General features: G+C 37.2%; 3 protein-coding genes and 3 long non-coding RNA genes across 7 annotated transcripts in view; 1 reads left to right on the top strand and 5 right to left on the bottom strand.

Moving 5' to 3' along the window:
* Positions 1-18,081: 18,081 nt before the first annotated feature.
* LOC110916848 (flavonol 3-sulfotransferase-like) lies at positions 18,082-19,835 on the bottom strand. Its single transcript, XM_035985952.1, has 2 exons — positions 19,190-19,835; positions 18,082-18,638 (listed from the first exon to the last, which is right to left on the bottom strand). The coding sequence occupies exons 1-2, from the start codon at positions 19,750-19,752 to the stop codon at positions 18,263-18,265; spliced, it is 939 nt and encodes a 312-aa protein (XP_035841845.1). The 5' UTR covers positions 19,753-19,835; the 3' UTR covers positions 18,082-18,262.
* Positions 19,836-21,287: 1,452 nt separating this feature from the next.
* On the bottom strand, positions 21,288-23,869 carry LOC110917259 (flavonol 4'-sulfotransferase). The gene is given in 3 exon segments (XM_022161846.2): positions 21,288-21,386; positions 21,388-22,100; positions 23,770-23,869. Coding segments are annotated over 3 exon segments (912 nt in total).
* A 3,458-nt stretch (positions 23,870-27,327) lies between these two features.
* Positions 27,328-30,956, top strand: LOC110915871. Of its 2 annotated transcripts, none has more exons than XR_004884622.1 (3): positions 27,328-28,348; positions 29,569-29,656; positions 30,714-30,956. It is a non-coding gene; the product is annotated as an uncharacterized LOC110915871 (long non-coding RNA). The 2 variants fall into 2 exon arrangements; XR_004884623.1 differs by having other exon boundaries at positions 29,580-29,656.
* A 4,344-nt stretch (positions 30,957-35,300) lies between these two features.
* Positions 35,301-36,559, bottom strand: LOC110915187 (flavonol 4'-sulfotransferase). Its single transcript, XM_022159839.2, has one exon. It carries the CDS (start codon positions 36,430-36,432, stop codon positions 35,494-35,496), a length of 939 nt encoding a protein of 312 aa, XP_022015531.1. The 5' UTR covers positions 36,433-36,559; the 3' UTR covers positions 35,301-35,493.
* Positions 36,560-48,421: 11,862 nt separating this feature from the next.
* LOC118488406 lies at positions 48,422-50,493 on the bottom strand. The gene is made up of 3 exons (XR_004884624.1): positions 50,391-50,493; positions 48,900-48,952; positions 48,422-48,470 (listed from the first exon to the last, which is right to left on the bottom strand). It is a non-coding gene; the product is annotated as an uncharacterized LOC118488406 (long non-coding RNA).
* Positions 50,494-71,488: 20,995 nt separating this feature from the next.
* The window catches only part of LOC110917393, a 2,532-nt gene continuing 1,931 nt past the window's right edge, over positions 71,489-72,089 (bottom strand). The window contains exon 6 of the long non-coding RNA XR_002580536.2: positions 71,489-71,712. This is a non-coding gene — a long non-coding RNA (uncharacterized LOC110917393). The remainder of the gene's footprint in view (positions 71,713-72,089) is intronic.

The following is a 72,089-nucleotide window of genomic DNA, read 5'->3' on the forward strand; positions in this document are numbered from 1 at the left end:
TAATAAATAAAGTATTTTAGACTTTATAAACTGTTCGGGAACCTCAGATTTCCTGTAGAACTCGAAAAGCTCTTTAAAAGTCTTTAAAATGACCGAAAAGCCCCTACGGGGCATGATATTAACTTAAACTCGTTACGGGCATCACGGGAGGTATCCTACTGATACCACAACCTCTTTAAGGCAGATTGACTTAGGAAATAAGCGTAAGACTCCCATGGTAAACCGTTTTGCCTATTGCGCGCACGGTTCGGCTTATGAAACTAGTTTTCATAAATTAGCCGATACGGGTGAAATTATATTATTTGAACCCCAAAATCCAGAGTGTGAACCTTGAACCCATATAAAACAAGTCTCTGAACTTGTTTGGGGCAGAATCACATTCCATTCTCGGTTTTCGCCTTTTCACGCGATTAAACCGTATTCACATATCGGAACCAACCGGTCTAGGCTACGGCCATTATAAAGACTCGTTAGGATTCTAAGAGGTTAATTAAAACCTTCGTTCCAGATTAGGAGCCCCGGTAAAAGCTATCGGCGATTTAATCGAATTAAGGATATATACTTGCAAAGGTAAATACTTTAACTTATTTCCCCTATATGGGCTTGGGTTACGGTATGTTAATACCGCTTGATTGAGCATTATATTTTTCCATCGCTTAGGTGGTTAATTAAATAATATGATCGGCTCATTTAAACAGTTTTGTTTCTTAAAAGCCTTTGGGGGGTTTAATGACCGTTGTCCCGGATATCCTTGGCATCATTTTACGAAATGGCCACGACCATCGACATCCCGGTGTAGGCGTACACCCGGTATATATTGTCGACAATTAAATTAAAAGACGTAGCCGTTGGTTTTTATACTATGGTTTTACGCAATGTGGTGTGTCTATAAATCTTTAACCCGGCACGACCCGGGCTACTGAACGCATAAAAGAACATGTAAAACGTTCACAAGATTTTAATAATTTTCCCAAGTTATAAAAGAGTTTGTGCCTTGTGCATTCAAATCAATTTTAATAAACATTTACAAATGTGTCAGTTGAACGTATTTACCAGTGTAAACTGACGTATTTTCCCCAAAAAGATTAAGTGCAGGTACTATACGAAATGGGCTGGTATAGGCGTCCTAAGCATCGTACATAGTCTCGCAAACTCGATGCTGCATCTGAATGAACAATATTTATTATTTTTGATCCGCTGTGGGTATATTTAACTTCTGTAATACATTTGATATTACAACCAGAGGTTGAAGTTTATATATTTATCTTAAGCTTCCGCTGTGCATTTATATAATTGTGTGGTTTGACTATATTGTTGCCAACATCGTCACGGTAATCCCCCACCGGGCCCACCGGTGAGACACGTGGAAATCGGGGTGTGACAGGTTGGTATCAGAGCCAACATTGAGTGAATTAAACACTATCCTAATGTGTTTAATCTCAATGACACAATTGCACATACTTGAGTCTAGACAAGAACTTAGGACAAATTCGAATTGTTATTCCAATTTTGTCTTTTCTTTTATTACTGGAATTTAAAGTTTTATAAAGCAGGAAAATGCCACCTGTTATATTCCGAGGAAGAGGAAGGGGAAGAAGAGGCAGAGGAGATGTCGTGACACATCACGATAACGAAGCTGGACCATCAGGTACAAGACATCCTTCAATGACACGGAGTGAGGAACCACAACGACGAAGAGATCTTTACGAACCCGCGAGGCATTCCACCTCGCACAGCTCGACGCCATCTTATCGGCACTCCTTTGGGCCAAACTCAGCGAATGATCCCAACAACCCACAACCTTCCTTCATACCTCTACAACGTTCGGTATCGCACCGAAATTACGACGACCCTACTCCATACTACATAGGTCAGTTTAATCCGGCTGACTACATACAGGAACCTTCAGGTTTTGTCCCACTAGGGCCACAAGATCACTTCTCCGAGGACCATATGGATGAAGATACCGATCCAACTGAACCTGCTCGTGGTACGCCCACGCATCCGATAGAAGTCTCTGATGGGTCATCCTTCCATGGCACACCCTATCAGGGGCCAGACAGTTTCCAAGCGTTGTTTGACCGACATGAGTGGTACTACACGCCACCTCAACAGACATCTCAACAACCGCGACATCCACAGGATCCCTCTGAGGATTCACGCTTTGAGGCAGTTACGCCACCACCTCCGCCACCGGCGCAACCAGTAATGCCTGATCCGCCAAGGCGTAGGAGGACAAATGCTCGTATGTCCACACGAGGAGGAGGGGGTATCCACTTCAGCACCCCTCAACACTCTAGTAGTAGCCACTATCCGCCACTACAAGAAGAAGGACCTTCAAGTCCTATACAGGAGGCGAACTCCGCACCAGCTGCACCAAATTCGCCACCATTTGGGTATGACCAACCCATACCTGCTTACACGGGTCCAACGGCTTACAACCCGTTCGAACCGTCACAAGCACAATATAACTACAATTATGAGCGCGACCCGTATGTGGTGTCGGCTAGATATAATGCGCGCTACCCCGACGGAGCTCATGGGAACATGGGACCACCGGACTACTCAGCTCATGGGTATCCAATACCTCCCAGACCCCCAGTTCCGCAACACGCGCCACAACCACGATTCTCTCCTCCTGAACAGGAAGAGATACTCCATCGACTAGATCGTGTGGAGAGAGAGTTCGAAGAAGAGAAAAAGAGCCACCGAGGATTTCTCAAGGGCTTGGCAAACCTACTAAAGGGCAAAAAGAAGAAACGTGACCACTAGCCCTTAATAGTTGTACTAATGTAATTTCTACTTTGAAATAAGTCCCTGCGTGGACACTTATCGTATTTCAGTCCCTACGTGGACTTATCTTTTAGTCCTTACATGGACACCTATCTTGTATTAGTCCCTGCGTGGAATTGTCACTCATTTTAAACCTCTATGGAGGTATGTACTATTTGAAAGACCTGTTTAGGGCAATATGTGATTGTATTTGAGATTATGTAATGTATGTTATGAGTTTTGTTTTAATATGTATGAAATAAATCAAAACCAATCCTTTTAAATTGATCTGCCTAAATAAAGAATCTTACGAGTGAAACCTAGCCTGGTGTCTTTTAAGATCCGGTCAAGATGGTAGGACTTAATTAAAAGATTCAGATTCCTTGTTAACCGCTGCAAGCATGTTAACAACCATGGCAGATGTGATTCGTTAAAATCACGCACGTCATTCTTATACAATAATCCTTTAAGGATTTCAAAACCCAACTAAATGATTTATAAATCGTGGGTTAAATCATCAATGAAGGTGATCAATTATATTAAAACATCCATTAGTGATGTAGTGCCTACGGGCCAATCTTATTAAAACATCCATTAGTGATGCAGTGCCTACGAGCCAATCTTATTAAAACATCCATTAGTGATGTAGTGCCTACGGGCCAATCATATTGAAACATCCATTAGTGATGTAGTGCCTGCGGGCCAACCATATTGAAACATCCATTAGAGGTGTAGTGCCTATGGGCCATAATAATTGTCTTATAAAGACAAAAGGCAGTGGTAGTCTATGACTCTCTGTCAGAAAGAGATAAAAGAACTACGGTTCAAATCTTTATGCCTTTGATTCTCTGAAATCTCGGCTAATATTATAAAACATCCTCGTAATTAGGCTTTACGCCGCCAATATTATTGATATAGCTAAAATAGGATGTATTCAAATCCTAAAATGGAATGAGTAATAAGTTAACCAAATATGGTCTCTGTTACCATGGTTGACAAATTGTCATAAAAGACAATTATATAATAATCTCCTAAATAAAATTTTGTTATCTTCTGTAGCAGATTCAAGTTACAATGGCGGATCCCAATGGAGAGAACAGCCACACAAATGAAGATGACTATGACAATGCGCCAGTGCATCTGACAGGCGCACAGCTAAAGGCTCTGATTGACAATGCTGTTCAGGCAGCTCTTGATCGTCAATATACTGAGTCCCAAGGCAGAACCGTATCAAAACCACCCTCTAAACCAAAGACACACTCCAAACCACCCTCTCAACCCAAGAAATATGACGACAAACACTCGTCCACTGAGAACAGCGTTCATCGCGATAGAGAATATACTGATGCATCAAATGCTAAGGGTTGCACCTACAAATACTTTGTATCTTGTAAGCCCCGGGAATTTACAGGGGAGAAAGGTGCTGTTGATTGTATCACCTGGCTAGATGAGATGGACACTATTGTGGACATCAGCGGGTGTGCAGAGAGGGATGTGGTGAAGTATGTGTCCCAGTCATTTAAGGGCGAGGCCCTGGCATGGTGGAGAGCGTTGGTACAGGCATCTGGTAAGTCTGCTTTGTACAAGATGACATGGGAGGAATTTATTGCTCTCATTAAGGAAAACTACTGCCCTCAGCATGAGGTTGAGAAGATCGAGGCTAACTTTGTGTCACTGGTGATGACGAACCTGGACTGCCAGGCATATTTGACGAGCTTCAATACGATGTCTCGCTTGGTCCCATACCTTGTGGCACCAGAACCCCGAAGAATTGCCCGTTTCATTGGGGGCTTGGAGCCTGCGATAAAGGCGAGTGTAAAGGCCTCCCGGCCGACGACCTTCAGGTCAGTTACTGACCTCTCCTTGTCTCTCACCTTAGATGCTGTCCGTCTGAGGACACTAAGGAGCAAGGAGGCTGAGAAGAGAAAACGTGAGGATGATACCTCACGAAGATCTGGAAAGAAGCACCGTGGAAACGGTGACAACAAGAAAGGGGCTGAGACGAAGAAAGATGGGCAAGCTGGTGAAAGGCCCAACTGCAAAATCTGCAAGAAACCCCACCCTGGGAAATGCAGATTTGCATCGAACTCACAGTCATAATCAAAGACTCCCTCCTGTGGACTATGCAAGTCCAAGGATCATAAGACTGTGGAGTGCAAAAAGATCAAGGATGCAACCTGCTATGGTTGTAACGAAAAGGGGCACATCAAGAGTAACTGCCCTAAGTATGCCAAGAAGGCGGAAGAGACAAAGAAGTCAAATGCGAGAGTTTTTCGCATGGATGCAAAGGAAGCGGTCCAAAACGACAATGTGCTTACAGGTACTTTTCTCGTAAATAATATATTTGCAAGAGTACTATTCGATTCTGGCGCTGATAAATCCTTTGTAGACCAGAAATTTTGCCAACTACTAAATATGCCTATCAAAACCCTTGATGTGAAATACGAAGTAGAGTTAGCAGACGGCACGGTAGAAACCGTCTCAACTATTCTAGAAGGATGTGAAATGTCCATTAGGAACCATTCTTTTCCTTTATCTCTACTTCCCTTCAAATTAGCGGGTTTTGACATTGTGCTAGGCATGGACTGGTTATCCCGTAATCAGGCCCAAATCATTTGCGGCAAAAGGCAAATAGTGCTAAAGACTCCGAGTGGTGAATCGCTTACCATTCGAGGAGATACGCAGTACGGGTTACCCGAGGACGTATCTATGCTCAAAGCTTCAAGGTGTTTGAACAGAGGCTGCGTAATTTACATGGCTCAGGTGATAATAGAAGAACCTAAGCCGAAGATCGAGGATCTTCCTGTCATTTCTGAATACCCCGAGGTTTTTCCTGAAGAACTACCTGGTTTTGCCACCGGATAGACAAGTGGAATTCAGAATAGACATCATTCCTGGAGCAGCTCCTATAGCTAGAGCGCCTTACAGATTAGCTCCGACGGAAATGAAAGAACTAAGGACCCAGTTGGATGAACTACTGGCGAAAGGTTTTATAGGACCTAGTTCATCTCCCTGGGGAGCACCAGTCCTATTTGTAAAGAAGAAGGACGGATCGATGCGGTTGTGCATCGACTATCGAGAGCTAAATAAAGTTACCATAAAGAACAGATATCCTTTACCAAGGATCGATGATCTGTTTGACCAGCTGCAAGGAGCAAGCTATTTCTCGAAGATCGACTTGAGGTCGGGCTATCATCAGCTAAGGGTCAGAGATGAGGATGTACATAAGACCGCATTTAGGACTCGCTATGGTCATTACGAGTTCCTAGTGATGCCTTTTGGGCTCACAAATGCACCGGCTGCGTTCATGGATCTCATGAATCGCGTCTGCAAGCCGTATTTGGACAAATTTGTCATAGTCTTCATCGACGATATCCTTATATATTCCAAGAACCAAGCTGACCACGAGAAGCACCTCCGTTGCATTCTCGAATTACTACAGCGTGAGAAACTCTACGCCAAATTCTCGAAATGTGAATTCTGGCTACGAGAGGTTCAGTTTTTAGGGCACGTTGTGAGTGAGCGTGGTATCCAAGTAGATCCCGCTAAGGTAGAGGCAGTCATGAACTGGCAAGAGCCAAAGACGCCTACCGAAATTCGTAGTTTCCTGGGATTAGCAGGATACTACCGGAGGTTTATTGAAAATTTTTCAAGGATTGCTGCGCCCTTGACTTCCCTAACCAAGAAGAAAGAAAAGTTCATTTGGGGCCCAAAGCAGCAAGAGTCCTTCGAAATACTGAAGCAAAAGCTAAGCAACGCACCTGTGCTGACATTACCGGAAGGTACAGATGAATTCGTAGTTTACTGCGATGCATCACACACAGGCATGGGATGTGTGCTTATGCAGAAGGGCAAGGTGATTGCCTATGCTTCAAGGCAATTAAAGGTGCACGAAAAGAATTACACCACCCATGATTTGGAGTTGGGTGCCGTTGTATTTGCACTAAAATTGTGGAGGCATTACCTTTATGGTATTAAATTTGTGATCTACTCTGATCACAAAAGCCTCCAGCACCTGTTCAACCAGAAGGAGTTGAACATGAGGCAGCGCCGTTGGATGGAAACCTTGAATGACTATGATTGCGAGATCATGTACCATCCCGGCAAAGCGAATGTGGTCGCTGATGCCTTAAGCAGGAAAGAAAGGGTAAAACCTATTCGAATCAATGCCAAGAGCATTGAGGTCAAGAACAATTTAATTGAAAGGATTTTAGCTGCACAGCGAGAGGCTGTGTTGGAAGCTAATTACCCTAATGAAAAGTTAGGAGTAACTGAGGAGCAGTTGACTCTTAGCAAGGATGGAATCCTTAGACTAAACGGACGTATATGGGTTCCGATTTATGGAGGACTACGAGATGTTGTTCTCCAGGAAGCCCATAGTTCCAAATACTCAGTCCATCCTGGTGCTGACAAGATGTATCAAGATTTGAAGGCAAACTATTGGTGGATAGGCTTGAAAAAGTCTGTAGCCGCCCACGTAGCAAAGTGCTTGACTTGTGCTCAAGTCAAAGCCGAGCACCAAAAGCCGTCTGGCTTGCTACAACAGCCTGAACTTCCCGAGTGGAAGTGGGAATGCGTAACTATGGACTTCATAACCAAGTTACCCAAAACCAGGAAAGGAAACGATACAATATGGGTCATAGTCGATAGGCTGACTAAATCAGCTCATTTTCTACCCATCAAGGAGACGTATAGCTCCGATATGTTAGCCCAACTTTACGTTGATAAGATTGTAGCCTTACACGGCATACCTGTGACTATTATCTCCGACAGGGATACCAGGTACACGTCTCACTTCTGGAAGAGTTTCCAGCAATCCTTGGGCACGCGTTTGAACTTCAGTACGGCTTACCATCCACAGACGGACGGTCAGAGTGAGCGTACCATTCAAACGCTAGAAGACATGCTTCGTGCATGTGCGATCGATTTAGGTGGTAACTGGGATAAGAACCTACCCCTAATCGAATTCTCCTACAATAATAGCTACCACACCAGCATCAAGGTTGCGCCTTTCGAGGCATTATACGGTAGGAAATGTAGATCGCCTGTTTGTTGGGCGGAAGTAGGAGAGGTCCAATTATCAGGACCGGAGATTGTTTTCCAGACAACGGACAAAATTGTCCAGATCCGGGAACGTCTCAAGGCTGCCCGCGATAGGCAGAAGAGCTACGCTGATCCAAAACGTAAGGATCTTCACTTCGAAGTAGGTGAAAAAGTGTTGCTTAAGGTATCACCCTGGAAGGGGGTGATGCGTTTCGGCAAGAAAGGCAAACTGAGTCCGAGATACATAGGACCTTTTGAGGTCATTGAACGTGTCGGATCAGTCGCCTATAAGTTGAACTTGCCTGAAGAGCTCAATGGAATTCACAATGTGTTCCACATCTGCAATCTCAAAAAGTGCTTCGCCGATGAATCATTGGTGATTCCACACACAGATGTGCATATAGATGAGAGCTTAAAATTTATAGAAAAACCTTTGTCGATTGAAGATCGACAGGTGAAGAAGCTTCGAAGAAAGCACGTACCGATTGTAAAGGTCAAATGGGATGCTCGTAGAGGTCCCGAATATACGTGGGAAGTCGAAGACACAATGAAAGAAAAGTACCCCTATTTATTTGAGTAAATCTCGGGTCGAGATTTATTTTAAGGGGGTGAGGATGTAACACCTCGAATTTTTGCGTCCAATAATGTGTTAACACGTGTCATTTGATTACACGTGGCATTTGTATTTAATAAAGGACTAATTTTGACAAACCTTGAAAGTATATAAATTCGAGGGTTATAAATGTCAACAAGGGTAAATATACTGTATAGTAACCCTAAATAATGCTTGAACCTTCAAACGAATAAATCATAGATCGTACAGAAGCGAAACGCGAAAGAAAGTGAGAGATTTCAAGCTACAGGGGTTAACTGTGTCAACATGTTTAATTATACCTCTGAGTGACCCTTTAACGTTCCCAAGGCTTTGTAAAGGTATTATACACTCACTAAAATATAATATATAAATTTCGTGAAGTTTCGTTATGAAACGAGAAAGTTACGATCGAATTCGTAGGAGAAGGGTTAAAAGCGTCAATAATGAAAGTTAAGACTTTCTGAATAATTAATAAACAAACCGGGGACTTAACAACGCGGGTAAATAACACGAGGTCCTTAGTTGTAATTAACCGAGGGCCAAACCGCAAAGTTACCCCTTCAAACCCGAAAGGTCAGGTAAATCATTACGAAAGATTTCGTTATTAATTACCAGGATTTCGTAATCATTTCAAAAGATTTTAAAAATCTGAAAAACAGGCCCCTCGCGACCCGCATTGCATTTGTGGTTAAGTTGAGGCGGGCCGCGAGCCTCCTATTTTACTCGCCGGATATTTAAATCCCAGGCGACCCGCATTAGAAACGCATGGAACTCCCATGCGGGCCGCATTAGACGCCCAAATGCAGAATACTTGTAACTACATGCCTTTTGGAGCCTTTGAACGACCAACAACCAATTAATGGAGCATGGGCGCCCCCTACTCGACCCATAACACTTAGGGACACCTGCCCATCATCCATGATCAGTTGTAGCATGAGTTGTGATGATCTAAAGACCTTTTGAACATTATAAATAGCCACATTGTGAGCATATGTTCACCACACCTCAAACAACTCACCTCTGATCATTCTAAGGCTCCCAAGCATCCATCTCTGCTCTATAAGCAATAAATAACTTCTGTAAGTCGTTCACAATCAATATGGTCTTGCATTTTCATAGTTATAGCTTATAAACACAACCGTCGTAACTAACGGTTGTCATTACAATAACTTGCAAATGGTTCAGTCTTATGACGGATCAAAAGTAGATATGAGCTGGTATTTATGTGGGTAATAAACCCCTAAAAGGGTTCCCTCTGATCACCACTCTAACTATGTCAAATATCGAGTCAAACGCGCACTTAAAAAGTCAACAGAAAGTCATTTTGCCGTTTTCTACATAATCTGTAATGTATACGTTATGAAACCTGTTTTGATGTTCATAAAACATGATATTAAGCATATAAACTTGTTTGCGCTCGTTTGAATCGACCATTTGCTATATTGACCCGGTTCGGAGCCGAATGTCGCAAAAGTTTGACTTTTGCTTTGACTTCAGTTCTGACCCGTTTTAGTGAGGTATAGATATGCCTTAGGACCCTCTTAGGACCAGGTCACATGTTGGTATAAACCTCTGTGATTGGTTCACGAGTTATCCGAGTCTTTTACGTGTTTCCGTTAATCGCCTAAAAGTTAACCGTAACGCCATTTTGAAAATAAAACGAGTATTTCGGACACGTGAACGGACCAGAACCTTGCTTACTAAATTATAAGCATGTCCTTAAAGTTTCACGTCAATCCGAGGTCTAGAATGAGAGTTATGCTAATTAGCGCAATTAAAATAAACTTTTGTAATAAACGGCGCAATTAGCATGACGTCTATCTAAACCAAGATTTCGTCACCAAAACTTTTACCCACTGTTATAAATTAATATTTTGGGAATTTTAAAGATTTTTAATAATTTTTACCTCGCTCATAACCTGCGGTTATGGCTACGGTTCGGTAAATACCGAATATGCCCTTTTCGGCCAAAACTTGAGTTCTACAAGGTCTTTTGACCCGATTCCAGTTGCTACTGATTTAAAATAATAAATAAAGTATTTTAGACTTTATAAACTGTTCGGGAACCTCAGATTTCCTGTAGAACTCGAAAAGCTCTTTAAAAGTCTTTAAAATGACCGAAAAGCCCCTACGGGGCATGATATTAACTTAAACTCGTTACGGGCATCACGGGAGGTATCCTACTGATACCACAACCTTTTTAAGGCATATTGACTTAGGAAATAAGCGTAAGACTCCCATGGTAAACCGTTTTGCCTATTGCACGCACGGTTCGGCTTATGAAACTAGTTTTCATAAATTAGCCGATACGGGTCAAATTATATTATTTGAACCCCAAAATCCAGAGTGTGAACCTTGAACCCATATAAAACAAGTCTCTGAACTTGTTTGGGGCAGAATCACATTCCATTCTCGGTTTTCGCCTTTTCACGCGATTAAACCGTATTCACATATCGGAACCAACCGGTCTAGGCTACGGCCATTATAAAGACTCGTTAGGATTCTAAGAGGTTAATTAAAACCTTCGTTCCAGATTAGGAGCCCCGGTAAAAGCTATCGGCGATTTAATCGAATTAAGGATATATACTTGCAAAGGTAAATACTTTAACTTATTTCCCCTATATGGGCTTGGGTTACGGTATGTTAACACCGCTTGATTGAGCATTATATTTTTCCATCGCTTAGGTGGTTAATTAAATAATATGATCGGCTCATTTAAACAGTTTTGTTTCTTAAAAGCCTTTGGGGGGTTTAATGACCGTTGTCCCGGATATCCTTGGCATCATTTTACGAAATGGCCACGACCATCGACATCCCGGTGTAGGCGTACACCCGGTATATATTGTCGACAATTAAATTAAAAGACGTAGCCGTTGGTTTTTATACTACGGTTTTACGCAATGTGGTGTGTCTATAAATCTTTAACCCGGCACGACCCGGGCTACTGAACGCATAAAAGAACATGTAAAACGTTCATAAGATTTTAATAATTTTCCCAAGTTATAAAAGAGTTTGTATCTTGTGCATTCAAATCAATTTTAATAAACATTTACAAATGTGTCAGTTGAACGTATTTACCAGTGTAAACTGACGTATTTTCCCCAAAAAGATTAAGTGCAGGTACTATACGAAATGGGCTGGTATAGGCGTCCTAAGCATCGTACATAGTCTCGCAAACTCGATGCTGCATCTGAATGAACAATATTTATTATTTTTGATCCGCTGTGGGTATATTCAACTTCTGTAATACATTTGATATTACAACCAGAGGTTGAAGTTTATATATTTATCTTAAGCTTCCGCTGTGCATTTATATAATTGTGTGGTTTGACTATATTGTTGCCAACATCGTCACGGTAATCCCCCACCGGGCCCACCGGTGAGACACGTGGAAATCGGGGTGTGACATGCTGTCTAGATTTTCGACAAGGTTTCTCAAATATACCGATTTTTCTCTCTTTATAGATGAACTAAAGGGTCTATATATAATCACACAAAGTTGAAACTTAAATTGCATTTTAATTCTAGTCATAAAATCAACTCTAAATTGTTATGAATGTGAAGTTTAAGTGGTCAAACGTAACTGTCATATACATTTGTAGCTTCATTTGTAACTGCTATGTATTTAACTCAAGAGCGGGAAGCGGGTGGACTAGTTTGACTAGTTGCAGGTTGGTACTTGCGCGCCACGTAGCTCTGTATGCCCCGTGCCTTAGTTGAACCTGCACCATTAGCTAAAATGGCTAGCCAACCTGTAACGCCCTAACACGCTTTAACTGAAAAGACGCAGCGGAAATACGTACCAAAAATTTCTTTCCTTATAAATACCTTGACGTTCTTAAAAGTTCATTTTACATAGTCCTCACACATAAAGTCAACATTCGACACATTTACTAAATAGAAACATAGCCTAGGTTTACTATATTACATACACAACGTCCCCGTACAATCTATCTTGACTCGGTCTTTGATCTCTACTCCTCGTGATGATAATCTGTAGTTCATACAACCTGCATCCACCACATACATTCGTAACATTAGCATGCATAATATACAAACAAGATTCTTAATCATCTAGTCTCGTTACGTTCTATCCACATATACTTTCCATCTCGTTATCTTTCTAGATTTAATCATTCCATCCGGTTGTCTAATCCTTAGCGAAACTTCAATAGTGTACCTGCATTACATTTCATTCTCAAGGCACACTGTTAATAACGTCAATACTTAAATGTATTGAAATCACGTATACAATAGATACATAACTACGTACATTCATACATACCTTTACTTGCATACCTACGCATCTACTTACATGCATACATGATTACGTCTTCACATACATACATACATACATACATACATACATACATACATACATACATACATACATACATACATACATACATACATACATACATACATACATACATACATACATAGATACATAACAACATACATACCTACCTACTCATCATATATACATACATACTTGCAGCCACATATATACGTTCATACCTACACGCGCATGTACCTTCATACTTAAATAAATAATGCTTACGCCCATACATAGCTATGCGTGCATACATACACCGATACCTACATATACACCTACCTGCATACATAACTACATACTTAACTGCATTCATAAAATGAATCATAACTACACACGTGCATACCTTCGCTCACACGTACATGTACTTACATAATTGCATAAATACATTCATACATACGTACTAACTCCTATTCATGATTACTTAAAATCTTAAGCCATTGGATTGAAATGAAATATATATACATACATGCATACTTACGTACTTAATTCATTACCCCGCATACTCGCTCACATACCCCGTTCTTGCTCACACATCATAATCACTTTAAAAATGTCTTTCGGGTATGATTCGGGTCTTAAGGATGAGTTCCATACTCACCCGCAACTTACCAAGCCATTTGGTAGGATTGATGAACATTATAAAAACTTATCGAGGCTAGAATGAGTTCACAGGACCCGAATCCGAAGAAAAACGATGAATTACATAAACGTCATAATTTGCTTCTGACCTCCACCGTAAGCTACGGTGGCTACCGTAGCTTACGGTGGCCATAAAAACCCATACGGTGGATTTTAACTGCCTTACGGGAGAAAAAGGCCCAGAACCCACCGTAACTTACGGTGGCACCGTAAGTTACGGTGATGCCCAGATCAGCTTTCATTCTCAAAACTAAAACTCGCATAACTTACTCGTTTTGCATTCGTTTCACTTGAAACTTGTTTCTAATTGTCCGTAAAACATTTCCCTACATATTAGACTAAGCATCCTTGCCCCAGGTCATTAATCTTTACGAATTTCATTACCGCTACCTTACTTATACATATTTATTCGACCCGTTTAAACCCATCAAGATACCTTCGACTTAGAAGACTACCTCCGTTTAAACTAGTTAAATACTATCTTAATACCTTCATTCATTTCATACCCATACATAATCTCCCTTCATCCATAAACAAGAAAATTCTATATATATGTAGACTAAGAAGTGATTCGGAAGTCACTTACCTTGTGCATCCGTGTTCGTAACCGCTTCCTTGCCTCATCTTGACCCGTTGGCCTTCCATGCTTGGTCCGTGCTAGTGTGGTTCCTATTCTTTCATGCCGTCATGCCATAATTATGTTAGTATTCATGCTCATTCATATTAACACATATTTTCCAACTTTTATCTATATTGACTTTCACTAACACGCATACGACATGATTTGTCAACCATATAGTTCAATATCTTCGAAATCCAAATTCGTTATCACACATAACACATAATTGGTCTAACACGTATTCCATGATCTCTCGATTCTTATATTTGTGTCAAAATGCCTAACCATGTTATAAATTCTCGGTTGGCTTTCAGAAAGTCAACCTTCTAGCATATAACTTCCAACTTATGAACACGCATTCATGTTGATATAGTAGACCATATTAATGGCATGATATTCATTTCATACATAATGTTGTATGACACTAACAACTACATGATCACCTAGTCACATACACAATATACCATTTACATTTCATAATCATGGTGTAGGACACCCACATACCTATGCACATGATCAACTAACTACATATATGCACACGTATCGTCAATTCAACACATACTAACATATTCATGATTCTATAGTTGACAGCCATATTCAAAGCTAGTAATTTGACATAATCTCAACATCATTCTTTACTAGTAAGTCCATAAGCTATCCATTTAGTGCACATCCAAATCCAAATTACTATTAGGCCACTAATCTGACATATGATGTGCACCTCATCATTCAAGCCTAGAATATAAGTTCTAATGCGTAATTTCACCCAATCATTCCATCAACTACACCTTCTTATGAAATCCTTCTACAATTTATCTTCTTATGATTATTTATCATCAATCATGTCATTATCAACCCCTACACATGTTCATCCGGTGTTTAGCATACAATTTCACATACTAGTTTATACGAGGCATTTCATCAAACACTTGGTGTGCGTCCACCATTTAATGCACAATGTACAACTAATTCATGCATAATCTTCCAAGTTCATACATAGTTCATCAAATCTTCCTACTAATCAACAATACTATTCACACATATTCATCAAACATAACAAACAACACATTCCTTTCAATTCATCTAACAAGATTCCATCATATTCAACATGGCACATCAACATTGAACAAGAATTGATCATGGTGAAATACCCATGTCATCTTCATCACTCAACTTAGTGGGTTTCCATCTTTAAACATCAATTAATCAAAATTATGCCTAACACATGTTTCCTAAGATGATGCTAACACCTATTCATGCTTAATTTCATACAAATTCGTGGATTGATCATAACCCACTTCATATCAAAATCACCAAATCATAAATTACAACTTACCAAGTGATTTATAGGGCTAGATGATCATGAATTCATGTACATGCATTAGATCCGAGCTGAATTTCCCTTTCAATTTGATGATTTTAGTGAAACTAGGGTTTGAACCCCTTTTTCTCCTTCCTGGCCATCGATACACACACACACAGGGGTGTTTTAATTTTAATTTTATAAATTCATGTTTCCCACTTAACGGTTTTGGTCCCTCTAGTTTCATTTTGGTTATATGAGGGATTAAAACTCATTTCTTTTTATCAACCGGGTTTTATTTTACCAAACCCGTTTTTGGGGTGTTACACAACCAAAACCTATACACTGTAACAAGACATGCAGAAAAACGATCTGACGAGAAAGCTTCAATGAAACAGGTTCTCTTCGAAATATCCAACGATCCAGTCAGATTTATGATGGATTGGAACAGCTGGGTGCCTAAAAAGGTTAATCTTTTTATGTGGAAAACGGAGATGAATCGTATTCCGACTTTAGTGGCGCTTAGAAACAGGAACGTAAATATGGAGTCGGTGGTGTGCGGTTTATGTGGCGACCAAGATGAATCCAGCGAGCACCTTGTTATTTCGTGTGAGTTTGCCTCGGCCGTGTGGAATTATATTAGTAACTGGTGTGGTGTATCTCCAATCTTCGCTTTCTTGGTTTGGGATTTATTAACTTTACACCATAATTCGAGACTTGGGAAGTTTTCAAGGCGTTATCATGATAGCTGGTTGGTGCATTTGGAAGACGAGAAACGACAAGCTCTACTCGAACAAATCGGCCACGGTCGCTAAATTTGTGGAAGACATTAAATCCCTCGGATATCTTTGGATAAAGAATAGACCCCCTATAGATGTATGGGTTGGAGTAATTGGTGTAATTTTGATTTTTGAGTTTGTATGTTTGCGCTAGCTTCTTGCTAGTTTGTCTCTGATGCGTGTGTAGTGTAATATATTTTTAATATATAATTAAGCCCTTTTTACACCTTTAGCCAAGTTTTAAATTTATAAAACACGATATTTACTAACACTAAACACACATATGGGCAAGTGCACCCATCGTGGACGTAGTATAGTGTTGGCAAGATACCGAGGTCGTCCAAGGACACAAGAGCTTTTAATACCGGTTTATCCTCAACATCTAATCAAATCAAAAAGTTAAAAAAATGTTTTTAAACTAAGAAAATAAAAACTAACTAAATGCTGAAAAATAAAAATAAAATAAAAACAGATAGACAAGATGAATCACTTGGATCCGACTCGTGTATTAGTATAACCTTTGATTATTTTCGCACTTTTGCACTTGTTTAAGAGATTATCTTAGTTATTGTAGTAGGCCCCTCTTTTGAAGGCGACGTTACCCTCAACCCAGTAGTTTGAGTCAGCAAGGATACAATCCTAAAGGGTTGGATTATTGGAAGATAATGAATTAAGTTATTAATGCAAATTGTGGTAGGCCCCGCTTTTGGCGGTGACGTTACCCTCGGCTAAGTAGTCTGAGTCAGCAGGGATACAGTCCTAAATAGCCGGGTTATAGTATTAATAGTAGTTAACTTATGAGGGGGTCAAAGAGTTTGGATCCCCGCCATCCAATACATATGGGCATTGAAGGAGATCCTACTAAATTTGACCCAGGTCCCTTGCAGGACCTCTAAACGCTGAACAAGGGCAAGACCCTTACCAAACCGTTCCCTTAACCCCCGACCAGGTAGCCAACATACCTCCATATAGACCGTGGAGATATGAATGGTGAAAATCTTTTATTTTATATAGACAGTAAAATAATGCCAAGACACCACAGACAAACGATAAGGAAAGATCACCTTCAACATAAGAAACTAGTTATTAAAGTCATTAATACAAAACCAAATAAAAAGTGCAAAAGATTAAAAATAAAAAGTATTATACTAAACACTTGTCTTCACCAAGTGATGTAAGAGACTTAGGCAAACATGGCCTTGATTGTCAAGAACTCTTACTATCAATCTTGGATCCCGAGACGACTCACACACTCTACGATGGACAATGGATGATGGTGGTGGATGATGGTGTTATGGTGGTGGTGGGTGGTGGATGAAGTGTGAGAGAGGTGGTGTGCCAAGGGATGAGTTGGAATGAAACCAAGCACTCCTATTTATAGGCTGAACAGAAGGCTGGGCACGGCCCCGTGTCCGCTGGACACGCCCCCGTGCCCGTCTGACACTCTCTCTCTTCATTAACTGTAATTCGCAATTACAATTAATGCGCCTGCTGTACTTTCGCCACGCCCCCGTGCTCACTGGACACGGCCCCGTGGTGGGCAATAGAAGCTTCTACTGGTTTGTCTTTTCTGCTGCTTCTTGGGCACGGCCCCGTGCTGGGTGAGCACAGGGCGTGTTCAGGCTTCTGTTTTCTCTTCTTTGCTTGGGAGGATGTCGTTGAGGGTTCGGGCAGTCTACTTTTATTCCTTTTCTTGTATTTATGTTAGAATTAGCTTTCTTTTTGCTTCTTTTGTGAATTTGAGCTCATTTCATACTGAAAATACAAAAGGAAGACAAAAACACTCTTTTTCCAACATTAGTACTTAAAAAGGGTTAGTTTTATGCCTTATTTGATGTAATTTATATGTTGCATTTTACACACATCAGTCTCAATGAAAGTTGTCGTTCAAAAAAAAATATCAGTCGTTTAGTCTAACAAATCACTCTCTTGATTCTAACCAGAAACTATCAAAAAAAATATTCACTGCACCTCATAAAATTTAACAGGTTCCCAAGAAGAAAATACAGTTATCATTATTAATATGTATACAACAAAACAAACTAAAAAAAAAATAACACATGGAAAACATTCATACAAATAGAGACATCCCTCAGTTATTTTAAACCATAAACTTCAAAGACAAACTTAAGTTTTAAGCAGCTTTAGTACCAAACAGAACTTCATCTCGAGTATTTTATTTTAAAACTAAACCAGTAGCACCAAGTTTCTCATCAATCAGTTTGTCAATCTTTTCAATCATCTCATCTGTGAAGTAGTTCTTCCAATCTCCATCCTTAGCCTTCCTAAAGTAGATTCGGTTCTCAGCCGCATTAACATCTTTTGCACGATGCTTTCCACTTTTGTTTACTTCCAAGTTGCTTAATTTCTCAAAACTACACAACTTTATAATGTTTTCTATCACACCAGTTTTCTCTTCTTCAATTGTAAAGGGAAACCCAATGAACTCTGCAAGCTTCTTCACATTGTCTGTAGGATCCTTTTTCATGTCTTCATATTTCAAGAAAAGAATTATCTTGGGTCTCTCCATGCTTGCTTTCCAGTATCCCAAGTAGGGGTGCAAACGAGCCGAGCGGCTCGCGAGCTACTCGAGATCGGCTCGAGAAAAAGCTCGAAACGAGCCGAGCCTTATCGAGCCCGAGCCGAGCTTGAGCCTCAAAACAAAGCTCGTTTGTTTATCGAGCCCGAGCTCGAGCCTCACATGTGAAGCTCGTTAGGCTCGTCGAGCCTTATCGAGCCTTAGTGTAAACGAGCCGAGTCGAGCCGAGCTTATTTAAACTTGTTTACAAGCCGACCTCGAACCTAAAAATAAGCTTAGTTAGTAAACGAGCCCGAGCCCGAGCTTTACTTATCGGGCTCGCAAGTCTAAAAAGTCTATTATTTATATTATTTTTATTTAAAATACTAACTAATAGATAATAAACGAGCCGAGCCCGATCCGAGCTCGAGCTTGATAAAAAACAAACGAGCCGAGCTCGAGCTTTGAAAACAAAGCTCGAATCGAGCCGAGCTCGAGCCCGAGCTCTCATAAGTTAATCGAGCTCGAGCTCGAGCCTGGCCAAGCTCGGGCTCGGCTCGGCTCGTTTGCACCCCTAATCCCAAGATATGATCCCAATATGGTCCATACCATGAAACGCCCTCACAAAACTCATCAAATGCCTCCTCAAATGGGGCATCTTCCAAGGGTAGTTTTATCGCTTCTCGCAGGAAATGGTAATGAGAAACTATGACATCTTTTATATTGCGATATATGTAAACTATCCTGCAGTTGGAAGAAAGGATTGATTCTGGTAGGGAATTGTAAGGAAGGTGTGTGGCAACGAGTGGGAAGCACGAGTTCTTGTGGTTTTCTTCAATTTGTTCAAGGTCTTTCTCTAGCAAAGGAATGCATTCATGAGGCATGGTTGTGAGCAAAGGACTCGTGGATTCATCATACTTTTCCCGGGTTATTATGGCAAAAGCCAAGGCCTTTAGCCATACCGTGCCAGTTTTGGGAGGACTGCAGAGAAATACATCACTTGGTTGAGCCTCAAAGCTTTGTTGAGCCAGAATTCCTCCTTCATGGAATTTTTTAATGTTCCAGAAGTCTTGATTCTTGTAAAAGGTAAACTTGCCTTTCAACCAACTACAAGTGTGTTGTGGAAATGTTTTGATCGTCTCTTCCATGTCCGATTGAGATGATACGACTAGGAAGTTAGTTTGTGCGCGGATGGTGAATATTATGAACTCTCTATATCAAGACATGTGTGTGTATATATTTGTATGTTTGATGTAACTCAGCTATGTGTGTGTATATATATTTGTATGTTTGATGTAACTCAATTTATTTTGAAATCGAGGTTAGGTGAAAAATTAGCACACCTCTAGTATTTAAAAAATGTGTATTTGTCATGTAGCATACCCAAGTTAGGTTTTGGCGGCTTCTATTGATGAGCAATTTAGTAGTATAAAAGTTTTGCTAGGCATGTCACTTAATTACAAAACAAAACTAGCAAATAATTAAAAATAGCACAATAAGAAAAAAAAAGTTTTAATCATGCTTATCTGAATAAAAAAATCTTAGATTACAGGCCAACAATAATTGATGTATTGCTCACTTAATCGATTGTTTAATGCTATTATCTGTCGTTTATTCTAACAAATCACTCCCTTGATTCTAATTACAAACTATCAAAAAGAATTTCACCGCACCTCATAAAGTTTAACAAAACAAAACAATTTAAACATAGAAGTTTTTTACATATTTCCCCATCTTCTTAAGAGGACTTATTACACATGGAAAACATCCATACAAAGAGTCCGTGAGTTATTTTAAACCATAAACTTCAAAGACGAACTTAAATTTTAAGTAGCTTTAGCAGGGGCGGACCCACCTTATGGGGTGGGTGGGCGGCCGCACCCCTTGAAAAAAATTTAGTGGTATTTTTCGCGAAATATCCTGACTACACCCCTTGGAAATTTTCGTCCGCACCCCTTGAAAAATTCCGATCGCACCCCTTGGAAAATTCCGACCGCACCCCTTGGAAATTTTCATCCACACCTCTTAGAAAAAAATGTTAGCAAACGAATTGAAACCCGGTCAAATTATGTAAACAAGTTAGCCCACTAATCCCTTTAATAAAACTTAAATTCAATCCATAAGCCCAATAACTTAATACTCATTCAAGCCCAACCCAACTACTAGTTTTGTAAAACAAAATCAGTCCACATAATAAAATAAATCTCTGTCACTTGCCAGCGACTCTCGCCCTCCCTCTGCCTCACTACAGCGCCTAGCGACAACATAATTCCGGCCGGCGACTGCAAAATTCCGGCTGCAAACTGGTTAATTCAGGCCACCCCTGACAAGTACATGTTTTGTTTTTGTTATTTTGATGGTTATGCGATTTTGTTCAAGAGTCATGAGATAATAGGATTTTAGGATGGGTTAAAAAAGTTTAAACTTTTATATGTTTTGAGGTAATTTGGGGTTGTTCTAGTCTTTATAGGATGGGTTTGTTGTTTCTGAATCTCTTATTGATTATATGATTCTAGTATAGGGTTTGAAAAGATGAAATTCAAAAAGTGAACTTATATAGGTAATTCGATTTGTTTTGATGCTTTATTGGGTTTTTTCAGTTTGCTTCTGTTCTTCCTTATGAATTGTAATTATAAAATTGATTAATAAAATTGTTATTTTATTTATTTTGTGAACGGTTGTCCTACAGTTTCTCATCAATCTATTTGTCAATCTTTCCAATCATCTCATCTGTGAAGTAGTTCTTCCAATCTCCATCCATAGCCTTCTTGAAGTATTTTTTTGTTCTCAGCCGCATTAACATCTCGATGCTTTTCACTTTTGTTTACTTCCAAGTTGCTTAATTTCTCAAAACTACACAACTTTATAATGTTTTCTATCACACTAGCTTTCTCTTCTTCAATTGTAAAGGGAAACCCAATGAACTTTGCAAGCCTCTTGACATTGCTTGTAGGATCCTTTTTCATGTCTTCATATTTCAAGGAAAGAATTGTCTCGGGTCTCAGCAAGCTTACTTTCCAGTATTCCCAGATATGATCCCAATATGGTCCATACCATGAAATACCCTCACAAAACTCGTCAAATGACTCCTCAAATGGGGCATCTTCCATGGGTAGTTTTACTACTCCCCTTCCGAAATGGTAATGGGAAACTATGACATCTTTTATATTCCGATATATGTAAACTATCTTGCAGTTGGAAGAAAGGATTGATTCCGGTAGGGGATTGTAAGTTAGATGTGTGCCCACGAGTGGGAAGCACGAGTTCTTGTGGTATTCTTCAATTTGTTCAAGGTCTTTCTCTAGAAAAGGAATGCATTCATGAGGCATGGTTGTGAGCAAAGGATTCGTGGATTCATCATACTTTTCTCTGGTTATTATGGCAAAAGCCAAGGCCTTTAGCCATACCGTGCCAGTTTTGGGAGGACTACAGAGAAATACATCACTTGGTCGAGCCTTGAAGCTTTGTTGAGGCAGAATTCCTCCTTCATGGGATTCTTAAAGGTTCTGATGTGTGTAAAATGCAACATATAAATTACATCAAATGAGGCATGAAACTAACCCTTTTTAAGTACTAATGTTGGAAAAAGAGTGTTTTTGTCTTCCTTTTGTATTTTCAGGATTGAATGAGCTCAAATTAACAAAAGAAGCAAAAAGACAGCTAAATCTAACATAAATACAAGAGAAGGAACATAAGTGGAATGCCCGACCCCTCGACAGCATCCTCCCAAGCAAAACAGAGAAGGCAGAAGACTGAACACGCCCCGTGCTCAGCCAGCACGGGGCCGTGCCCAAGAAGCAGCAGAAAAGACAAACCTATAGAAGCTTCTATTGCCCACCACGGGGCCGTGTCCAGTGCACACGGGGGCGTGGCGAAAGTACTGCAGGCGCATTAATTGTAATTGCGAATTACAATTAATGAAGAGAGAGAATGTCAGACAGGCACGGGGCCGTGCCCAGGCTTCTGTTCAGCCTATAAATAGGAGTGCTTGGTTTCATTGCAACTCATCCCTTGGCACACCACCTCTCTCACACTTCATCCACCACCCACCACCACCATAACACCATCATCCACCACCATCATCCATTGTCCATCATAGAGTGTGTGAGTCGTCTCGGGATCCAAAATTGATCGTAAGAGTTCTTGACAATCAAGGCCATGTTTGCGTAAGTCTCTTACATCACTTGGTGAAGACAAGTGTTTAGTATAATACTTTTTATTTTTAATTTTTTGCACTTTTTATTTGGTTTTGTATTAATGACTTTAATAACTAGTTGCTTATGTTGAATGTGACTTTTCCTTATCGTTTGTCCGTGGTGTCTTGGCATTATTTTACTGTCTATATAAAATAAAAGATTTTCACCATTCATTATCCACGGTCTATATGGAGGTATGTTAGCTACCTGGTCGGGGGTTAAGGGAACAGTTTGGTAAGGGTCTTGCCCTTTTCAGCGTTTAGAGGTCCTGCAAGGGACCTGGGTCAAATTTAGTAGGATCTCCTTCAATACCCATAGGTATTGGATGGCGGGGATCCAAACTCTTTGACCCCCTCATAAGTTAACTACTATTAATACTATAATCCGGCTATTTAGGACTGTATCCCTGCTGACTCAGACTACTTAGTCGAGGGTAACGTCACTTCCAAAAGAGGGGTCTAACATAATTTGCATTAATAACTTAATCATTATCTTCCAATAATCCGACCCTTTAGGATTGTATCCTTGCTGACTCAAACTACTGTGTTGAGGGTAACGTCGCCTTCAAAAGAGGGGCCTACTACAATAACTAAGATAATCTCTTAAACAAGTGCAAAAGTGCGAAAATAATCAAAGGTTATACTAATACATGAGTCGGATCCAAGTGATTCATCTTGTCTATCTGTTTTTATTTTTATTTTATTTTTCAGCATTTAGTTAGATTTTATTTTCCTAGTTTAAAAATCTTTTCTAACAATTTTGATTTGGTTAGACGTTGAGGATAAACCGGTACTAAAAGCTCTTGTGTCCTTGGACGACCTCGATATCTTACCAACACTATACTACGTCCACGATGGGTGCACTTGCCCATATGTGTGTTTAGTGTTAGTAAATATCGTGTTTTATAAATTTAAAACTTGGCTAAAAGTGTAAAAAGGGCTTAAAATATACATCTAAAATATATTACACCTAACGCACATCAGTTCCATAAGTCTTGATACTTGTACAAGGTTAACTTGCCTTTCAACCAGTTACAAATGTGTTGTGGACATGTTCTGACTAATTCCATGTCTGATTGAGATGATAGAATTAGGAAGTTGTTAGTTTGTGTGTGAATGGTGAATAGTGAATAGTATGAACTCTCTCTATCAGATATGTGTGTGTGTATACATATATTTCTAAGTTTGATGTAACTCAATGTTTTTGGAAAATGAGGTTAGATGAAAATTAGCACACCTCTAGTATTTAAAAATTGTGTATTTGTGATGTACCATACCCAAGCTGGGTTTTGGTGGCTTCCATTGATGAGCAAGTTGGTAGTATAAATTTTTTTGCTAAGCATGTCACTTAGTTATGAGACAAAACAAGCAAATAATTAAAAATAGCACAATAAGAAAAAAATAATAATTAGAAACTTTTTAATACGAAAAATAATAATAGTTAGAAACTTTTTAATAGAGTAAACTGTCATTTTGGTCCTTGATGTTTGGCCAGTTTTGCCACTTCAGTCCAAATTTCAAACCTTTTGCCATTTTGATCTCTGTGGTTTTGTTTTTGTTGCCATTTTGGTCCAAATTTCAAATTTTGCCAGATTCCCCAATTTAAACCCCCAGTTTGCAAAAAGGAGGATTATTCACATTGTTATCTTAGGGTTTTCCTTTGTGATAATTACACAATGCACACGTGTTAGTATAGTAACCCTAAGATAACAAAACAAGGGGGGGTTTAAATTGGGGAATCTGACCAAATTTGAAATTTGGATCAAAATCGCAACAAAATGAAACCAAGAATAATGGTTATTTGAAAAAAAAAATATTCTTAGATTACAAGCCAAGAATAATTGATGTATTACTCACTAATTGTTTAATGCAATTATCTGTTGTTTATTCCAACAAATCACTCATTCTAACCAGAAATTATCAAAAAGAATTTCACCGCACCTCGTAAAATTTAACAAATTTCCCAAAAAGAACATGTAGTTATCATTATTAATAAGCATACAACAAAACATTTTAAAAATAATAGATTAGGATGGCTCCGAAATTGATTTTCTTCTTATTGATGTAATATATCTCTTGATACAATATTAACACTTGATCACCCTATACTATACGAGAATTACAATTTACAATAACCTAGTCTGCTTGAGTTAGGTTATCCGTGCTAGAGCCCAGATAACCAAGTCTGAATTATGTTGGCTGTGAAGCCATCAAATCTGGTTTTGTGTTTAAAAACCACATACATCAAATAAGATTCATGTTGGGATTATAGACACTAACTCCCAACTATTATCTTCGATAAGAGCATTAAACTCTTCTGTCATGGCACAGTTCCGAGTTTGGTTAAGTGTTTGGCAGGGTTACATGGTATAGGCTCCATAGTTGTGGTGGTGTGAACGTTGAAAACGGGTTTCGGTTAGGATACCCTGTCCATACGGCGGGTTGTCATAGCTTGGTTTGGTGGTGGCGATGGTGGCATGAGTGACGGGCTAGGTGGGGTGACATAGAGAGGAAGCAAATAAGTATTAGAGAAAGAATTTGTAAAAGAAAAGGTTATAATTTATGAACAAATAAAACATTACACGATGTGCCCTTTTATAAGGAACTAGTTGATTTTCCGCCTGCGCGTTGCGGCGAGGACCTAATGTCTGCAAAACGTGTGTCGGCAACGGCAAGCAGATACCAAGTATCAAAACATAAATAAAAATGACGTGGTAAGGATAGTCACTTCGTCCTAAAAAAGATTTAAAATAATCTAATATATAATAATAGGACCCACACGTCCTACACGTGGGAAATTCGGTTTTTTCAGTTTAGTTATTACGGTGCTAACACGTTAAAATATGGATGAGCTTGGTACCGGTAACGACACCTAAAGTATCGATCAGGGAAATCATCGAAATTAAGTACCGGCACTGAAAATGATCGGCACCATACGATATGGTATTTGAAGGTAAAACTCAGTAAATACAGGTATGGTGCTACACCGGTGTCGAACCGAAAGTAACGATTCTGAAAACGCCAAAAGGGGTACCAAATTGGTACCGAAAATGATTGGTGTAGTAAATTTTGTACTGATACGATACCGGTTTGATTACAGGATTTGTAATGATTTGCTCATCAATAATCTAAATATCCAAGTTAATTTTACATACTACAATTCATTCATTATAGTAAAAGACAAAAAAGAAAACAAAATAAGTTGTTTTGTATATCAAACCTCATTAAAACAAAATATAGTTTACTTACAGTGTGTATGAAAGTAATCTAAATTGTGTAATTACTTGCGTTGCTACAGGATTTGATGAGCTCGGTACCAACCGGTACCGAAAATACCCTTACCGAAAATCCCCAAAAGTGGGTGTCACACCCTCAAAATCCACAAGCGGAGTATTACCGCGAGGCGTGTGACTGACCAAGATCATACCATCAATCATAATAAACATTAAACAAAGTGAAGTAAAACCAATGCAGCTAAACGTTTTAAAGTTCACCAAATTAACCAAAGTCCAAAACCAAATTTAAAAAGTCAATGGTGTGACAACCGGTGATTTACGGCCCTTAATTACGTGATTAACAGGTGATTAACGCGATAATAAATAGTGTTTACAGCGCAAATTAACTTAATTAGGCTTTTGGAGTGCCTAGAAACGGCTAACCGGCTTTACAGTGCGTGAACGGTGGTTTACGGAAAAATCTGGTGAATATTACGCGACAACGAACTGATACCGTACAAAATACTGACAACGCTGACAAGATTAAATTTTTACGACATATTTTAGCTTCGTAATTAAATTTTAGTGACTACAGTCGAAATCGGATCGAAAAACGGATTAAAGACGACAACGATACAATTTTTCGTGATTATTACTGTAATCGACGAACGGGCATGCAAACAACAACTACCGACTGTATTTTATGTATTTTAATACAAAAATTTTATCTTTTGATGTTAATCGGAGTTCGGGTTTTGGGAACAGGTCTCGTAAGAATTAAGAATTACAGGCCACTTAAACATGAGATGGGCTTGTAGACCCTGGGCCCAAACCCAAAACCCACAAACCTAAACCTACACATAATATATTAGATCTATACCAAAATCTATACTATATAAAATCTTCACAAGATCGTACTAAGGGCATGTTTGGATTGGCTTCTCAAACCAGCTTATTAGCTTATTGACTTATGGATAAGTCAATAAGCTGTTTTTATGTTTGGATAACCAAGAAGTCCTTTTCAAAATAGCTTATTGCAAAGAAGGAAACATGAGGTTTTGAAAAGCCAAGATTTCGTGACTTTTGGATCCAGAAATGACTTTTCAAAAATGAAATTACTAAATTACCCTTTATATTTGTTTCCTTATATCCAGAAATGACTTTTCAAAATTGAATTTTCTAAATTACCCCTTATATTTGGCTTTTCTCACCCCATAAGCTAATCCAAACACTTTTTTTAAAAACTCCTTTTCAAAAAGTCATTTTCCCAAAAGTTCTTTTTAACTCTAATAAGCTTAGCCAAACATACCCTAAATCTTAGCAAAATCTCAACAAAAGCTACTCAAAATCTCTACAACATCCTTACCGGATCTTGTCTCAAAAGTTGAGACATATACCATCTATAAGATCCAATCACCTCCCCATCTTTACAAAACAAAACCTTATCTTCTCAAATCCCTCTCTAAAATACACACACACATTACACAAACTCAAAATCACACCATCAGACTCCCCTTCCTCCTTCCCCTTCTTCTTCGATTTCAAAACCACAACCAGACACCCCCTTTCTCTTCTCTCTGTTCAATCGCCGGCGACCAGGAGCCGGTCACCGGTGCCGGCCGTCGCACACCCCCCCCCCTCTTCGTTAATCACCCACCACACCACCCACCTTCGCGCAAATCAGAGACAAAGACGAGAGAGAAAGAGAGACGAGACAGAGAGAGAGAGAGAGCGCCGGAGATAGGAGCGGCACCGCCGCTCACGGCGGCGGCGGTGGAGCCGACGACGACAACAGCAGAACCGTCGTGGCGGTGACGACTCTCAGGCGACACGTTTTCATATCCGATTGGCCCGGTAAGTTCCGATTCACTAAGTTCTGGTAGTTTTATGGTTTGCACATTTCTGATTTTTGGGGTTCCGGTGATGTTTTCTGTTTCCGGTCGTTGCTCCGGTGAAGAAAATGACGGTAGTGTTAAGGTTGAGCTGATGAAGAGGGTGGTGTTGGTGTTATTTCGGGCTCGGCTTGGTTCGGTTCGGGTGTAGGTGCACTTCAGATTAGTTTTCGGGTTTTTCAAGTCAACTCTCAACAGTGGTTCAAGTCGTGCTTCAGGTTAAAGTGAGCCAGGTTCAGATGGTTGTACAGCAGATTTGGGTCTCAGCTCAGATCGGGTTCGGTTCGGTCAACAACGGGTCTTGGTTTCGGTGTCAGATTATGAAGCGGTTCAGTTGACTCGGTCAAACCGAGTTAACTCGGTCAACACGGTCAAACCGAGTCAACTCCGTTGACTCGGTCAACTCGGTCAGCCTACTCGACTAAGCGACGTGAGAATTTCGGTAATAGATTAAAAGAAATGATTTTGTTACATTATATTTCTAGTTTAAACTTACGTGACAAACGAGCTTGAACCATCGTTTATTTAGTGATTATACACGTTAATTTTTGGCGCATTTTGACGAAAATCATACACATATATTGTTTGATTGACAATTGGGAGTTTTTGATCTAGACGAAAATCATACACATATAACGACACTCTAGTTGTCGAGGGTGTCCAAAAACAGAGGAAGTTCTGCCCGTTTTTCGAGAAAATCCATAAAACTAAAACGCGTTTTATTATAAAACGAACTATCGAAATTCAAGTAATCTTTTAGTAACACAAATACAAATATCGACGACACTTTACAACATCACGAAAAACGACAATTTGATATTATTTTCGACAATGCTTTTATAAGATAAAACGTGATATAATATTTTCTATTCTTTCATTATTATTTTCGACAATCCTTTCAAGTATCAAACAATACGAAATCTTTTCGCAAAGATAAATATAGTTTATATTTATTTCAAACGTCGAACAATACGAAACCGTTTCATAAAAATAAATATAGTTTATATTTATACCAAACGACATGACTTCGTTTTATAAAAATAAATATAGTTGATACATTTATTTCGAATAACAAACAATACGACTTCTTTTATAAAATAAATGTAATTCATATATTTATTTTGGATATCAAACAACACGACGATTCTTTTATTAAAATAAATATAGTTTGTATATTTATTTCAAACATCAAGTGGCTCGTACTCTTTTACAAAAATAGATATAACTTATCTATTTATTTCAAACATCCAACAACTCGATGATGATTTTATAAAATAAATATAATTTTTTATATTTATTTTAAATGCCTAAACGGCACATTATGTAACATACATTTCAACGTACGAGTTTGTTATATGCTATTTTCACATAAACAACCTTTTTATACGCGTACGACTTCTCGGGGCGACTAACATTATTTTGTCGATATATTGATATTTTTGTATAAATATTTATATATGTCGAATTTCTAAAAAACTAAGTACCTTTTAGACTTAGTAAATTATTAACGGTATCAAACGAGACTTAACGCGTATAACTTCTTCGTTTCATTTAAGTTAATAACTTACCATTGAATCGTTCGGTTAACGATTCGGTAGGGCTCGGTGACACGTAGTTTAGTTAATGAGCTTATTTAGAAACTTATAAGATATTCCGTGTTAGGGATATTGTAGAATGCACGCCAGCGAGTCTCATCTTGGAAACGACATCACGAAGTCGTAATTAGCTAGCTTCGCACAAGGCAATTCAGGTGAGTTCATAACCCCACCTTTTTACGGTTTTACATTTTTATGAATGTTTTCGGGGTGGAAAGACATGCACGTTTTTCAGAAATATACAAAGTTCTCGATAAACAAAGACTGCATATTTTTAGACAAAGCACGTTTTTGCAAGAACATACAAAGCTTTTGAACGAACGGAAACTCATATTTCTAAATCATATTACGAATGGATTTTGAGGAAATTCACATGGTTTACGAATGGATTATACTAAATATGCCGGTTTTTACAAAACAAATGCATATTATCGAAACGTAAATGATTTTCATGACTATGGATGGATCGACTGGTGAAAATATAGAGAGACTGGGGAATTGGCCTTAGAGGCTGGGGAGGTTCAGCCTTAGAGGCTGGGGTAAAATACGTGTTATAAATATTACAAACATTTATTTACATGGTATGGTTAGCGTAGGGAGGGTTTTACTACTAGATCATGTGAAGGGTGGGTACAACACTTAAGGCCATTAATCCTCGTTGTTAGGACCGAGGGACACAAGAGTGATATATCTATTTGGGTGTAGTGAGCCCACACCCGTGAGGCCGGGGCGGCCCATAGAGGTGACTGTGTCTTACAGCCGAAGCCCGGTAACAAATTTGCTAGATTTGAGTTTCCCTGCATCACTTCACACATACCAGTGGCTTTGCAACCCATTGGTGGTCTCTTTTTCCTTATTGCTACATACCAGGGACATACATATTTACAGAAATACTTGATTTATACAAATTAAATATCATGTTTTATATAAATTCAAGGCATAGAATTATGCGGGCATGGAGTCAAAGTGAGGGTGGGCATTGACGGTTATACAAATTTACAAATACGAGAGTTTACAAATACATGGTTTTACGAACATAATGCGTTACAAACACAAAGTTTCCATATAACTTGGCAAGAAAATTATTTATAAATTCGTTTTCTCAATATTATTTCACAAACCGGTTATTCAAAAGATTTATTTCAAATCTTTTACAAACAAACTATGAACTCGCTCAAGTTTTTGTTGATTTTTCGCATGTTTCTTTCTCAGGTTGCATTTCAAAGTCGAGGCACGGTTGGAATAGGGGGACCATTGGGGATTCGAGTACTTAGCGGGCGTTCAATTTCTAGATAGTCTATGCTTATTTGCTTCCGCTGTGCAATAAAGATACCATTCCAGTCACACCAGCTCTGATAATTTCAGGGTGTGACAAGCGGAAGCATAAGTTCAAAAACCAAAAATATAAGTCAAACGTTTTATAAGTTTATCATGAACACACAACGGTTCATGTCCCACGACGACTCCTTCCCCATGCAAGCTCCAACAAATAACCTAACGACCTGCAAGACATATAATAACGAATCAACAACAAAGTTGAGCGAGTTCACAGTTGGGTGTTCGTTTTAAGTTGTTTCAAAAACATTGTTTTCCTTTAGCTGGCTTACTGGCCATGGGGGTTACCCCATAGTTTAAAAACCTGATTAATCCTTTCCTTTTACTCTGGCTCCCAGCCGTGGGGGCTACCCCATGTATATCCCACTAGACCCGTTACCATATCGACTACTGACTGAAGTAAGTTGGTGCCCTAGCGTCAATGTCTATCATCATTGATGTGCCCAGATCCATTAGTTCACGCCCGTCCTCTGTGGCACGTTATGAGGCTTGTCAAACCTAAATAGCGCTATCTAACTAATGACCCGCTCGTCATTGGCCCGACGATTAAGTCGATATAAAAATGAGGGACTTCATGATAGAATTTTTGGTCTAGTATCAATGTTGTCACCCTTCAATAAAGAGGATATGGTACGTGTCCCCAAACCAGGAGATCACACAGGTTCCGATTAAATCCTTAGTACGTGTTGTCACCCTTCAATGAAGAGGATGTAGTACGTGTTCCAAACCAGGAGATCACGCAATTTCCGATTAAATCCTTTACCCATTCCCAACCATCGGGAATCCCATGCCTTGTAGAAAGTGTGAACTCACCTTTGGTTGCTCGGTTGAACTCTTAAAATAGCTAACGGTCAGGGTTGGTCAATCATGTCCTAATATGATTACCATTTAGTTTATTATTGGTTTTAAATAAAGCATAAAGTTCCTACACGCATCTATCACATAATACGCACCCACTTTAACAGTTCACGCCCATATAACATCCCATCTATAACAATTCAAAAGCAAGCATACGATATTGCACACAACACTTTCATTGACACATAACACGTTAGATCATTATCGGATAACATAACCGACATTTAGACATGCAAATCACTAGGTATATTGTTTTAGCTTAAACATCCAAAACTGGACTGTTTTCGGGCATTTTAATAAAATAGTTAACTTATTCCAAAAATTTTCAAATTTTTACAGAATGTTTTAAACGATCCAAATATTATTGTGTAAAAATATCAGAACCCAATTCATTACCAATTATTTTATAAAAATTATTTACCGGGCTGCAAATCAGATTCATCACTTTCTGAATGTAGTCTACGAAAAAATTCATTGTAAGTCCGATTGACGAAATTCCAGTTGGAGAATTACAACGACATCAGTGGTCATCTACAGTATAAATTTCATGACCTAATTTTACACAGATTTCAAGTTATGACGAAAAACATAACACAAATTTTCTGCAGTAAAAACGCAGCTTTTGCTGCTGTACAAAACGGACCATTAAAAATAGCAAACGACCTCAAAAAAATATGATTCCAATGCCATTTGAAGCGTTTTTTGAAATAACACGTTATAGACTTAAGAACATCAATTTTTCGTTACGTTATGACCCGGTTACAGCCTACTAAAGGCGGCTGTAACAGTTTGACAGTTTGCTGTTTTCGCTTCCCGAACCCGCAAACGACTATCTAGCGAACTCGATCAGTTAAAACATCAAGTACAACAGATTATAGGTTATTTATATCAGATTCATCATTAGTTACATATCCCCATTACGTTTAATCATATTCATTCCTAACAAGCTGTAGTCAGATATATCATCACTCACATTCATCATCATACAACCCAAGTTCCTAATTCAACGCTCTTATAACAATGATATGTGTAAGTCTGAAATGAACAATTTATTACCCAATCATAATGTCATATGTCTAATACTTAAGATAAGCAGATTCTATTCAGGAGACAAGCATCATTCTAATTTCATCTTATCAGATTCGTAGCATACAAAGATCAACTAATCAATCATGTATAATCTTCCAAAATTACCCTACTAGTTATTATTATAAAACCCACCATCGAATAGCTAAACATTAGTCAATTTTAAATAGCTAAATATTATTCTAAGTCAGATTGTTTACATAATACATATACTAATTCACTCCATCACAGTCATATTCAAAGTCAAGAAGCACAAAAGAATACAAAATAAATTCCGAAGAACATAAATTCCGAAGAACATTTACTGATCGAAACACGAAAAGGGTATATGGCTGACATGGGGTTTCTCCTCCACTATGAACTTGTGCGGCTGGAGGTATTAGAATTTGGGTTTTCATGGTTGTGCTATCTTTTTTTTTTTTAGAATAGGAATGAGAGTTATAAGGTTATATAAATAGTGTAGGGTTTAGGTTTAGGGAGTGAAGTTGGGCCTAGCCCAAGTGCGTGTGAACCCGTTAAATTGCGTGTCTTGCTTAAACAAACTCACCCGGTTTATTAATAGGATGACCGTAAATAAATACATGAATAAACCACTCGTTGCAGATTAGTATTATTTCGTAAATAATAATAATAATAATAATAATAATAACAATAAAGACGTGTATTGCTAAAATACCCTTCTCTCGACAACGAGAGTACAGGTTGTTATATTCTCCCCATGTTACAGGAATTTCGTCCTCGAAATTTAAGAAAAATTATACGATTCGTTTGATTTATAGATTATTCGATAATCTATTGTCATATGTAAATACACGTATTTTCACGAAACTTCACAAAACGAACATGTAAACCACATTGCACATAAAATCATGTAGCACGTATAGTCACATAATTCACATATTATAGAAATTCACGTAGTCTATACTCACTTCATATAGCATAGAATTCCGTGCAACTAATTATACATTCGTAATACGCTTCCCTGAGCGTTTGTGAAATTTTGAGACCCTTGGTTTACCTGAACTTAAACGAGATGTCTAAGTGAATACCTAAGTTAACAGAGTTCGTGTTTACAACTTTACACTGTGATGGCCGGATGTCACATCATCCCCTAGTTGAAAGAATTTTCATCCCGAAAATTTGAATTACGTTGTTATAAAACGATGGCTGGAAGTTTGTTCTTAAGTGACTGGGATACATGCGCATCATCTGGTATTCTCATTCTTGAGTAGACCTCTGGGCCATGACGTGAGTTCCAATGAACTCGATCTATAGGTAACTTACAACGCTTAGGGGGGGGGGGGTTATAGTCTCAACCGGTTCCTCAACGAAGTGGTAAAGTTGAGTTTATCAACTAGTCATCGAAATTGTACGAATACATCTAAAAGTATCCATCCTGAACCCTTAGTTTGAAAAGTATTCCTCCCCAACCTAGGGATAGTAGTACTCTAATCCGGAAATATGAAGCAGTCCCAATCCAGGAATAGTGGTATTCCAATCCAGGAATATGAAGTAGTCCCAATCCAGGGATAGTAGTGGTTCCCAACACCCGGGAATGTGTAATATTCTAAGGACGCACGTGTAGCCCTAAGCCAGGGGTACCGTGTGTATTTCCCAAAATGGGGAAATAGTGTGTTGTCCCAAACCAGGGACGTATGCCTTTAGTAAAAGTTGTTAACTCACTTTAAGGTGCACGTTGTATCAAAAGTCTTGCGTCGACGACGCGAACTGGTATAGTAGGCAAACAATCACCAAAACATTCTTAATAATGGTTGCACGTCCTGAGTGGTAGTACCAGTGGATGGTTGTTTCACATAAGGTTGAGTTCCATCAGTACTGTAAATGAGGTAGGTGTTGTTTCCAACCGTGGACAAAATCGGTAACACGTGCCTACAACATCTCTTCAGGAGTTTGTTTGGTTCGACCATTCGTTCGTGGGTGTTAAGTAGTGCTCATGCATGATCGTGAGCCGAAGGATTTGTGCATGCCTTGCCACAAATCTGACATGAAACGCAAGTCAAAACTAGAGACAATGGGAGTCGGGCGCCCTGCGCCTAGCAGCTACTTCCTTCAAGTAGATGTTTGCAAGATTTGAAAACTTGTCGGTTTCCTTGACCATGAGAAAACGTTGAGTTTTAATCAGGTGATTACATCACTATTAACCGATGCCATCTTTGCGTTTGAGTTACTTACCCATGCCCCGCATGGACTTGGCTAAAAAGGTTCTCTTCCTTCAATGCTTCAACCTGAGCATTACGGATTTGGGTAGGAAGACTAGAGTGGATACTAAGCCGTAACGCACGTGCACGCTTAGGGTTGGTTTTCTTATGACTAAGGGTATCAGCCACAACATTGGCCTTGCCTGGATGATACTTGATTGCGCACTCGTAGTCGTTGAGGAGTTCGACCCATCGACGCTATCAGTTGTTAAGTGCCATTATCAGTCGTTTATTCTAACAAATCACTCTCTTGATTCTAACCAGAAACTAGCAAAAAAAAAATCATTGCACCTCATAAAAATTAACAAGTCCCCCAAGAAGAAAATACAGTTATCATTATTAATATGTATACAACAAAACAGTTTAAAAACTTAACACATGGAAAACATTCATACTACAAAGAGAGACACCCTCAGTTATTTTAACCATAAACTTCAAAGACAAACTTAAATTTTAAGCAGCTATAGTACCAAACAGAACTGATCTTGAGTCTTTCATTTTAAAACTAAACCAGTAGCACCAAGTTTTTCATCAATCAGTTTGTCAATCTTTTCAATCATCTCATCTGTGAAGTAGTTCTTCCAATCTCCATCCTTAGCCTTCCTGAAGTAGATTCGGTTCTCAGCCACATTAACATCTTCTGCACGATGCTTTCCACTTTTGTTTACTTCCAAGTTGCTCAATTTCTCAAAACTACACAACTTTATAATGTTTTCTATCACACCAGCTTTCTCTTCTTCATATGTAAAGGGAAACCCAATGAACTCTGCAAGCTTCTTCACATTGCCTGTAGGATCCTTTTTCATGTCTTCATATTTCAAGAAAAGAATTATCTCGGGTCTCTCCAAGCTTGCTTTCCAGTATCCCAAGATATGATCCCAATATGGTCCATACCATGAAACGCCCTCATAAAACTCATCAAATGCCTCCTCAAATGGGGCATCTTCCAAGGGCAGTTTGTTCGCTTCTCGCAGGAAATGGTAATGAGAAACTATGACATCTTTTATATTGCGATATATGTAAACTATCTTGCAGTTGGAAGAAAGGATTGATTCTGGTAGGGAATTGTAAGGAAGATGTGTGGCAACGAGTGGGAAGCACGAGTTCTTGTGGTTTTCTTCAATTTGTTCAAGGTCTTTCTCTAGCAAAGGAATGCATTCATGAGGCATGGTTGTGAGCAAAGGACTCGTGGATTCATCATACTTTTCCCGGGTTATTATGGCAAAAGCCAAGGCCTTTAGCCATACCGTCCCAGTTTTGGGAGCACTACAGACAAATACATCACTTGGTCGAGCCTCAAAGCTTTGTTGAGCCATAATTCCTCCTTCATGGAATTCTCTAACGTTCCAGAAGTCTTGATTCTTGTAAAGGGTAAGCTTGCCTTTCAACCAACTACAAGTGTGTTGTGGAAATGTTTTGATCGTCTCTTCCATGTCCGATTGAGATGATATGACTAGGAAGTTAGTTTGTGCGTGGATGGTGAATAGTATGAACTCTCTCTACCAAGGTATGTGTGTGTATATATTTGTATGTCGGATTACAGCTCAACAAGAATTGATGGTTGTAATTAATTTAAAATTTCTATACATGTAAAACGTGGAAAAATAAGAAAACAAAACATTACTTTCAATCATGAATACTAAAAAATAAAAATCTTGGTTTACAGCTCAACAATAATTGATGGTTTTGTTTTTTAGTAAAGATAAATTTACATTCATACTTGTCAAATTACATCAAAACAGAAGGTAGACAGGTAACAAGCTGCGCCGCTACCTCTTTCTAAATTCCAACCAAAAAGTACAATTATTTTGTAATGCCTCTCGTAGCATTTAACAAATCTTCAAAGAGGAAAGAAAAATGAATTGAAAGAACTGCAACATAAACCGGTAATACATATTTTACTCGACCAAGCTTCATATGATCCATTCATCATACATGTATCCTACGAACCAGTGTTTTCATCCAACGCAGCCTTTCGACGAGGGGGGGGGGGGGATACCGATGAAGACGTGACCCATATCCGAACAGGGCCAGGAAGCCCAAAAAGAGCCACAACGACGGGAACTCGTAAACTAAAAAATCATTGTCAACAGCAGAAGATGATTTGATTGATATTGTGAATATGAGTTCGAACATTATGGTCTAAAGTCAAGACTTTTAAATTTTCATAACTGATCAGTTTTCAATTAATTTTGTTATTGGAAAAGATGGTTCGATCGATTCGCTTTGACATGGATGTACTCAATATAATTTCAGTGGGAGGAAATACATCTTTTTTTTTCCTTTCTCATCCTTTCCTTTTTCACTTTTACTTTCTTTTCTTTTCCCTCGTTAAGTTAACTTTGGAACAGAGCGTTAGATAGGATATGGATAGCCATAGGTTGAGACTTTGAATCTGTGAGGTGTGGAATTCATTTGAGTGACTATTTGTTCTTTTGTTAATGTTAATTGAATACAAGACAGATCCTTTTCAGGGATCATGGTCCGCTAGTACAAACATTAAAAGATGGGCCGTTTATTTTATTAGTCTGGGCCCTGTATTTTTTGGGACGATTCTGGGTTAATATTTGTATTTTGTATGGCTCTATATATTTTTATGTTAATCTCATGCCAACTTTTTAAAAATTATTTTTAAATTTGCGTCAAAATATTTGATATGGTAAAATTTTTGCTTCAAGTTGTCTAACTAAAAAATTTCCACGTTTCCTAACGCCATATAGTCCATCGATCAAGTGTAATAATTACCCTTATTTTTGTACTTTCATATTCCTAAATCGTTTGATAACAAAAGAAAGTTCAATTTTAACCATAATTAGTAGTACGTCTAGTGTTGCTTGCAACCTAAAAAATGGTGTGAGTTTATATTGTTATAAGTGAAATCTTCATATGTTATGTGAGATTTAGGTGTAAAAGATTGCATCCTAGAGAGATAAAAATAAAAATAAAAACAAATTAAAGAGTAAGTTGCCAAAATCGTCCCTAAGGTTTAGGCCTGTTTGTCAGTTTCGTCCAAAATGATTTTTTTTTGTGCCAAACAGCCCTTCACCTTTGGCATTTTTTTGTCATTTTCATTCAAACCACTAACTTAGTTTACTTTTTCTGTTAAGTTAAAGGATATTTGGATGTATTGACAAATATAAAACCATAGGGACGATTTTGGCAATTTACTCAAACTCTTTTCAATTTATTTTATTTAATTAATTTTGTCAAATATATAATAAAAAAGAATATACATGCATTTTTTATATAAAAAATAATAGTTTTCTCACATAATTTTTATAAATTTCCATCCAACCACTAACTCAGCTATTTTTTTTCTATTAAGGCGAAGGATGTTTTAAGTTTTATAAACTAAGACCGAAATTAATTTCTAATTTTTTAGATAGATCAGTTTTATAAAAATAAAATCTACTTAAACCTCTAAATTTTATAAAAGTAAAATGTTGATGACCTTATAGAAAAAAGGTCAAATAAGCAAATCTTATCATATCTACCAAGTTTGTAATTCATCTTTTACTCTTTTAAAACCGCTGCTAACGAAAAACAGAAGCCAGCCCCCCTCCTATTCCCTTATCAAACAACGTATCGTTACCAAACCTTAAAATTACCCACCAGATAGTAAGTATAATGTCATGAACCAAAAGTTTCTTTACTCAACCCACTCAGAATAAATATTAGTTACTTACCCTCTAATCTTAATTAAATAAATATTTTATTTCTGCCAACATATTTCCTAAGTGCTCAACACATATAAAAAATATGTAATGTTTTATAATTTTTTTCTATGTCTACAGTTGATTAAATACTACAAATTGTAATCGATTGTTATGTGTTGCACACCAATTATATTTATTTTAGAGTTAATTGCTCGGATGGTCCCTGTGGTTTCAAGTTTTTTCACGTTTAGTCCCCACCTTTTGAAAATAGCATGTATGCTCCCTATGGTTTGTCATTTTGTTACTCGGATAGTCCCCCAACATTTACTCTGGGGACTATCCGAGTAACAAAATGACAAACCATAGGGAGCATACCTGCTATTTTCAAACTAACTAACATCTACTCAGGGACTATCCGAGTAGCAAAATGACAAACCATAGGGAGCATACATGCTATTTTCAAAAGGTGGGGACTAAACGTGAAAAAACTTGAAACCACAGGGACCATCCGAGCAATTAACTCTTTATTTTATATATCGTTTTCTCTTTATAAAACAGATGTACATAAAAACTGGAAATTAATTTATGTCTTAATTTATAAAATGTAAAACATCCTTCACATTAACAGAAAAATAAACTGAGTTTGTGGTTTGGATGAAAATTCATAAAATTTATGTGACTAAACTATTAAATTTTTTTATAAAAACTGCACGTATATTCAGTTATATATACATACATATATGTGTGACAAAATTAATTAAATAAAAGAAATTAAAAGAGTTTGAGTAAATTTCCAAAATCGTCTCTGGGTTTTATATTTTCCAGTTTCATCCAAATATCCTTCAACTTAACGAAAAAGTAAACTAAGTTAGTGGTTTAGATAAAAATGGCAAAAAAAGCCAAAGGTGAAGGGCTGTTTGACACACCAAAAAAAATTATTTTGAATGAAACTGGCAAACAAACCTAAATATTAAAGACGATTTTGACAATTTGCTCCTAAATTTTAGATGTTCCACTTCTCATGAATTGGATACTACTACACATGGCAAATTATTTTGATTACATTATTTAATTAATAAAAGAAGGCTAGAAATATACTAAATTTTCAAAAAAAAAAAAATATATCAACCAAGGGAGAGGATCAAATAGGAAGTTTAATTTGGTTAGAAAGGATACAAACATGTGGCAAAATTTAAAATTAAAGGGAAGGGTATTTTAGTAAATTTTATCCAATCTTCTTCCTTCTTCTCACCCAGTAACTTCAGAACTCAACATCTTCAACCTTTCTTCACTTTCTATCTCAATAATCACTACATTATAGTGCAATTTTCGTCACCGGTCAATGATTCAAAGACCCAATCAACTTGGTCTTCAACTTTTTTGAAGAGACCCAGTTTGATTTCATGCAATATCTCATTTTTTCCTGTGATTTTAAAGTGAATCACTCGATTCGTTCGATTCGATAGCTGATAAGTGTTTCTAGCATTCAAATTTCATCGATGGTTGAAGAAATCTAAAGAAACCGGCTTCGATCTATGTAAGAAATTTTTTAATTGCACTTTTACGATTTGGGTTTTTAAACTGAGTTATTGCGTTTTACAAAGTAATGAAAAAACACTTTTTTTGTATTTTCAGGCCATTGGATTTTAGAAACAACACATATATTGTGTTTTTAGTCCATTGCGTTTTAGGTAAAACACATTTTTATATGTTTTTAGTCCATTGCATTTTAGGTAATACACATTTTTTCTGTTTCTGGCCGTTACGTTTTAGAAATAAGACATTTCTTTGTGTTTTTATGCCACTGCGATTTATATCAAATGACATTTTTTGTGTTTTTCAGCCATTGCGTTTTAGGTAAAAGACATTTCTTTGTGTTTTCTGGCCATTGCGTTTTAGAAATAAGACTTTTTCGTTGTGTTTTTAGGCCATTGCGTTTTACAAAAAAGACATTTGTTTGTGTTTTTCAGCCATTGCGTTTTAGGTATAACACATTTCTTTTGTATTTTTTGTCTATTGCGTTTAGAAACAAGTCATTTCTTTGTGTTTTTTTTGTTAGTTGCGCTTTAGAAAAAAAGTCATTTTTTATGCTTTTTGTCTGTTGCGTTTTACGCATCTGGGTTTTCGAAAAAAATAAAAAATATAGCAATAGTATACTCGTTTAAAGATAAAAAAAAAACGCTCTTTTTTTCATGCATTTTTTTTTAAAATAATATCGTATGAAAGAGTTATTAATGTTTAAAAAACGGGGGGAATTGGAGAAGATAGAAATTATTGCTTTGGATTAACCTTACACAAACTCACGCGTCTCTTTCTTTTTTTTATCAATTATACCCATTTAATCTAAGCCCTTGATTAATCAATTGATGGTCAAGATTACTTCCTAGCCTTCCTAGCCAAAAAAAACCTCCTATTATATCCTGACCCTATCAACCAATTAACCTTTGTTATATGAAATTTCAAACTATCTTAAAAGCAAGAGTCGGTGGAAATTCCACCGACAATCCCCAAAAATTTTAGATGTTCTGATTCTCATGAATTGGATACCACACATGGTAAATTATTTTGATTACGTTATTTAATTACTAAAAGATAAAAGGCATATCAAATGGCCAGAAATATACTAGAAATATCAACTAATTATTGTTATATGAAATTTCATACTATCTTAAAAGGAAGAGTCGGTGGAAATTCCACCGACAATGGTAAAATGCATTTTTATTCTCTTACTTTTTATAACCCCTTTACTTTTGATGATAGCAGTAATGACCCTTATACTATTAGTTCATTTTGCAACCCCTCAATTTGTGGCATTTACAAAATGGTCCATCTTTTTTCTAACCCACGATACAACCACTCAACTTTTGAAAATTACAGTTTTAACTCTACACTATTACTTCATTTTTACAATCCCTTCAACTTTTGAAAATTGCAATTTTTATTTAAATTAAACTAATCCTACATATTTAACTAATCTTTCTTTCATAATTTCCTTTTCAAACAACTAAATTGCAATTGTGTTTAAGAACTTTGTAAAATATCATTTTGATCCACTCGAGTTTTTCTAAAGTTTTGAATTTACCTCTTTCATTCCTTTACCCGAAAAAGTATTTTCATGTGCGTATTTTTAAGCAAGTCAAGTCAAATTGTAATACATTTTCGATTGGTCTACGTTTCGCTGTAAATTTAGTTCTGAACCGAATGGGGTCAAGTATATGATGTTCTCATTCAACGATATAAATTCGAGCTCGCCGCAATACGCTAGGGGTAAAATTTCAACCCTTGAAGTGAATATGTATTTTGATTACACGTGTCAGTTTTCCCTTTATACACTTTTATGTTTTTTTTTTGTACATTTCCTATCTATAAGTCAGGTCACATATAAATACGTTACAACTTGTACAATATAAATTTGATTTCTTTGCATTTTGACCCAACCGCGATGCTATCGAGTTAAATCGGATATACCAAAACGCGCATTTTCATATGGTATACGCATCACATAACGCTTGGACTAATCCGTTTGATGTTTGCGATATACCCAAGCCGCAATACGCGTGGTTCTAATAACTAGTATACCAGAAAAAGATATGTAATATAATTACTTCATAAAAACGTTATAGAAATAAATTCATAACAAAAATCTGGAAAAAAAATATCGTCCATAGCAATGTAAGATCTCATGGTTGTGGATTAAAAAGGATTGAGAAGTCATGGTTGGATTTTTATCAAATAACATACTAGTATTTAGAACTCGTGCTTTACGACTGGACCTTTAAAAATAACAAAAAATAGACGTAAAAACTTTGAACCACGTACATGTGTCTGGACCAAAATGTAAAAGATAGAAAAAATACGTGCGTTACAACAGGACCGTTAAACTGCAAAAGAATACGTTAAATCCCACACACGCTCCAGCTTATACCGAGTCCAAGAAGAAAAAAGTACACTAAATGCATGACCAACAAAACAAAATGTACAACCATATAAAACATAAACTTGTATGTAAAAATTGAATAGTAATATTATCGAAAAACTTAAGACCTATATTAGGAAAACGGTAATATAAGAGTAAAACTGAAACTTAAAAACCTAAGGCTAAAAAGTGTGTATTGTATTTACCTCTTTCATTCCTTTACCCGAATAAGTATTTTCATGTGCGTATTTTTATTTATATGTGGGTATAAATTCGAGTTAGTTTACTTTCAATGTAAACTTTTTTCTTAAACAAGTCAAGTCAAATGTAATACGTTTTCGATTGGTTTACGTTTCGCCGTAAATTTAGTTCTGAACCGAATGGGGTCAAGTATATGATGTTCTCACTCGACGATATAAATTCGAACTCGCCGTAACGCGCTAGGGGTAAAATTTCAACCCTTGAAGTGAATATGTCATTTGATTACACGTGTCAGTTTTCTCTTTATACACTTTTATGTTTTTTTGTACATTTCCTATCTATGAGTCAGATCACATATAAATACGTTATGATTGTACACTATAAATTTGATTACTTTACATTTTGACCCAACCGCGATGCTATTGAGTTAAATTGGATATGTCAAAATGCGCATTTTCATATGGTATACGCATCACATAACGCTTGGACTAATCCATTCGATGTTTGTAATATACCCACGCCGCAATGCGCGTGGTTCTAATAACTAGTATACCAGAAAAGATATGTAATATAATTACTTCATAAAAACATTATGCAAGTAAATTCATGACAAAAGTCTGAAAAAAAAATATAGTCCATAGGAATGTAAGCTCTCATGGTTGTGGATTAAAAAGGATGGAAAAGTCATGTTTGGATTTTTATCAATTAATAATAGACTAGTATTTAGGACTCGTGCTTTGCGGCGGGATCGTTAAACATAACAAAAAAAGACGTAAAACATTGAACCACGTACACGTGTCTAGACCAAAATGTAAAAGATAGAAAAAAAAATACGTTCGTTACGACAGGACCGTTAAACTGCAAAAAAAATACGTTAAATCCCACACACGCTCCAGCTTATACCGAGTCCAAGCAGAAAAAGTACACAAAATGCATGACCAACAAAACAAAATGTACAACTACATAAAACATAAACTGGTATGTAAAAATTGAATAGTAATATTATCGAAAAACTTAAGACCTATATTAGGAAAACGATAATATAAGAGTAAAACTGAAACTTAAAAACCTAAGGCTAAAAAGTGTGTATTGTATAAGGGTAAAAATTTAAAACTAAAAAAAAAAAGAAAAAGAAAAAAAACTATCCTAGTCACTCACATTAAAAGAAAAAAAAAACCAAAACCTTCAGTCACCCATATGCGACTTAAGAAGTACAAAATTGAATAGCAAATCCTAGACACAACTAAATTTTGTAAATTAATATACATGAAATAAGAATGGTTGGATCTCATCAATTACCTATTACCTATTGCTGCAATTACCGTGAGGGGAACAGTGTCAGGCAGCTGCTTGGCACTCCTTCATTGGTCGTTGCCCTTTGTATTTGTTGAACCCAGTATGGCCTTAACAACTTCTTTTTACGTAATATGGCAAGTGATTTCAGTATATGTGAAAAAGATGTGCGAAAATAGAAATCAGACTTTCAAGAAACAAGACCTACAGAATTATCAAGTTTATATCACTTTAAAACAAATTAGTTTAACAAGGTGATTGTAAGATTATTATCTAATGCAAATGAGTCTTGATTTCGGTGGGTGAGAAGAGCAGTGGAGTTTGGGTGTTTGTATATGAATGCTAAGCTTCAAACTCAAATATCTTCTGCCTCTCGAACCTTCTATTTATAGACGGCTGTGGGCATGAATAAACAATTGTTTATTCATGCAATAAGTCCTGCATAAAGTAGCAATTTGACATATTCATTGAATCCATCGTTCAAGTTGCATTTGTAATCATGAAAACCAATAATGTCATGCTTCGGTCATGGGTGGCAGGATAGAGTTGTGATTTTAGACAAGTGGGTCTGTCATCAGAATTTCTGATAAGCCACTTCATCAGAAATTCTATTCTGGTGAACAAATCATCAGAAAGTTTGATGATCAGAATTTGTCAGAAACTGATGATAGTTCATCAGAAATATCATCAGATCCATCAGAAATGACCTTCTCTGATAATCCAAATCAACTCTTTATCAACTTGAGATTCTTTGTAGTAGATACTTTGCTTTTTAGTTGTCCCAACTATTCTTCTTCATCTTGCTGTGTTCTTCAGGACTGTTATCTTCTTCAGAGATCCAGTTGATTGAGATTTTCTTCAATACTTACAAATAAAGTTTCCTAACAGTATTTTATTTTTAAACACTCAACTTTGTTTCCCTATTACTACAATTACCATCAGGGGAATAGTGTCAGGCAGCTGCTTCGTACCCTCTCACTGGTCGTTGCTTCTCGCCAGAAAAACCCTACCCGCCCCTCTCTCAGTCTCGCATCCCTCTCTTTTTTTGTATTACTTTTCTTTTTCAAAAGTAGTCAATGAGGCTGACGATGCATTTTCTGACCGAACTAATGGGCAAATTATATACTAGTTTCTCTGTCGATGGTATTGGCATAGTTTTTTTGTTTGAGTCGTACGTGAGAGTTAATTTTCTGGAGAAAATGGTTGAAGATAAAATGGAACAGGAGATGAATAGAACACACCGCTTCAATTTTTAAATTTAAAGGCAGTTACTTACGAACCGAACCATCGGAGATGAATATATGACACCGCTTCAAATTTTAAATCTAAGGACGGTTACATATGAACCAAGGATCTTTTTGGTAATAACTGGTGCGAGTTGCTAATTGTGAAGCGTCGTATTTGTTTATAACTGTCGCGAATTGGTAATTGCATGTTTTAACAGACGCGAGTTGGTATTTGTATAAGTATGTAACATAAGTTTTTAAACATTCAACTTTGTTAATATACGTGTTTAGCCCCTATGTTTTTAAAAGAGTTTTTTATTGGTTATCTTTATTTATATGCATGTTTACTCCATCCGCTTTAACTTTGATAGTGCACATGCTTAGTCCCACTACTTTTGTTTTTTTGGTAATTGATCGTGGATTTTTGAATTTTACTTTTAAACCTTCAACTTCGCTAATATACGTGTTTTAATTGGTTAACTTTGTTCATATGCGTGTTTAGTCTGTGCTTTAACTTTGGTATTGTACATGTTTAGTCACTCTACTTTTATTCTATTTAGTATTTCATCTTTTAGCATTGGTGGACAATAGCTACTACTCCTGTACTTTAATAAAGTTACTTTATAAGTCTTAAACTTTATTATAAAAATATTCTTTGACGCGCGTATTATTATCTATGTCTCGGTATAATTTTTATTAAATTCGTGTTATAAGTGTATGTACAAATAGTCAAAATATAGAAGTGCATATTATCAAACTTACAAATATTTCGCTTACCGCCCTGCAATGCGGACAGAGCAAAAACTAGTATAAAACAAAATCCATGAGAAGGAATAGTGTCAGGCAGCTGCCTGGCACTCCCCACATTGGTTCATATAAATACGATTTCACCCCTAATTAAAAACTACGATTTTGCTCTTGTTCAAAATTATGATTTTGCCCCTGTTCAAAATTACGATTTTGCCTATGTTAAAAGTTACAGTATTACTATCGTTTAAGCTTTTGACGAATTACGATTTTACCCCACTTCAAAATTACGATTTGCCCCTAGTCAAAATTACAGTCTTACTACCTTTTTAGCAGAATTATGGTTGTGTTTTGTTTAAAGTGGTTTACTCAATGTAATTTATATTTGTGCCAGGTAGTTGTCTAGCACTCGATCATTGTTCCTGACAAATTACAGTTTCGTCGTCCCCGACTCAAAATTACAGTCTTTCCATCATTTTAGTTTTTTTCTAACAAAACTATCTTAATCTTTTGTTTTAATTGGTTGAGAAATATCCGGCTTGTTTTTTTCTCTAAGCCAAATTACGATTTTGCCCTCAGTTAAAATTTACAGTTTTACCATCATTTTTGCTTTTTTGTTAAATTACAATTTATCCCCAATGTAAAATTACAGTAATGCGATCGTTTTCATTTTTATTTATAAAACTATGGTAGTGTTTTGTTTTAATTGGTTGACTCAGTGTAATTTTTTATTTGTGTCAGATGGCTGCAAAGCACACGCTCATTTGTCCTGAAAAATTATAATTTTGCCACTAGTTTAAAATTATAGTCTTTCCATCATTTTAGTTTATTTTTTTATTTATTTTTTGTAAAAATGTGGTAGTGTTTTGTTTTAATTGGTTGACTTGATATAATTTTTTTTTAGATTTGTTATATATGTACAAGTTACCGAAACACAATGTACATGTTATGAGAAAGAAATATTCGATTTAGTGCCCCCATAACACGGGCGGGGCAAAAACTACTTAATACATAAAGTGAAAGTGCTTCACCTCTTATTTGATCGTGTAGACGGGTTGCATCGGGTGTGCATACGTCTCCTTTTAAATTCAATAATTTTGGTATTTGTTAGGTTACTAGTTTATGCCCCGTCTGCGTTGCGGGGCGCTTGGCTATATACTTCTCAACCAATTAAAACTGAAACGATGGCAATACCATTACTTTGAGATGGGGGCAAAACTTTATTTTGGCAGGACCAATGAGCGTGTGCTAGAGCTGTCTGGCATGCATATAAATTACAACGAACCAGCCTATCAAAAGAAAGCACAACCATAATTTTGAAAAAAAAAACAATGGCAAGAATGTAATTTTGAACTAAGGACAAAATCGTGATTATGAACTGGGGGTAAAACCGTAATTTGTAAAAAGCTAAAACGATGACAAGACTGTAATTTTGAATATGGGCAAAATCATAGTTTAGAGAAAGGTTAGTGTACAAGAGGAAATAATTGTACGAAGTGTAGGAGACAAGTTTGGCCCTTGATTTGCAAGATCAAGGGTTGAGATTAAGTGGTCCTCAAATATAGAAATTCACATAACTAGAAACAAGGTAAACAAGTGGGGAAAATAGGTAAAATAAGAAAATCCAACATTGTTAACTCATAAACCCACTTCCCATTGATTTTCAAACGACTATAACTTTTTCATATGTTAATATTTTTTTTATAGAAATTACACCGTATTAACGAGCAATTCATTCTCTTTAATTCGAGCAACATATTGCTATATTTTTCTTTAAAAAATTTGCAGGATTTTGAATACACATTACGTAATTACGTGATTTTAAATACCTAGTAAGTGACTACGTGATTTTGAATACCTATTACGTGATTACTTGATTTCATTATAGTATTTTATGTGAAACCCCAGTAGGTGATTACTTCATTACATAACAATAGTTGACTATGTATTATTATGTGACTCTATGATTTTAAATACTCATTTCATGATTACATGATTTCATTATAGTAATTATATGAAACCCTACTGAGTGATTAGGTATAAACAAAACACGTAATACATAATATTTCATATGGAATACCTAATATTTCAAGTATAATCATGTATTAAGGATAAATGATATACAAAACTGTCACACCCCCAAAATACCACCTAGGGCATGTCCCTCTTAGACGTGCGACATACCAATAACGAGCCACTAATTACATTGAACGCGTACAAGTTTCAAAATAAAATCCTTAATTATTAATAAAATACCATCAACAAGTTTAAGTGAAAACCAATCTGTTCAGCGGAAGCAAAGTTAAACAAAGTCAAACAGTTTAAAAACCAATATATAGTATCAAGAAATCAATAGCATAAATCTCTCCAGTCGACCCATGACCACTCCTGCTACTCCAAACAGCAAGTTCCAATGCAATACAGCTAACGACCTACAAGCATGCAAACAAGTGTGTCAGACGATGCTGGTGAGTTCAAAGTTTTCTTACCGAGTTTTGTTACCAGTCACATGTATAAAACAGTTTAACAATTAGATTTGATGTTGTTATTAACTCGATTACCGAAATGGCTACAAGATGTGTTTGCCCAACCCCAATGTCTCTATCAAAACATTGGTCATGCTTTAAGGAAATTAGTTCACGCCCGTCCTCCCCGGTACGGTGTGAGGGTGCCAAACCTAATAGCGCTATCAACTAATAACCTCGTTGCCTCCTCGACAACTGTCGGTAGATGTAAGAGGTCTTATGTGATAGAAACTGAGTAATAATAACAAACATCCCAATAAACTAGCGTTCCTCCCTGGAACGTTACCCGATATCCCTCCCCGGGATGCATGCTTGGAAAAAGAGCAGTGAACTCACCTTAGGTTTGCTCGGTAAGATTAGTTACTCAACCACACTCAGTTATTCAAAGCCTAAAAGGTTCACATATATGTATATAACAGTCAGTTCGCATCCATGTGGATCACATTGTCACACCAGAAGTCATGATAAAACATGTACATGGTATCCTTGGTTTATCTATCGCTCATCAGTTAAACACACCGTATAATCATACACACACTATTAATACACGTATTCTTACGGCCCAAACTCACTATCTGAGAGATACGGCCCAACAAATGTTTGGCCCAAACCAAAATTATCAGCCCACACTTATCATTCGGTCAAACCAACATATATTTTAAACAAATCCAATATTACTTAGAATAAATTCGGCCCAAAAATATCAATTAACATGTAAACCTGCTGACTTATAACCCGCCTATTTTGTTTAACCCAGCTATACCAACCGGCCCAAAACATTAAATTCAATCCAAACCACCCAGCCCATCACCTATATGAATTTCATGATCATAATGATTCCCTCCACTAATTTCGGCCAGTTATTAAATCAACCAGTTGGGCATTTTTTCAAAAAGTCAAGATAGTTCCCTAACATATTATAATCAATCCATCATTTACCATGGATTAGGATCAAATACAAAGGATCCTAATTGTAAGAAGTGTAAGAAGAATTTATAGAGTGACAAGTGTCCAATAACCTAAAAAAACCCACTACACAAAAAAAACCCCACTACAAAAAAAAAAAAAAAAAAAAAAATCTTAAACATCCACCACCACCAAAAACCTAAACCCCCACCCCCCCCCCACTCACATCACCCACCCTTAAATTTTTTTTTTTTTTTTTTTTTTTTTGCCGAGGGGGTGAGGGGTGGAGGGTGGGGGTGAGGGTTTAGGTTTTTGGGTGGGATGGGTGTTTTAGGTGAGGTATGTAGTGGGTTTAGTTTTAGGTTTTTTGGGGGTGGGGGTGGGGTTTAGGTTTTTTGGGGGTTTTTTGGGTGGTGGTTGGGTGGGGTGGGGGTGGGTGTTTAGGCTTTTGGTGGTGATGTAGTGGGTTTAGTTTTAGCTTATTGGACACTTGTCACTCTATAAATCCTTCTTACACTTCTTACAATTAGAAGCCAATAAACACAATATTCCTTCTAGTTCGAATATAGTGCCCAGAAATAAGAGTTGTCGGTTGGTTCAAGATAGACATTATATCCCTTAACATTAATTCTCTTTGACTATTTTGACAATGATATTAAGATAGCACATGGTTGATCAAATCGAGACCACAATTACACACATAACCGCCATTTATTTTTTTTTGAAAGGTAACCGCCATTTATTTATACAAGGTTATCCACAACTTATAATTTAATCCCTGTGTTCACTGTTCAAGATAATATTAACTATGTTTATAGTTTCCGATCATACTTTATTCATGTTATTTGCACATAGTTTCACCTAGATAACACAACAATCACAACAACCAACCAAGTTCAATAAACGTGATAAAATACTAACCGAAAGGCTGGGAAGAATGGCTGATCACTAGAGGGGGGGGGGGTGTCTCCTGTTGTGCGTGATCTTGAGAGAGAGAGAGATAGGGTAGAGTTTGTTTATTATGTGCAAGATATGTGGACGTATCCTACAAGTTTACTCTAAAGATATAGATATTAAGAACTCATCGGGCTTCATTGTGGGCTTGTACTGGGCTGCGGATCACTATAAGTAGCAAAAAATATATTATGGGTTGGTAACTTGATGTGCGGGCTCAACGTATAACTAATATAATGACCGGCCGAATTGTAATATGCGTACGTTAAATGTACTCATGACATGGACGGCCCAAGAAAATTTGGCCCAAATACACACTCGAACATAACCCGACGCGTTTATGTGAAACAATTAATCGTAGAAAAATGTGAAAGAGGAATAGCGAGGATCAAGATTACAAAACTAACCTTGGAAGTTCGAGTTGTCACATCATCCCCAACTTGAAAAAAATTTCGTCCCGAATTTGACAAGTAAGCACAGTGAAGTGAAGTGGTAAATCAAGATTGTTGCGGATTTTCCTCAAGTGCCACATCATCCCCAACTTGGAGAGGAATTTCGTCCCGAAATTCGCCAGTTTTACTAGATTTAGATTTGACCTTAGGAAGAGTTGAGGATACATAAGCTTCATCTGATTATCGCGCTCCCACGTGAACTCCGGTCCACGCCTTGAGTTCCAACGAACTCTCACAATTGGAATGCGACTATGCTTACGCACCTTGACCTCCCGGTCCATGATCTCTATAGGCTCTTCGACAAACTGCAACTTGTCGTCGATCTTCAGCTCTTGAAATGGCACAACCAGTGCTTCATCAGACAGACACTTCTTCAATTGCGAAACATGAAAGACATCATGAACATTACCCTTCAAGCTTGTAAGCCACCTTACCAATCCGCTCCAGGATTTTGAATGGCCCAACGTAACGTGGATTAAGCTTTCCACGTTTCCCAAAACGCACCACGCCCTTCCAGGGTGAGACCTTCAACATGACACGATCATTAACTTTGAATTCCAAAGGTTTTCTACGCTTGTCGGCGTAGCTTTTCTGACGATCACCACTGCTGCCATACGATTCCTGATCTGAACAATCTTTTCTGAAGTTTCAAGAACAAGCTCAGGACCTGTGATCTGGCTGTCACCCACCTCAGCCCAACAGAGAGGAGAATGGCATTTCCGTCCTTACAACGCTTCAAACGGAGCTGCCTGAATGCTAGTGTGGTAACTTTTGTTGTAGGAGAACTCGATCAACGGCAGATGCTTCTCCCACCCTTTCCCAAAATCGATCACACATGCTCGCAGCATGTCTTTGAGTGTCTGGATGGTTCGCTCACTCTGACCATCCGTCTGTGGGTGATATGCAGTACTCATGTCAAGACGTGAGCCGAACGATTTATGCATCGACTGCCATAAATCAGATATGAAACGCGGATCACGATCAGAGTGTGACAACCCTCACAATTACGGGTACTGTACAAACTAATTAATTTTGATTATGTGCTTAATGACTATGCTTGATTACAACTGACACCTTAAACTGCTTACTGATTTATGTTACATACATACATGTGCATCACTTTACATACAGTCGCTCCATTTATTTCATACAAACTCTTAGTGACAAACCTGATGCACAAAGCACAGTTAGCGCAATGAGCGGATAACTCAGACACGTGCTGACAATGCCAGCACATAGACAGACACTATATTGAGGCCAGTAAGAGCCAGGGACAAAGAACTACACCAATATGGAGTGTAGGGAAGTGAGGACCATAAGACTATGTCACTAGGTGATAGTTTGAGTGCCGGAAAGTGCCTAAAACTCATTTTAAGTACAGAATTCTGCATTTTCAGAAACAATTCAGCCCTTAACACACTCGTGTTATACAGAGAATTGACTAAATGGTCCTGAACGCTTTCCTAAGTGTTGGAATTAAAATTCGTTACAAAAAGATGCATAAAAGACACTATGCAGTACAATTAAATGCTTTAACAGAACGATACGTAACCGAACAACCAGACATTACCCAGGACACCAAAATATTGTCAGAAATATTATTTTATCATTCTTAATTATTTACGGTCACAAAAATCACCACACACTATAGAAACATGACATACACCCACTATACTAGAAAATACCCGTAACCTCCTAATTGTTTACCCACTAACTATGAAAATTTACAATTAACCCCCCCCCTCACTGATTCTCGGCTCACATGGGGGGACCCACCATCAATCATTTCAAATCCCCTACTAAATATTCCCCTTAATTTTGATTGGGAGGTGATCTTGCCAAGAAACCATCATGATGGCATATAGGTTGGGCTAGTGATTTACCTCATCATTCCATCTTCACCAACAAGTCAGTCAACCATTTTCCTTCACTCTCTCTCTCCCTCTTGGCTGATTATATCAGCCACCACCACCATCATTTCAATATTCACTCCCTTGATTCATTTTCAAGTCCAAATCAAGTGATGGAAGGAACCTTGTGAAGCTTGGAGCTTGGAATCTTGAAGAAACATCACACCTTGAATTTTCACGCCATTTTCATCATCATTTTCTGTTCACAAGTTCATCCCTAGCCTTAGTGCTAGTTGTAAGTCTTCGATTTAACTCATGAATCACTTCTACGTTGATTATTCGAAAGATTTTAGTTAATGTGTAACACAAGAACATAAAAGAGAATGAACTAGAAAATGGACATAAACTTACATAAAAATCTGGTTGGATTATGTTGGTATAAGCATGCATGTTTTTTGATCATTAACTTCTCGATAAACCCGTTGTTAGAACAATCGTTGATGCGTTTTTAGTAGCTTTTACAATGTAAACAGCTTGCTGAGTTGTATTTCCAGCCAACTTCAACAGGCTGTAACTAGGCCATTTTAAATTGAAAAACTGATTTTCTGAAGCCTAAAATGTGTATTTTGGAATAACTAAACAAATGGCAGTGGAATCGTAATTTTTCGAGACCGTTTACTATTTTTAAGGGACTGTTTTTGGACAGCAGCTCAAGCTGCATTTTTACTGCAGAAAAAGTGGGTCATATTCGGAGTCATAACTTGAAACCTGAGTAAAATCGACTCATAGAATTTTTACAGTAGTTGGTCACCGTTGTCAGGATGACCCTCCAACTAGAATTTCGTCAAACGGACTTACGGTTAATTTTTAGTGAATTATTCCGTAAACTGCAATCAGAAAGTAACAAATCTGATTGCAGTCGGGTAAATAAATTTCTATAAAATATAGGTAACGAACTGGACTCTGATATTTTTACATGATAAATTTTGGAACATATAGAACCTTCTGTGAAAATTTGAGAATTTTTGGAAAGGGGTAACTATTTTATAAAAATCCTCGAAAACAGTCCGGTTTTGAGTAATAAAACTGGAATAAAATATGTAACGTTTTGTATGTCTATATGTCGGTTTGGTTATTGAAAATGAACTATGGGATATATGTAAAAGAAAATGATATGCTATTTAGCATGGACACCTCTATTTACAAAGGAAACTATGGCGAAATTTTCCGAAAATCCTAACACTTAGTAAATATTTTCTAGACAAGAGCTTACTAGTATATTTTCGACTAAGTTTTTCAAAGATAAAACTCGTCATAATATTTATCACAAAATACGAAGTATCGGAGGTTGGTTTCATACACGAACATGGTTAAAAATATATAATCTCTAAAAGGGACTTAAAAATATATTTCCGACATCCCATCCTTGGGAAGGAAATACGAATACACAAGCATGAGAAGTATTATTACTAAAATACTAAAGACACTTTAAAACGTAACTCAAAGGCACTAATCATTACTAAGACAAGGCACGACCTGTTCGTCTAATAGACGTTAGACCATTGTAGGTAGTCGTATTTGCTGAAGAGATTTGGGTTACGAGTACCGAAGACGCAATACAGTGAGTTCATGTCCCCCTTTTCTCTTAACTTTTTTCAGTTTTATGCTTCAGGGGTGAAATACATGTTACAGACATTTACAGACATTTACATATTTTTACAGACAATTACAGACACTTTTATACATGGTATGATTAGCTAAGGAATTTACTGTTAGATCATGTGAATGGATAGGCTATTATCGTAAGACCATTAATCCTTGTATAAGGACCGAGATGCATGAGTGATAGATCTATTGGGTGTTGCGAGCCCCACACATGGGCCAGCGTGTGGCTGCATGTGGTGACTATGTCGTTCCGCCGGAAGGACCGGTATGAAGTACGCGTTACAGGTTTGAGTGCTTCCTAGGCCATATCACTTATTAATATATTAGCTACACATTAATTGATCTGTTTTTCCTTATTGCTACATACCAAGGACATACACTTATACAGACATATTTCACAATCTATACAGACACACATTAACGATTTATACAGACTCACATACACATGAACTCGCTCAACTTTTGTTGATGTTTTCCAAACTACATGTATTTCAGGAAATTAAGTATGGATCTGGCGGGCGTTGGAATTTCAAGTCATGTTAAGTATAAAGATGTCATCCATGGTTTTTGGGTTTGGCCAGTGTGTCTTATCCTGGACGAGACATGTCTTCCAAACTTGGATTACAACTATTATCTTTGACGAGTCCTTAGCAAACTTTTACACAATTCATCTGGTTTGTAAAACTTAAATTTTGAAGTCTACGTTTTAGACAATGTTGTTATGTTTTAAACTCATTTTATGGATGACAAATCTTTGGTATCATCATATAGATTGTTTGATATGGTTGAATGCAATGATAACAAGTAAGTCACCCCATAATCACGCTTCCGCAAAAGTCAGGGTGTGACACAGAGATAATAGAAGTTGGCGCTCCATGCCTAGAAACCACTTCTTTCAGATAAACTGTCGCAAGCTGTGAGAACTTATCTGTTTCTTTAATCGCTAGAAAATGCGCTGACTTCGTGAGGCGGTCAACAATCACCCAAATAGTATCATTTCCGGCCAGAGTTCTCGGTAGCCCTGTGACAAAATCCATAGCAATCTGCTCCAACTTCCACATGGGTATCTCTGGCTGCTGAAGTAGACCCGAGGGTTTCTGATATTCCACCTTGACTTTAGCACAAGTCAAACACTTACTCACGTATGTCGCTATGTGAGCCTTCATTTTCGGCCACCAATACATGACCCTGAGATCCTAATACATTTTGTCTGAGCCTGGGTGAACAGAATACCGAGACTTGTGCGCTTCGTCCATTACAAGCTCTCGAAGATTACCATACAGAGGAACCCATACTCGCTCCATAAAGTAATGAATCTCGTCAGATCTCTACACAAGTCACTTTTCCATTCCCCGTAAGTACTTAGCCTCGATGTTCTCTTCCTTCAATGCCTCGATCTGAGCGAAACGAATCTGAGCAGGTAAACCAGAGTGAATAGTAAGCTGGAGAGCGTGAACACGCTTAAGCTTCGTCTCCTTTCGGCTAAGGGCATCAACTACAACGTTAGCTTTACCCGGATGATACTTGACGGCGCACTCGTAATCATTCAAAAGCTCTATCCAACGACGTTGCCGCATATTCAATTCCTTCTGGTCGAAGATATGCTGGAGACTTCTGTGATCGGTGTAGATGGTGCATTTGGTACCGTACAGATAATGCCTCCAAATCTTCAACGCAAATACTATAGCTCCTAACTCCAAGTCGTGAGTCGTATAATTCTTCTCGTGTACCTTCAACTGTCGAGAAGCATATGCTATCACCTTGTTGCGTTGCATCAACACGCAACCAAGACCCTGAATTGATGCATCACAATAAACCACAAAATCCTCAGTGCCATCAGGTAGAGACAAAATCGGCGCGTTACATAGTTTCTACTTCAAAAGCTGGAAAGCATCCTCCTGCTTCGTTCCCCAAGAATACATTACGTTCTTCTATGTCAAGGAGGTGAGAGGTTGAGCAATCTTCGAGAAATCCTGAATAAACCGACGATAGTACCCTGGAAGACCAAGAAATTGTCGCACCTCCGAAGGATTCTTTGGTGCCGCCCAATTCCTAATTGCATCAATCTTAGCAGCATCTACGTGTATCCCCTTTTCGTTAACAATATGGCCAAGAAAATGTACTTCTCGAATCCAGAAATCACACTTAGATAACTTCACGTAAAGCTGCTCCTTCCTCAGGAGCTCCAAGATAAGACGTAGATGTCGCTCATGGTCCTCCTCGCTCTTAGAGTAGATCAAGATGTCATCGATGAAAACAATAACAAAGTCGAGATACGGTTTGCACACGCGGTTTATGAGATCCATGAAGACTGCTGGTGCGTTAGTCATCCCAAACGGCATAACCAAAAACTCATAGTGGCCATACCGTGTTCGAAAAGCCGTTCTGGGAATATCCTCCTCGCGGACTCGTACCTGATGATAACCCGACCTTAAGTCGGTCTTGGAATAAAAACTTGAGCCTTGCAGGTGGTCAAACAGGTCGTCGATACGGGGTAAAGGATAACGGTTCTTGACCGTCACCTTGTTGAGCTCGCGATAATCTATACACATCCGAAAGGACCCATCCTTCTTCTTCACAAATAGTACTGTCGCTCCCCAAGGCGAAGAGCTGGGTCGGATAAAACCTCTATCCAACAACACTTGGAGTTGATTCGACAACTTCTGCAACTCTCCTGGCGCAAGACGATAAGGAGCATGAGCATTCAGGGCTACTCCTGGCGCGAGGTCAATGTGAAATTCCACCTGATGATGTGGAGGTAAACCAGGGAGTTCTTCAGGAAATACATCGGGAAATTCAAGAACCACTGGAAGGTCCTCGATCCTTCTTTCATCAGACTGCGAGTCAGTAAGAAGAGCTAAAATAGCAGGGTAGCCCTTACGTAAACACTTCTGAGCCTTCATTGCCGAGATGATACCAACCATTGCACCGCTATGATGACCCTGAACCGATAAGGATTCTCCGCTAGGGAGAGGAATACGCACGATTTTCTCCTTGCAGAGAATTTCTGCCTGATGCTTGGACAACCAATCCATGCCAACGACCACATAAAACTTCCAAGAGTAACAGGGAGTAGGTCAATGTCGAACACATGACCCATGAGATCAAGTTTACAACCAAACAGAACATGAGAAGCCTATATCGATTTACCATCAGCTAATTCTACTACATGCTTATTTACAAGAGGCGTGGGAGTCAACCCTAACTGACGACTGAACTCCAAGGACACATAACTCCAATCGGCACCAGAGTCGAATAAACAGAAGTAAATAAATCATTTATCAAAAACTTACCAGTCACTACGTTGCCATCATTCCTGGCTTCACCAGCTCCAATAACGAACACCCTCCCATGTGCACCATTTCCCCCATTGCCCCCATTGTTGTTGTTCCTGTTGTTATTGTTCCCAGCATTGTTATTGTTATTGGCATTCTGATTCAGCTGAGGGCAATCCCGCTTGATGTAGCCCTCGTCCCCGCACTGGAAACACCCTTTCTTAAAACCCTGATTCTGTTGAGGTTGTTACCTTTGTTGTCGCTGGTGCTGCTGATTTTGCTGTTGCTGCTGCTTTGGCTGTGGAGCTCTACAGTCTTTGGTGTTGGAACTTTTGAGATCGTTCATACTTGTACTGGATTAGTTTTATAGTTGTTTGTAGCTAATTTAATAGTATAGGGGCTTATTTTGTAATTTCATGAAACTAGAAATCCTGACTTGGTGTAGTTAATATTCCAGCATATTTATAATTATGCTGGCAAGTCGGGCACTATATATAGCCCAAGCATTGTAACACTAGCCCAGCTTTTGGCTCTTTGGTGAATGAAGTGTTGTTTACATTAAATCTCTTCATATTGTGCTCAAATTTGTATTCCAAGGTGCTTTATTGATCTATATACTTGTTTGGATTCAATACAACACTTGTTGTATTCATCAATCCATTAGCTTCATCTTCATTCTTGATTGTTCTTAACTTTTTCATAGTTCAAACACTTAATCAATAGGTGTTTTGGACTAAAACAACCAACCACTGTGATCCGGATTGATTTTGGGATCTACAATTTGGTATCAGAGCCTTAGTGCTCTTGGTTGTTGTGTTCTTGTTGAGATTTTTCAAAGTTTTGAATGTTTTTCAAAGTTTCAAGGTTTTTCAAATTTTTGGACTCAAAATGGATTGATTTGGTGTGTTTAATCGATAGGTTGTTGTTAATATATGATTAGGGAATCATTTTGGACATTTTGATGCATCAAAACATGGTTTTTGAGTCGTTTTTGAGTGATTAGAGGGTTTTAGTTCGTGTTAAACCCTCTATCCAGCGAAATTAAGTTGAATATAGCGAAGAAGGTTTGAAGTCAGCGAACTTATTTTTGAATATAGCGAAGACAAATTTTGAACATAGCGAAGAAACGCTTGAACATAGCGAACAATCTTTGAAATCATCGCAAAATCACCAATTTCGCCGACTAAGACTCGAGCGAAATTGTTGATTGTCAGCGCAATAGTGTCAAGAGACCCTTTAGCGAAATTATCGAAGGCGACTTCGAGAACTGTGATATAGAACCATAGCATTCTTATCACAGTATACGGCGGAATAAGCCAAACTAACGTGTGTGCTATTTATGTCAGGACTTCGAGAATTAGCTTGTTCGCTCGTGCAGGACATCTATAACAACCCTAATGTAATCCGACACCCTCATAAATTTTTCAACACCCTAAAATATGTTAAAAGATTCCAATATGTCCCGTATGTGAAAACCGAGCCAAAATAGATTATAATATATAAAAATAAATTAAAAACCCTAAAAAGTAAGCTGAGGCGGGCCGCGTAGGGCCTCACCTCAACTTAAGGCGGGCCGCATTATTATGTAAATGAACTTCGCTGCAACCTTTAGTTCATGCGGGCCGCGTATGTGTTTGTCTAAGTTAATGCGGGCCGCGAGCGACCCAGGTTGTGGCACAGCCCGGTGATGACACGTGTCATCACCGTGTCAAGTCTAGAGGGTGACCCAGCCAAGCTACGCATTGACCGGAGGTCAACGCGGGCCGCGTAGGCCTTGTGCTCATGTCACGCGGGCCGCGAGAGGGTGCGATTTCAGCCCTATAAATAAAGGCCATCGGCCTTCAGTCCGTCTCGCTCAATTTCTTTCTTTCTTTCTAAATTTCTGTAGTGGCGTTATTATACCCGGGCATTATACCCCCTAATTAGCGAGGTTCTGCTACGATGTAAGTATTATAACCCCTGGAGACGTATTAGATACGCTGCCCGATTGATCTAGGGTTCCGTAACGGCTGTCGTGGTTCTGCCCGACATAGTCGTTGGAATGCCGTCTCGGGGAGGGTATTACTAATGTTAAAATGGGTTATTATACTAACACACGTGCATTTGTGTAAATTATAGATTATTCCCAGGAAATCACTACTGAAAACCCTAAGATAGCAATGTGAGTAATCTCTTTTTTGTTAACAGCTTTTACAAAACCTTAACCTTTTTACAATGCAATTTAGCAGTGATTGAGTCTTTGTAATTCTACAATTACTGCCGGTATGTTGGGGTTTTGTATACAAAATGTGAGTAACGTTACCATTGGACGAAGAGTTAGCCAATGCGTAATATGACCCACCAGTCAGGATTGACAGTACTGAATGAGTAATTTGGTAGATATAAACATTGTAATCGCCCTCAATACTGTTTAAATTAAGTAAAATTAATAATTCCTGATTAAACTGAGATTCACTCACCAGTATTTTCCACTGACAAAACCTTTTTAAAACGCGTTTCATGTAACACAATGTGAAAGCCAAATAGAAGCCAGCTGGACAGCACTGAAGGCTTGGAAAAGTGGCTATAAAAGTTACCTAAATAAAAGAAAGCGTTTATTTCAATAAAGTGGAATTTATCCTTGTAATTCAGTTTGTAATAAAAAACTTGGGTTTCACCCATGTGTTTAATATTATAAAATATGGTGGTTTACTCTGATTTAATATTTCCTAACTACGGTCCTGATGAAAATTTCCGCTGCCAAATAAGTTAATAACGTGATACCACCGCAACTGGCTCGCGGCCGCCCGTTCCCAGGAAATAGGGATCAGGGGTTGTGACAACATCTCCGTGTACCGGCGAAGATAGAAGACCAGTGAAGATTTCCGACGAAATTGGTTTTGCTTCTCTGAAATCCGGCGAATCTAAAACATTTACCGGCAAAATTGTTTCTCCAGCAGACTTATCAGCGAAATTAACCTCTGGTCAGCTTTCCTTTGTCAAAAACAAGCCAAGATGTCGTTGAATCAGCTAAGTCCAATTGCTCAGGCTGAACTTGAGACTGGAACCACTGCTAGGCCACCAAAGTTGAAAGGAGCTGAAGATTACAGTACATGGAAGACTCGTATTCAATCGTTTTTCGAATACACGGACTACAATCTGTGGCTCTCAGTCACCGCTGGACCCCACATTCCAACGGTGGTTCGAGGAGATGCGGTAGTTGCTAATAATGACGCCACAACCTTCACTGATGAAGACAAGGCCCTAATCCAACGCGATCTCCGTGCACATACCGCCTTAACCATGGCTCTATCAACTGATGACTGCAACATGTTTGAAGAACACCGAACTGCAAATGCACTATGGAATTGTTGGAACCTTGAGGTTTATTCATAGAGAAATACTAAAGTTTAGGGTTGATCTTGTAATGTTTAACAAGTTAGTTTTGGGTCGAATGTAGTAATGGGTTTTGTGAGATCTCGAGTGGGATTAGGATGGTTTCGGTCCATCTTAGGTACTATATAAACAAACCCTTGTTATGTTTAAGAGGTTAATCGCTTGGTAGAAGGTCAGAACCCACTCGAGATCATTGTGCATCTTGTATCAGTCATTGGTGTTAAGGTGAATGCAAGATCGTATTTTGATTTGATTATTGTGTTTATTTTACTTTGTTGTTTTCTTGAATCCGCTTGTGTTTGGATTCCGCACTTACACAAGTTAACATTGATATCATTGAAAGATCCTATCGGGTTTTACAATTGGTATCAGAGCCAAGAAACCAAGTCTTGGTTCGGTTTTGATATCATTGGATTCAAGAAGGCATTAATTGGTACTGATCTTGTTTGCTAAGTGTTTTACAGAATTTCAGTATTGTTACTGTGTTCGAATTCAACTGTTCTTCACAAATATTGATTAAAGTTGCTGATTTTGGATTGTGATTCGTTGTCTAAGGTGTTTGCTGAATTAACGGAAGTTTGTTGAGGATAAAAGATTCAAAGATATCATATCTTTGAATTTTTGGAAGCCGCTGAAAATCAGGGATCACGGTTACTGTTATCTCATCAAATCTGTTTTGCAGGGTCTCGATTGAAAGTCTTTGGTCTCGACTCGCAACGACTGTGTTCTCGAGTATTGAAGCTTTGTGTCTCGAGTGAAAAGCTTGTTTGGTCTCGACTCGCAAGTGCTGTGGTCTCGAGTATAGAAACCTTTTGTCTCGAGTGGATAGTTCGTCTTGTCTCGACTCGCAACTGCTGTGGTCTCGAGTATAGAAACCTTCTGTCTCGAGTAGATAGTTCGTCTTGTCTCGACTCGTAACTGCTGTGGTCTCGAGCTGTCATTTTTTACTCGCAACGTCAGTCTCGACTCCTGTCTCGACTCGCAATGTCATTTGCAACGTCATGCAGATCGTGAACTTTGGACTCTTGGACTTTTGAACATAAATAATTAATTAATTAGTAAATTAATTAAGTAATTGAGTAACAATGACTTCAAGTAATCAAAGTGTTGACCTGGCAGCTATAACTAAGCATCAAGAATTGGATTCTATCATTGGAACCACCACTCGTGTTCCCCGGTTGTTAGATGGAAATGAATTCCCTGAGTGGAAGTGGCGTTTCGAAAAACATGTTAAGGTCAAAGATGCAAAAATCTGGCGTAGTATTCTAAGAGGCCCAAGAGAAATTATGATGGATAGTCCTACTGATGCTGGTGTGAAAGTGAAAAAGCCTGTTGATCGGTATACTGAAGAAGATTTTAAGATTGTTGAGGAGGATGATATGGCATTTTCTTACCTGACCATGGCATTGGGACCAGACATTGCTATCGGTTTTCGCACTTGCAAATCTGCTAAGGAATTGTGGGAATCATTGATAGATGTCTATGAAGGCAATGAAGATATGAAAGAGAGTCGTAGGAATCTGCTGAGTCAAAGTTTCAACAATTTTAATCATATATATGGAGAGACTGTTGATAATCAAATTCAGAGATTCGTTAAGTTGGTTACTCAAATGCAGATGGAGGAAATGCACACATCAAATGCCTCATCTAATAGGCAGCTTCTAAATGCTTTACCAAAAAGTTGGGATCATCACGTCGCAATGATAAAGAAAACCAAGGATCTAGCAAGATGTAGCTTATCTGAAATGATTTCTCACATTAAGGCTTGTGAGCTAGATGATAAACAAAGAGAAACAAATTACAAGAATAGCATGTTGGCTGCAGGATTCACTGCAACACCCTCGACATCAAGCAATAATACTGCTTTTGTGTCTCACGCTGGTTTTCAAATGTTCAACAACTCTGCTTCTGCTAAAGCTGCTCCTACCTCACCAAATCTGTACTACTCTGGAACTCCAGCACCTGCTGCTGCTGCACCACCTTCTGCTAATGCTACTGCTGCTGCATCGTCAACTCCCGCTGCTAAAACGAGATGATTGCTTTCTTCTCGCAACAGTCAAAGGAAAATCTTGATATAGTTGCTTCTGTCATAAATTGCTTGAATGCTTTTGCTGCTGGTAAACTTAATCCTCCTAAGTTTTCTATTGATGACTTAGATCAAATTCATCCCGAAGATGTAGAAGAAATGGATATAACTTGGCAGATGGCTATGGCAGCATTTAGAGCCAAAAATTTTGTGAATAAAACCGGGAGAAACAAATGGCAAGATCTTACATTTACTGGACCAACAAAATTGCCATTTGAGTTTCGTTGCTACAATTGTCATGAACCAGGTCATTTGGCAAGAAACTGTACCAAACCTAGGGTCAATAGTGAACATACTCCAGCCCAACCTGTTGCACCTGCTACACCTAATCAAGAGAGAGCTCTTGTGACCACTTCGAATATGTCTGCTGATGTAACAACTCTCACTAAAATTAATATTTAGTATGATAATTATCCAATAAGGAAACCCTAATTGAAACACCCAAATGATTCTGCACAATCCCTAAAATTTTCAGAATAATCAAAATCAGGATCAGGGCCCCTAAAACTTAGGGGGGGTATTCCCTACTCGATGATTATCCTTATAACTCGTTGTCAAAATTTAAGATTAAGGAGACGTCGACTCAGCAAGCCTAGTCTCACGCGTGGCAACCCTATGACCCTTAGGTGTCCCTTACGGACCGTAAGGGATTAGGCTTACGGTCCGTAAGCATGTCAAATTTTGTGTATAAATAGCAGGCCTTGGGACTCGAAATCAGAAAGTAAAACGACGTAAAAACTCCAAATATACGTCGAGTTATAGCAGAAATAATCTCCAATTAGTATAGCAGGGTGCTGCTACGATGCCGGGTATTAACTCGATCGCTGTTCAATTCTTTTCTTTCCGTCAGCTTTTATTTTGTAAATAATAGCTCGGGATTTTACCCTCTAAATCCCTAAACTCTGCTCGTTATCAGGGTAATAACTCTAATCGCTGCTACGATTCAATCTCCGATCAACTGAAACTATCCGACGAGATGTTTAAGTGCTATCCTTTGTCATTAGTCGTGATTCCGACAGGATGTTTAAGTACCACCCGAACTCGGGGAATACTCTGTCATTCGTTGTGAATCCGATGGATGTTTAAGTGATTACACTTTGTCATTCGTTGTGAGGGTTTTATCTCGTGATTATCGTTAAAGTTGAATTGAGTTAATACACTAATATGAGTTCTTGTGTCTAGAAATTAGAACTCATAATCAGGAAGCTGTTAAACTAGTATATCAAACTTAGCTATTAAGATAATTTAGTGAGTTAGAAAACTTAATAGCCACGACAACTTAACAGGAAAGGAAACTTAGTAAGCTAAGTAAGTTAATTAATCAGCTAGTCACGTTATTTAATCGGCTAAATAAATTACTTGATTAAACCATTAGGATTAATTAATCGGTTAAGTAAGATTAACCAGTTAATCAAGATTAATTAAGCTAATCAAGATTACTTAAGCTAATTTAATTTAAGCAAGATTTATTAAGCTAAGTAAGTTATTTAGTTAAATGGTTAAGTAAAGCTTAATAATTAAGGAAACTTAATAGTTAAGATTCGAATCTCGTGACTACCGTTAAGGTTTGATTTAAGTTTTACACAAATACGTATTCCATTCTGTTAAACTATATGTTTAACTACCAAAAAATACTCCCAACTACACACTCACAATCAAACAAACTATTAAATCATCAGAAGATCTAGAATAATAAAGTGCATGCTTAATTATCGGAAGAAGTAGAATCAAGAAGCTTGTTAACTCAATCTTGCATGCTTATAAAGTGAGTCATTCTCTTTTTATCAATTGTTTTACAAAACTCCAAATTATTTTCAAAGTTATAATTACAGGGATTAAGTCTTTGTAATCACCATATTACAGCCGGTATGTGGGGTTTTGTATACATTACTTGTTTCCCGTCACACTTGGACAAACGGGTGGCCAAGGGGTGATCTGACCACAGTCACAGACACCATTGGACAAATGGGCTAGCCAATGGATGGTCGAGTGACAAATACTGTGGGTAGTTGGTTGATATTAGAAACATTGTAATCGCTCTTAATACTGTAAATTATAACAACCGTATTGTTTTCAGTAAAATGAATGATTCACTCAGTATTTCCCGCTGACAAAACCTTTTTAAAATGCGTTTCAGGTAATTACAGTAGATTGGAGTAAGGATTGGATCTAGCACTGAAGGACTTCAAGAAGTGGCTTATTTTATTAATTAAATCAAACTAAGAAATATTGTTTTTATTAAAAGCTACCTTTGTAAAACATGGAATTTATTCCATCTATTTAAATAAAAATCCGGTGTTTCTAAACTCTGATATTTTTCCTAACTCACGGTCCTGATGAAATTTCCGCTGCAATGTTTTTCAAAAATAATCACCGGTACCACTGGACTGCTCACGGCACCCGATTCCGTCCAGGGTGGGTCGGGGGTCGTCACAGTAAAGGTGGTATCAGAGCTAAGCCACAGCTTTAAGCCTATAAGTGTTGTGATAATAATACTTAAGCTTAAATAAAAAGAGTTAGGAGATTACTATTAAATGGTAGCACAGCTGATAGCAGTTAGACTTGAACATAAGAAAAAATGCCTTAGTATAAGCTAAGCCACTTGTTTACGCAATTAGGTGTTATAATAATACCTAAGTTTAAACGGAGAATTAGAAACTTAATATTATATGATAGCACTCCGGATAATATTTAGACTTGAACTTAAGACTTTTGCCTTAAAATAAACTTTAAGGTAAATTATTTATATAAGTATAATGTAATGGATATTGGTATTCCATAAGAATGACGATTAGCAGGCAATAGCACTAAATTGCTTCTTGCTTATTGATATTATTTGGTCTAGAATAAGATATGTTATGGGAATACAAATTTCCTTAATTCTGGATAAAAGCCCTAATAAAAGAGACACTTTTAAAATCTTGAAAAGATACTATTTATGGAAAATAGAAAAATTTTCTCCGGCACAACTGGGTATGGTGTAGCAGACTCTCCAGCTTGTCCAGATATACTGAAATTACCTCTCCGGCGCGAACCGGGTAAGATGGGGTATATAAAATGTCAAACAAGTGACAAGATTTCCCTAAATAGTATCATGGCCTGATATCAGACTTGTTTTTGGAAATAAGAATCTGTTAAATACATCAACCTTATAAAGGGTATGTTTATTAGAGCATGTGAAATATACGATTATATAGATATGTATATCTATAAGAAATTCCAAAAGCCATAACGATTGATAATTAAGAATAAAGCACAAATATATGTGTCGATAATAAATCTAGATTCCTTTATCAAGAATCTCTTACATATATATCGATATCAAACATTATTTCGTTTGATCATCTACCTCGTAACTCGAGCGTCAACATAAAACAGTGGAAACTCTATAAGTTGGAAAACCATTAAAAATATAAGAATTTCCAATACATTACCATAAACTATTAACGCCCGTAAGAAGCATGTAAAGTTATGCTAATGCACAAGAAAACACATGAAACTTAAATTATATGTCCACAGACGTCGAAGTTTATCACACACAACTTCCAAGGCAAGACCTTCGAAAAATATAAATTTGGGCACGATGATACCAATACTAATTCCGTCAGTAAAAGAACTCCTAATCAAAAAGCGGCACTTTGCCACATGATCTTACAAACGATCTAAATCTCACTGAGGTACGTTAGAACAAGAATCCAATTTGAGTCATAATTATTAGCACTGCAAAAGGAATCACATACCTTTGCAAATCCCCTCTTTCATTTTATTTCGACATTTCCTGGTAATGTCACTTAACAACAGTTATCACACGAAAGTCCAGATAAAGTTCTTATATTTCTTTCGTTAAAATTCTGACCTCTGTGAATAGACTTTGACCTTACTACTTCCCCTAATGATCATCATAAGGATTTCTTTCATGATAGCGAATATTGATCTGTCTCATTTCTTGGTAAATCCGCACGTTACACATGCACTGTTTGTTGCGCATGTAGTTCGTTTGATTTATGAAGACCACTGGAGGGCTTCATTCTAACCTGCTGTTTTATCAAAAGTTCAAATATCATTTTACTATACTTGATCTTTGCATTGTAAACCGCTTTTTGCAAAATGATTACTCTTTGATATTTGATCGATAAATTTCTTGAAAAACTCGATTTCCTTTTTAATGGTATACATGGTTTTGTTGTAACCATGTCAGAACTTTCTTGAACTCGTTTTGTTTAAACCAAGTTCAATTGTTTGAACTTGCTCACATTTCGTATTCAATTCAAAGTCCCATATGATATTTTAAGCCATCATATTCAAATTCGAAATAATCCCAACAAGCACTTCGATTCTCTTGAACCATAACATGCTTTCTTGGCCTTCGACTTCACTAAATTATTTCTTTGATTACGATTACCTTGTGGTGACATTTTCCCAAAATTTGAAGATTGCGCTAATCTCGTTTAAATTTATGACTAGTTATTATTATTTATTTTTGGTAAATATTTGTAATAAAATATTAATAATAGTAGGTGTTAATATTATTTTTAGGTATTAAGGTTATTATCAAGACAGATATTATAGCATAGCCTTAGTTAGGCATGGACTGATCACCTATGCTTAAACAAGGCAGCACTAACCAATATCCAATCATAATAATAACTATTTAATGTATATAAATTAAGTCATCATACTTATTTAGTGAATTTCAATTATATATAAAAATATTTTTATATTATATATATAGAAATATATATACTTTATCCTGTAAAGAGAAGACCTATTTTCATAAAACAATTAAAGGGACGAATAAAATTATCTAAATAATTGTCTAAGTATTTATGAACAAGACATATTATAAATAAATGTTCATCTTGATTAATATGTCACAACTATTAAATACTTATAGAAATATACTTTTATAAATATATATATATATATATATATTAAAATTTCAAATGTTATTATGCTTGATATTAAAATAAACATTTATTATTTTACTTTTATGATTTAAAATACCCTATTGTAAAATCTTATAATTAAACACACTTGATTTTAAATGATAATCGTGAGTTCTAGGATATTGGGTAAACCTATTTATAAAACATATATCATTATTTTGTCAAAAATTTCCACGGGTTTTGATATTTTAAACCTATCTATATTTATTTATTATTCTACTTTATGATAACATAAAAGGAAAAGGTATTTAATAAATCAAAATATCACCTATCTTTAATCAAACATTTTGATTAAAGTCAACTGAATACAATTATGCATTAAGACAAAAATACACTAACTTTATTGTCTTTTCATGTATTCTTACAAATCACCCATCTCAGCACATTGATTATCTCATATCATAATTTGACAAAACATTTTCATGTTTTCATTTCATTTTGAACCAGTCAATCTTAAGTCTTCCTTAGGTACCAATCAAGGTAAATTTTCTCCTGACAAAGAATTTTACTAATTCCAAAAAGTTCTTCACATTTATTCTAAAAATCTATAGACCATATATCTTTTGGCTTAAACATAATCACCTTGGAAACTATGTCATTTCATCGGAATGTCTCATCTTTTGAAATATCCAGATTCGCCTCCTTGAAACTCTCAAATTCGAAAACGATGAATTTATTCGGTCATCATTGAATTCTTTCAATCATTACAAACACTTTGTAGCGTCCGAATAGATTTATAGGCTGTGCTAAACCCTATCCATACACCATTCGTTTGATTTGTCATTAGTATAGCAGGGTGCTGCTACGATGCCGGGTATTAACTCGATCGCTGTTCAATTCTTTTCTTTCCGTCAGCTTTTATTTTTGTAAATAATAGCTCGGGATTTTACCCTCTAAATCCCTAAACTCTGCTCGTTATCAGGGTAATAACTCTAATCGCTGCTACGATTCAATCTCCGATCGACTGAAACTATCCGACGGGATGTTTAAGTGCTATCCTTTGTCATTAGTCGTGATTCCGACAGGATGTTTAAGTACCACCCGAACTCGGGGAATACTTTGTCATCCGTTGTAAATCCGATGGATGTTTAAGTGATTACACTTTGTCATTCGTTGTGAGGGTTTTATCTCGTGATTATCGTTAAAGTTGAATTGAGTTAATACACTAATACGAGTTCTTGTGTCTAGAAATTAGAACTCATAATCAGGAAGCTGTTAAACTAGTATATCAAACTTAGTTATTAAGATAATTTAGTGAGTTAGAAAACTTAATAGCCACGACAACTTAACAGGAAAGGAAACTTAGTAAGCTAAGTAAGTTAATTAATCAGCTAGTCACGTTATTTAATCGGCTAAATAAATTACTTGATTAAACCATTAGGATTAATTAATCGGTTAAGTAAGATTAACCAGTTAATCAAGATTAATTAAGCTAATCAAGATTACTTAAGCTAATTTAATTTAAGCAAGATTTATTAAGCTAAGTAAGTTATTTAGTTAAATGGTTAAGTAAACTTAATGGTTAAGTAAAACTTAATAATTAAGGAAACTTAATAGTTAAGAAAAAACTAAATAAATAAAAGGAAACTTAATAATTAAGAAATCTTCCTAGCTAAGAAAGGCATACTCCTTACCTATAAATAGGAACATAGGATTCATTTTTCTTTGCTCATTTCTTTTCTTCTTCTCTCTATACGTTGGTGTTCTAACCAATAATCACCGATGCGATGTTATGTCCGATCGATTCAGGAACCAACTAACGGATGCCAAAGTACTATACTTTGAGAGTTCGTTAAACGGATGCCAAAGTACTATACTTTGAGAGTTCGTTAAACGGATGCCAAAGTACTATACTTTGAGAGTTCGTTAAACGGATGCCAAAGTACTATACTTTGTGATTTCGGTAAACGGAATCCAAAGTGTTACACTTTGTGAAATCGTTAAGGTTCGAATCTCGTGACTACCGTTAAGGTTTGATTTAAGTTTTACACAAATACGTATTCCATTCTGTTAAACTATATGTTTAACTACCAAAAAATACTCCCAACTACACACTCACAATCAAACAAACTATTAAATCATCAGAAGATCCAGAATAATAAAGTGCATGCTTAATTATCGGAAGAAGTAGAATCAAGAAGCTTGTTAACTCAATCTTGCATGCTTATAAAGTGAGTCATTCTCTTTTTATCAATTGTTTTACAAAACTCCAAATTATTTTCAAAGTTATAATTACAGGGATTAATTCTTTGTAATCACCATATTACAGCCGGTATGTGGGGTTTTGTATACATTACTTGTTTCCCGTCACACTTGGACAAACGGGTGGCCAAGGGGTGATCTGACCACAGTCACAGACACCATTGGACAAATGGGCTAGCCAATGGATGGTCGAGTGACAAATACTGTGGGTAGTTGGTTGATATTAGAAACATTGTAATCGCTCTTAATACTGTAAATTATAACAACCGTATTGTTTTCAGTAAAATGAATGATTCACTCAGTATTTCCCGCTGACAAAACCTTTTTAAAATGCGTTTCAGGTAATTACAGTAGATTGGAGTAAGGATTTGGTCTAGCACTGAAGGACTTCAAGAAGTGGCTTATTTTATTAATTAAATCAAACTAAGAAATATTGTTTTTATTAAAAGCTACCTTTGTAAAACATGGAATTTATTCCATCTATTTAAATAAAAATCTGGTGTTTCTAAACTCTGATATTTTTCCTAACTCACGGTCCTGATGAAATTTCCGCTGCAATGTTTTTCAAAAATAATCACCGGTACCACTGGACTGCTTACGGCACCCGATTCCGTACAGGGTGGGTCGGGGGTCGTCACAGCTGATGCTGCTGCCAGTGGAAGTCCTCAACCTCAAAGTAAAACCATAAAGTTAACTTCGGCTGATTCATCCCAAAATAATTGCTTATGGTCCCTGTTGCCAATTTAGTTTGTCTCAAAATAATCGTCCACATTTAAAAACAATTGTCATAGTTATTCGTTTTCCCATTCTACCTTTAGAAAAAAAATTGTTAAATTTCTTTTATCAAACACTATTTTTTCAATTTTGAGATTAAATTTGAAGTTGAAAATTTTAGAATATTAATATTTTTCAGATTAAAATTGAATTCATAAGTCTATTGTTCGTAAACAGATCTGATCTATAATGCAAATCTAAATATCTAACGAATTCTTCATCAAATCGAAATTAAATCATCAAAACTCAACAAAAAGAATGAGAGTAAGAGATAACATACATCGTAAGCTTCGTTGATTTGATGAAACTGAACTCCACAGTTACTTCTTCTTATGTCATCCTGATGATACTGAAATCCAATCGGAAAAAAGAAAATGTTAATAACCAAACAAATCAAACTAAATTGAATCGGTATACTACCTTCAGGTAACTACCTGTACATCCTTCTACCATATTCGCAACCTCTTTTAAGTTCAACCCTTCATCGATCTGTACTTTCGCCAATAAAAAAGCAGCAGAGAAACAAATTATTCAAAACTAATAACTAAAATTCAAATAAAAAAATATAGTAAATTCAGCCATCTTTTTAGTTATTTCCTTTGTTGTTAATTCAAGCTCTGCCATAAGTGCATCTTCATCATCCTCGTCATCATCATCTTCATCACTATACCACAAAAAATATCATAAATATTAATATTACGGTAGTAGCTGAGATAAGTAAAAAGATTTAGTTAATCTTTCTAATAGATAAAACCTTTTAAGCACTTATGTCAACCAATATAAATAGATTAAAAGAAAGAAAAAAAAACAATAACAAATAAGTGTAAAGTAAAACCATAAAGTTAACTTCAGCTGATTCATCCCAAAACAATTGTTTATGGTCCATGTTTCCAATTTAGTTTGTCTCAAAATAATCGTCCACATTTAAAAACAATTGTCATAATTATTCGTTTTCCCATTCTACCTTTAGAAAAAAAATGTTCAATTTCTTTTATCAATCGCTATTTTTTCAATTTTAAGATAAAATTTGAAGTTGAAACT

The sequence above is a fragment of the Helianthus annuus genome, chromosome 16 (genome assembly GCF_002127325.2).
Source record: "Helianthus annuus cultivar XRQ/B chromosome 16, HanXRQr2.0-SUNRISE, whole genome shotgun sequence".
Classification (NCBI taxonomy): domain Eukaryota; kingdom Viridiplantae; phylum Streptophyta; class Magnoliopsida; order Asterales; family Asteraceae; genus Helianthus; species Helianthus annuus.

What these genes read in the sequence shown, in the direction of transcription:
- LOC110916848 (XM_035985952.1), bottom strand. Translation starts at nt 19,752, where the DNA reads ATGGAAGAGACGATCAAAACATTTCCACAACACACTTGTAGTTGGTTG. An exon ending in GGACCATATTGGGATCATAT is followed by an intron (nt 18,639 to 19,189) that starts CTTGGGATTAGG and finishes TTTGCACCCCTA; the next exon opens with CTTGGGATACTGGAAAGCAA.
- LOC110915187 (XM_022159839.2), bottom strand. Translation starts at nt 36,432, where the DNA reads ATGGAAGAGACGATCAAAACATTTCCACAACACACTTGTAGTTGGTTG.